Raw genomic sequence first — 72,089 nt, 5'->3', positions numbered from 1 at the left:
TGAAGAAAAAATTTATTCTTCCTAATCAAGTTTGTTTCTACAATTCTAGATAAATTTTCTAGTATATTCACTTGACTGAAGCCATCCCGCACTCCTACCCTCCCTCCCCCCGGCTATCTGGTTGAAGTTAATAAAGAACGAGTGATCAGTGTTGGGATATCACCACTTGCAGCCTCGGGGAACTTTGTTCCCAGACATTAGGCATTTTTCAACAGCCTGCTTCCATACAAAGGAGTGGAAGCAAGGCAAAGAATCCAACATATTAGGGATCTTTACAAACTACACAGGCTGTAGCAGCACAACAAACGGTCGGTCAATAAAGCTGCTCTTTGCAAGAAACATGAGTGTCTACAGAGTCAGCCTGCACTCCTGACTCTGTCGCTTAAGGTGTACAGAGGAGCAAGAGAGCTCTGCACCTCTCCTGCCCAGCATAGTGGGATGGCTGCACACCTCTTCTTTGCAGCATGGTGGACTGTGTGCCTCTCCTGCCCAGCATAGTGGGCTGGCTGCACACCTCTTCTTTACAGCATGGTGGACTGTGTGCCCTCTGTGCTTCTTTTCCACCCTAAAGTCAAAATGGAACAAAGTGAAAGACCCGTTAAATAAGGAATTTCATTTTCTTTTGCTTACTTACTTTTGAAGAACAAAGCAATATAACTTCATGGCTTGTAGCTCTAGAGCACTATAAAAGGCTCACATGTCAGTCTGGATTCCAGTGCACTGTTGCATTTCTCTGAGACGTAGACAGCCTTAAATACCTGCTCAAAATTTTTGGAAGTTGTAGCCAAGAAGGTGGCCAATGAGGCTAGGCCACCAACTGAAAGCCAGAGAAATAATAGTGGAAATTTAAACATATATTCCCCAAACACACCCTTCTTCTAATAGCACTAGGATGTGAAGCCTACTGTGTGAGCCCATAAGCTTTGGTACTTTTCTACATTTGTCCATGTGACCCTTCCTTAAGATGTGCTGAGTTGCCTCTGATCCCACTATTGGTCCAACTGGCCCACTAATTAAGAACAAATAGGCACCACTGTAGCAGAAGCCATTTCTAGCTTGTCTATTACTTCATAAATGTAGTATGTTTTAAACAAACTGATGGTCCTTGTCATCTTTTTCCTTCCTTAGGTACAGATGAATGTGCTGGCATTCAACAGGCAATTCCATTATGGTGTGTTTTATGCGTATGTAAAGTTGAAGGAGCAAGAGATGAGAAATATCGTGTGGATAGCAGAATGCATCTCACAGAGGCATCGAACTAAAATCAACAGCTACATTCCAATTTTATAAGCCAGTGTACAGAAGATCATACATGTTGCCATGAAGTTATTGAGGAAAGGAAGGGGGATTGTGTCACATTATCTAGATTATATAAAAGTAAGTCATACCACCTTTCCATAAACTACATGTCCACTGGAAGCCCAGTAAACAGAACTTGAAACAAAATATGCCTTTCTTGTTTCCAACAAGCCCCAGTCGTTTTTTCACATTTATGACTTCCTGCTCACTGGCCTCATACGTTCATTTTCATTGACCCTGTGGCACTTTTTGTATTCTCATTTGGTCAGACTAAAATCATACGTAATCAGGTTCTTCACGAGTTCTTTTCCGTTCTTCTCCCCAAGCTCAAACACTGCTTTGCCTTTTACGTGTTTGGTCCTTCCATGCATTCACGAAAATGCAAAGCTGTGGGTAGCTAACATACACCATGCTTGGTGAAGACACGTTCCCTTCCTTTCCCCCAAGACTTTTGAGAAAGATAGATTCCCCAAATGCAAGCATTGTTAAATTTATTACTAAATTAGATTATCAACGCACACATAGAGACAGAGAGAGAGAGAGAGAGACAGACAGACAGACAGACAGAAGGATGAATAACTTATATCGATATGTATACCAGTGGTTCTGTCATACTTTATTCCAGAAAATCCAACTAATTGTACTTTATTCCTTCAGAAGATGTAGATACAGCATGGTTGCTACATAAAGTTGAAACAATGCAGAGGTTGCTCAGAAAAAGAAAAATAGCAAAATGTGTCTCCAATCTTTTCTTTAAATAGGAAATTTTTCTTAAATATAGTCTATGCTTGCTCTGCTTCACAAATTAAATCTGTGCAGTCAACATGATGACTCAGCAGGTAAGAGCTTGAAGTCAACTCCATGAGTTCGATTCCTGGAATCTCACATATGGAAGGAGGGAACTGCAAAACTACAAGATCATCTTTAATCCTTTAATCTTTACTTATGCACCCCACCACTACACACACTTACAAAAGAATTTTAAAGAAGGGCACAGAAATAATGTGAACTAATTTTACTATACACTCTCTATATACACATGCTATGTAGAATAGTATGCATAAACTAAGGAGCACAACATTTTTATGTAGAATAATCATTTATAAATATAACAAAAATAATGTTTTGTTGAACTAAGAAGAAAGCCAAGTGCCTACTCCTTGACTGCAGATGCAATTTACCCAGCTGCCTCCTGCCCAGACCAACACACCTTCTCAACCACCTTAGACTGTCCTCTCAAACCCTGACCCAAAAGAAACCCTTCCCTTTCTAAACTGTTGTTTCAGGTATTTTGTGGCAGCAACACAACAAAGTAACTAATACAGAAAACTGATACTGCCATTGCTACAATAAACTTGATTTTGGGATTGCCTTTAGAGTTGTTTTCTGTGAGAAATATGGAAGATTTGGAAGTATGGGTTTAAAAGCAAATGATTAATTGGCCATTGTGATATGAGTTTGGAAAAGCAGACAGCTCAGAGAAATCCAGACAGTGGAAGGCAATTTCCTGAGGTTTCTGAAGCACTCTAGTAAGTACTCAGCTACAAGCCATTCATGGGATATTCTGGCAAAGAAGCTGGCTGTATTCTGCCTATGACATGGAAACTTGACAGAAGCTGAATTCAAAGGAAATTGACTGCTTGCTTGGTAGAAGAAATTTCCAGACAGGATAGCAGTTCAGGCCACACCATGGTTACTACTCATTGCTTTTCTCAAGGTCTACAATGAGAGAGTGCAACGAGAGCATAACACATGTAAATGTGCATTTAGGATAAAAAGGAATATAAACAAGTTTGAAATTACAGACAAGGTAGGTGTGGACAAAGCAGATATATTTGCTAGAAAGATTAACGCCATTAGAGAGAACCCAATTACTCAGCACTGGGACAATCAGAAAGGCGCCCCAAAGGCAAGACCCAACTGTTCAAATGATCCAATCTATGAAAACGCAAGTTAAAGAGCATGCCTGATCTGAGAATATCAGGAGAACTGAAGGGACATTATGCTGAAAACCAATTCCCAGGGAAACTGATACATGTATGTTCAGTCTCAAAGTTACAAAGAGACTGCTGCAACCATGGGCCAGAGGTTGGGAGGCAGGATGTTTCTTAAGCTGGCAGAAATTTGAGTGCATGAAAGATCTAAGAGTGATGGAGACAGGGAGTCTTGCCGCAAGAGTCTAGACACCTACTGAGGCTAAGCAGTTCCAGGAAGGGTTATATTCCTCACACAAGGTTCTGAGAGACAATTATGTGAAAGGAAAGATCAAGTTCTGATGGACATTCTAGAATGCGGTAGATGCCAGAGTTGCAGGATATCTCCTGAAGAAAGTTATAGACACAGAGGGAAACCAGTCCAAGAGAGAGAGATGACAGGTGCTGAATGACACAGATCTGGAGAGGCAGGAATGCCAAAAGTCATTGGAGTTCAAATTATTCTGAATATGGGGAAACGATGATTGGTACTTTTCTTTTGGAGTTTCAATATTTCTTTTATATCCTTCTGTTCTTTAATTTTGAAATGGGAACATTTATTCCATGCCATTAAGTATCGGAAGTATGAATTTTTAAAATTTTTTTATACTGGCTTAGTATTTGGTACATTGCCTTGAGTCTTGAGGAGGGACTTTGTACTATAGCAAACAAAAAGACAAGAATTCATTTCCTAGTCTAAGTAGGGGGTTTTGGTTGACAGGGTGGGCTTTTAGTTTCTATTTTTGTTGTTGTGTAGAGACTGCCTTGATGTGTAGCCAAGGCTTGCCCTTGATCTTCCTGCCTTTGGCTCATAGTATCCAGGTTAGAAACAGATGCCAGTAATCCTGAGTCATTGTCTTTGAAGCTGACACCTCCACCATTCTTTTCCCCTTATTTCTCCCAACACTCATTAACTTTCCGTTTCCATCTCTATTATTGTTGTATTTCATCTTGGAGCAGTATAGTTTAGTGAGATCCACACCCCAGATTCCTTCCAGTCATTAGCCAGTCCAACCACCCATACATATCTACTGCAGACTATTCACACCTTCTCCCTCCTCATCCATTTTACCATCACCATCATTTTTTCTCCACTTCATCAAGTGTTCCTCTGTTCCTCTGTCCCTCAGTTACCCTATAATATAGTCTCCAGTTTCTACCACTGACTGAGGGCATGGTTGCTAACTGAAGTTCAACCAACTAAAGGATGTCCCAACAAGGATGGTTCTTGGATGCTTATGCTCAGGAAAGTGAATTGGAACTATTTGTAGAGAAAAAGGGAATAAGTAAAAAGGTCCACATAAGCTACCGTGAGCATCAATGTATTACAAATCTATTACTCCTTAGAGAATGACAAGTCTCCCAGATTCATGAGTGCCATTTAAAATCTGTAATCGTTGACCACATGGAAAGCTCAGCAGAAGCTCTATACAACCTTGGATGACTTCAGCACCTTCAAGCCTATTTAAATTAGTGGAGAGCGAGGCTGTCTTCAAACTGTAACATGAACATGGCTTTCTTATGATGGTAGCAGAGGCACCAATATTAATCTTGAATCTCAGCAGTGAAAGTCATCAGCCTTTATTTTGCCAGTGCTGAAGATTGATATTGTATGATAGACATATGCTCTATCACTGAGCTCACACCAGCCCAACCCTTCTTACTTTTGAACAGCAATTTTACATTTTCGTTAACTTATCCATTTCTATTTTGTAGAAGGCTTGAGTTCCACCTGCTTACAGACAGCACTAAGGAATCTAGGACTGTTAAACATCTAGGCTTGTCTCAATGGAAAGGATGTGAATACCTTTTTTCTACCTAGCAGGCTGAGAGTGGATACAGTTAATAGATCATCTGTGTTATCTGTCTAACAGGCCATTCCAGAAACCCCCACAATATTATGTTTACCCCAGACACTTCCTCCCTAAACCTTTATCTTGAGCATGGCTTCTCAGTCAATAGAGCTGACACTTAGGGGAAATGTCACATGTGCTTTTTAGCTTGGTGACCTCTATGCTATCTATATAACCAAGAGCACACCAGATCTTAACCTAGGCCCTTAAGCTATAGGACCCATCTTACAGAAGAGGTCACATGTACATGAGATTGAAGTCATTGTCACCAGGAACCTTTTTTTTTTTTTTTTTTCAAAATTGTACTGTGCTTAAATATGTCTAAAATAAACTACCTGGCATCAGACTGTAGAAATTTGAACCAACAACAGTTAAGCTGTGTTAAACTGAATTTCCTCTTTGATGCACTAGGATTGTTACTTCAATGGCCATGGCATTTGTAAAGACTTCCCCTATATACAGAGAGAAAGGGGGGAGTGGGAGGGGCAAGGGAGAGAGGACTTGCTTATGTAGATTTTCTAAAATTAAAGCATCCAATTATCCAACTTGAACTTTGCTCTTAGAGCTGCCTGACTCACTGTATAATATGCTGTCTGCTTTACACTTGGGGTTGTTTCAATTTAGACTTTAAAGCAATTTTGTTTTTCAAGAGAGTTCACTAATATCTTCTGGAGTATCCCTGTGATATCATCTTGGACTGTCCATTACATCACTAGGGAAAAAAAATACTGTAAAAAGGAAACAGACCTAAGAGTTTGGAGAGTTCTGTTTTGTTTTGATTGTTTTTAATCTGTTTATTTTGTTTTGTCTTGCTTCTGCCCAGCTGGAGATCAAGCAGTTTTATCCACGCATGAACACTAGACCACTGAGCTGTATCCACAGATAGACTTTAGTAATATTCACGAATAGATTTTTTTTAATTCTTTAGCATATTTAACAGGATTTGAAGAGACTGGAAGCTAAATGACCAGGAATCTCACTCCAACACTCTAGATCCTGTGACTGTGCATGGAGATTTACCATGATGGGGAGATCTCTGTAGTTCATGCTGAGTAAATCACTTAGAGCCTCAGAAGCCTGCCAGCAGAAACATCTCAAGGGGGAACAGCAGGCAAAAGCATGCATATAAATATAAACTGTGCTTTAAGGCATTGACACCACAGTTTATTCCCTGCGCTGGATGTAATTTATGACATATTACTCTTACATTAGCAACGAACATTTAATAGCAATCCTTAGAATACGTTTAATAATTTGGATCCATATGTAGTTTAGGAATCTGGTGACCACTAAGTCATTCTCTTAGAATAATGAATATCTTCACAGCCACAGAATTGTGCATAAAGCCTTTGACCTGTTTTTGAACTCTAGGGTAGAAAGCTCAATTGCAGAAGCTGAAAGGGGAAGAAAGTGTCAGGGTAGGGAGAAACAGACCAGAAGGATTTTAAGTTTTAACATAATAGGCCTGTGAGATAGCTCAGCAGGTAAAGGGTGGAGTTGAATCCCCTGGCCCCACATGGTGGCGGAAGAAAATAGACTCTACAGCTGTTCTCTGACTCCCACACCTGCATTGAGGCGTTTGTGCCCTTTCCCACCCCAGAACAAATAAAAGGCAAGTACTCCATAGACTTTTCTTATCCAAGGGCAATGTACTGAGCTGAACAAGAAGGCTTCAAGGAGGAGAAGTCCACACCTGGCCAGTCTTCAGGAGGGCAGAGGGACTGAGGTCACAACCATTCTGAGCTCCAACTCAATTGAGATTATAATCCAAAGTGCCTACAAAGTGCTTCTTAAAATTGATATACGCAGCGGTCTGGCCCTGGTTTTTGCAAGAACAATAGATAATATTTTTTGTGAAATGGTTAAGATAAGTGCTGAAGCCTAACTCTAGAAATGAATAATCAAGCAGGAAAAATTACTTTTGAGGCTTTATCGTCAGGAAAAAAAAAGTTGCTTTCCTGTAGTCCCTTGATTTAAGCTAGAGACGAACCAGTTCTATTTTATAGTCATCGATTTGCTTAAAATTGAGTAAAATAACTCAAGTGGAAGAAATAAGAGTAGTTGAAACACACGGGACCTCCTTAGTAAACACTGAAAATCTGGTAAGACAGGCAGAAAGATCAGTCTGTCCGGTCCAAGAGGGCTGCAGAAGTGGCCGGTGCTGGTCTGGGTGAGGCCGTTTTCAGGAAGGACTGTGGAGAGAGTAATTGGCTCAAATCGGTAGCAGCTGGACACTGCTGACCTTGCCGGAGCCCCACAGAGGCTGCGCTAAACACAGGAGCGATTTGAAAATGTGGGAAAGCAGCAGGAAGGAAAAGGGGAAGGCTCTGTAAAATCAAAACAGAGGAGAGCTCACTTCAGAAGAAATCTCAGTCTCATTGATGTCAAATGAAAACCACACCCTCTTTAGTCTCCTTTAAGTCAATTTTACATAGTAACAATTTTCCTCTTCCCCCTACTTTTCTTAGTTTCTGGGCTTTTCCTACATATTTCTCCACTGGGATGTAATTGCTACACTGTAAGCACTTAATGTAATTAGGAGAGAGTAGACTCAGGATGAGAAAATAAGTGGTACTTTTAAATGTACCTCGCAGCCACTATGAGAGCGACTGCCTCAGGCTCTGAGGAGCCAAAAAGGCTGGTGCCAAGGCTATGTGGCTCTGCAGCAAGGACGTCCTGCCTGAGCTTAGAAAGGAGACCTCAGATTCAGGGGTTAACCGAAGTGATTCCCACCACTGTGGATGTGGTGGCAGGCACAACAGAACAGCACTCTATTTAAATAGAAAGCGTCTACCTATTTTATAAACTAATATAAATTGAGACTTTTCTTTCTAGACACCTACCCCACCCCCACCCCCTGCGCCGCAAAGAGTGAAAATAGCCCCATTAACTTTTAAGAATCAAGTAATATTGTCAGCTGTAAGCCCAAAGTCAGAATTTAAGAAAAAGACTTTTAAAATATTCATTTTATAAAAAAAGCCCACGAATGGGAAAATACATGACACATTTATTTTTAAATCCAGAGTCTCTCAGCTACGGTGTCAAAGCACAGTTTTCCTGTGGGTTGCAGAGTGAAGAGATGCTCACCTCACAGCCCTCAGGATGCCCCCCCCTCCTATCCTCTAACCTGAATTACTGTTTCTGCCAACCCCCCCCCCCCGTGCTGTGCCAATGTTATTTTATTCATGTGCAGTGATGTGGGAAACAACTAAGCCGTTTTAACCAAGCAAAACAGAAAATGAGTAACAAGGCTTTCCACCAAGAGCTTGATGCCAGGGCCAGCAGAGGCCATGTTTATGTTTCAATGCTACCCTTTTTGGACATCAAAACACACATCCTTCACAATTAGTGTGTTCTTCAGAGATTAGCATCCATCACATTATCTGTATCAAGGTGAGGCATTCTTTGTCTTAGAGCAAAATCCAAACTAAAAACCAGCAAAATATCTCTGTGAGTAAACTGACATACATGATTTCTTCTTAGAAAGTGAGTGATTTATTTATTTTCAAAATAGTAATTTTAATAACTTTAGTAGCTAGTAAGTAGCTAATAGCTATAGGAAACATGTTTATGAGTCCTTCCAGCAAAGAAGAGATTTATTAAGTTTCAGAACTTATTAATTCAGTGGTGTTAAGTCACACAGGGCACTTGTGAGGTTTTGTTTGGCAAATATCCCATGAGCGCTGCCTTTTTCCCCAGAATACAGCTTCTTCTCACTTTTATCTGTTTCCTGAGGCTACTAAGGGAAAGTTTTCAGCTTAACTGGAGACTGGGGTTTCCCACCAAGATCCTCAGAGCAAATGGCCTGTATCATCCTGTTACACTGAGTCTGGGACTTTTTTCCCTCTGCCAAGTGTTGCAGGTTAGCAGTTTTCATGGTAAGGAGTGTGTGTGTGTGTGTCTGTGTGTGTGTGTGTGTGTGTGTGTGTGTGTGTGTCTGTGTCTGTGTGTCTGTGTGTCTGTGTGTGTGCGTGTGTGTGCATAGAGGCCCTAGATCAATGTCAATTCTGCGTGTGTATGTGTGTGTGCATAGAGGCCCCAGGTCAATGTCAATTCTGTATGTGTGTGTGTGTGTGTGTGTGTGTGTGTGTGTGTGTGTGCACGCAGAGAGGCCCTAGGTCAAAATCAATTCTTCTATTACTCTCCCTAGTTTCTTGAGACAAGGTCTCCCCCTGAACCTGGGGTTTGCTCTATGGCTAGACTGGCTAGCTAATGAGGTCTCAGGGTTAACCTATGTCCCCCCTTCCCCAGAGGCACCCCTCTGTGCACAACACTAATGTGAGTGCTATGAATCCAAACTCAGGTGTTTGTGCTTGAACGGCAAGTTCTTCACACACTGGTCATCACCTGCCCTCTGTCTAGGGAATCATTTAATTAGAGAGTTGCATGAATAATCTATTCTGTGCTCTGGTACACAGACCCAGGCAGCCACCCTGCATCCATGAAGGGCTGCTCATGGTTGTGGTGATCTTGTCTATGCCTTACCCTGGTCCATTTTTTTTAATTGATTTTTTTGTGAATTTTACATCCTGCACCTAAATGCCACTCATGTCCCCATCTCTCCTTCTCCACACTTCACCATTGCAACTTCCCCCCAAAAGAAAACATACAAGCAAAAAATTTTGCTGCGGAAGCTGAGCTGTGGCACAGTGTGTCATGCAATATGCCCTTTTGCCCAAACAGCTTTACTTCCAGATGTTCACTGGAATGAGTCATTGGTCTAGATTCTGCTACACTATCAGTACTAGATCCTCACCGGGACTCCTCTTGGATATCCTGTTGTTGCCCTGTGCAATGAAGATCTTGCGGTGGTTTTGGTTCTGCAGGACCAGCCCCTTCCCATGCTCCAGCAGTTCATCAGTCGGGTAGATGTTTAGGTGGATCTGGGTCTGGGTGGTAGCTGAGCTGCTCAGCCGGACAGCTCTCCCATGCTCATGCAGTCAGAGCCAGTTCTTCAGCACAAGCCAGTGTGGATCAGGGCCTGCTCACCTGCTCTCAGGCCCTCAGGGCCAGCTTTGTCATGCTGTTCTGATGAGGGGTGGGACCAGCTCTGACATGCTATCCTGGTGACAGATGGGACCAGCTCTCCCAAATGTGGCAGCCAGTGAGGGGTGGGGCCAACTCTCCACAAACCAGGGATGTGCATGCTTGGCCTTTGTGGCAACATGGTCCATAGACATCAACACAGACACCCACACCCTGATGCCATAGGTTCATAGACACAGACATGACCCTCAGTGACAGCATAGGCTGGGACCTTACTATGGCCTCAGGTGGCATCACTGGCTTCTCACATCCGGACGTTCCTCACTATCCCCAAGTCTTGAGTTCTACATCTCTTCATTGTGCACACACCTTCTCTTTCTCTTCGATCTCTCCACCAGTTACTTGCTCATCTTAGTGGCACTCAGGTCTTCTATGTGTCTTCTGAGTGGTTCCAGGCAAGAGGTGATTTATTTATTTTTATTTTATGAATATGTGTGTTTTACCAACATATATACTTGTACACCATATGTATACGGTGTCTCTAGAAGACCGAAGAGGTCATTAGGTCTCTCTGAACTGAAGTTCCACATAGTTGTGAGCTCCCATGTGACCTCTTAGAAATGAACCCAGGCCCTCTGCAAGAAAAACAAGTGCTCTTAATACTGAGCCATCTCTCCATGCCCAATATACATGACATGTCAAAGTTTCTATTATCCAACAGTCTATTTCCATGATCATATCTTGAACTAACAACCTTAATATATTACTCCAAGTATCTTTTTTCTTTTTTATTCAATACAGCTTGCTAAAACACCTTTACTTCCTCATTGGTATCTTCCATAACAAAAGAAATAAGTTGTATAATTGAATTAGGATGATGCAACATAGGCAAAAATGCATGTTTTGAAATGTAAAGAATGCTTAATCACTTAACAATGTTCAATTTAGAATTTTCACCTTTACTCTACTTAAGTGTTATTGGAATAGTTTAAGAATGCATTTTCCTTTTTTTCCCAAGAACATCAGTTGCTTATTCCATCTGATTTTTAGAAATTGATTACAGCAAATGACATAGAGTTATCTAAGTAATATAGTATACAAAAATAACATCTTGATTTCTGAGAAAATTCATTTCTCTGCAATTCCTGAGTAGCTACAAATTACGCTCCTTTATGCATCAGAGTTTACTCTGGGGTTTAAACTCAGTCTTTGGAAACAGCATGTGCTAGACCTTTGCCATCATTTGTGTGTCTCCCATCAAGGCTGCAAGGATCATGGGTCCTCTCAGCCTTTTTCTTGAATGTTTGCCTTTCTGATTCGTTTGCTACCACTCAGCTGAATTGTCTTTAAAGATCTAGGCCAGAGCTTAATTGTTATCGAATACATACTGAAGTCAGACAATCCAAGGCCATTGTTATGCTAAACTTAGGTTATTTATAGAAACCTATAGATATTTTCACAATTGACTTTACCTCCTACCTGGGAACATATTCAAGAAACAGAACTGGCTTATTGGTCTGACTCAGCTCTTCCCGTTCAGGAATCTCTATTCACGGTGGAGCAGAGTGTGGGATGTGGAAAGTCAGCTTCCCCTTTCCCTTTCCTTCTTTTACATTGTAAGTAAAGTTCACTAACCTGAATAAAGCTCCCCTCTATTAAAGTTCAACCAGCAAAGCGGGTTCTGTAAAAATACTGTGAGCAGATACAATCACCACTCAGAGAGGACTGCAGCAAAGGAAAGTAATTAGGCTATAGTCTCAATTGTGCACTCTAGTTCAACGTGTCCTAACTCACCACAATGGTAGCATAGAGTAATGGATGGTTCCTTGATTCGTTACTTCATTCCTATAGCACTTCACTTTGAATTCTCCATAAGATTCACACTTTTGCTCATCCAGGTGGTCATGGCTGTAAACCAGACGCTAGACTTGTCACAGTTGTGGCAACCTTTCCTCTCTCTTGAGCTGTTTGCAGTCTTTGGCAATATGGCTACGTCTACCACAGTTATAGCAGGCATCTTCCAAAGGATTACAGTCCTTGGCAAAATGACCAGCCTAGCACGTTGATACGGATATTCTGGAAGAGAAGAGAAACTAATGCTGGAAGCAGTGCTATTCCATGACTCAAGCCTCCACCAACAGGGCATCTCCAGTCTGGCTGAAGTGAGGCAGGACTAGAATCCTGATTGGATGGTAGTAAAATGGTTTTTGTAATATTATAAATTATTTTACTTTTTGGTTATACTTTTATTCTGGATGCTTATCCAAAATATCTTTTTAAAAAGTCATATGGATGCTTAAGAGTGGTAGCTCATGCTTTTAATCACAGCACATGAGAGGTAGAGGCAGGCCAATCTCTGAGTTAGAAACCAGTAAAGTCCACAGAGCAAGTTCCAGAACATCCAAGGCTACACAGAGAAACCTTGTCTCAAAAAATAAGTCATCAAAACTTAGCTACTATGGTAGATGCTTCATAAATTATATTGGAACCCAAATTCTTGTCTTCTAGAAGAGCATTTAGTGCTCTTAACTACTAAGCCATCTCTCTAACCCCCTAGGGGCTATGATCTTAATGAACACTGATGTCCTTTCTCCCAGCACCTATCAACTCTCAGTAACTCCTCAACCAGTTATAGTTCCCATGTTTGACACCCAGATGGACAGGCAGGCAGACAGTTACCATTTAGCCCTACATGGTAGCACATGATTTTAATCCTAGCACTTGGGAGACAAAAGCAGGCAGATCCCTGAGTTCAAGGCCAGTCTGTTCTACAAAGCAAAATCGAGGATAGCCAAAGCAACACATTGAAACCCTGTCCTGAAAAACAAAATCAAGCAAGCAACAAAGAATGAATTGGCTTCTAAAGGACACTGCAGACTATTGTCAGTGTTACTGATTATCCTCTAGGACATAATGATAAGACCCTGTTGCTGAAGATACCACATACTTGGGAGATAGAGCATGGAGAAAATCAAGCTGGTGTTGACTGAGAAGCTTCATCTCCCTCACTGGCCTCTGCAGTGTTGGAAGGTGCTATGCATGTTATGAGAAGAAAGGTAACCAGGAATCTTATCCAGTTATCAACCCTGCAAAGTATATTGGCATATGATAAGTGGCCTGGTGTGGGACTGTAAAAGGTAGCCTTGTTCCCAGTTGAGCTAAGGCTCAAAGCCCCAGTGATCTTGAAGGAATGATAGGTGTTTCGCTTATTCCTGGGCACCAGGACTCTGTCACTAGCCACAGCCGTCTATAGATTTTTGGCCATCAGTCATATAAGGGCAATGTCCCAAGCTCCTCCACATGTAGAAGACATGACCTGTGGTTGCATAGGCTCAAGACAGATCTCCATTTTAATGAGGTACCTAAAGGCCTGAAGGGCTTAGCCAATAAGCTTTCCTTTCCAAATACTCCTCACTGCAAAAGGTATTTAATCTCAGGCCCACCCTGAGAAATGGGGTACTGTTTTACAATCCACTTTCTGCCATGATAATAAATGTATTAAAACCATGGACTGTCTCTTTTCATCGGGATCTGCCATGGGGAGCCACAGAGAAGGCGTTTGCCTATAGAGCTGCTGTCTAATCTCCCATTGAAGGCCTCTCTGTACTTGAAACCACAGCCTCCACCAAACCCAAGCCCAAGAATTCGACCCGCCAAACCAAGGACTCTCTCCGCAGGACCAGCCAGAGTTCTTCCTTCCCCCAAGCCTGCACCAGAAGCAGCTCCTGCTGTCCTGCTCAGACTGCCTTTCCCCACTCCCAGAGCAGTGTCCTGGGGCTGCCCTATGACCCAACAGCTCTCTGGTGAGCAGTCGATGCCCCACATCCTGACTCCCCAGCACCCATGCCCTGTAGTGGAGCAGACACGGGACCCATAACCCTACAGCCTGGTAAGATATGCCCACTGGTACAAGAAAGGCACTAGAATCATGAGCATAACCAACCATCTTCTGATTTGATTTAAACCCTGTGAACCCCCCAAGATGAATACCTGATGCTATTGTTGGGCCAAGAATCTGTGACTAAACAAGCCATAGGCCCTAGGAGAGAGCTTACAATCATTCTGCTAAGTAAACATAGTATTAATCTGACTACTAACCCTTCATTATATCCATGCATTAATGCATCTCTGATCCCTCATCAGAAATGCTTCTATTTGTAGTAGATAGTGATTAACACAGAGACCCACAACTGGTCTAGGTGCACACAGTAAGAGACTACAGAATCCTTAGCCCTACAATATACTTGTTCTTCCCCAAACTCAGAGATCAATGTAGAAGTGGGAGTAGAAGGGGTACAAGAGCCAGAGGCAAAGGATGGTCATAAGGAACCAGTATCATCCATAAAGGAACCAGTATCATCCAAGATAGAGCAGGGAAGCTATACACATAAACTCACAGCAGTTGTTTACAGCGTGTATAAGACTTGTGCTCAAGCTAGACCAAATCCCAATATAGAGAAAGGAGGTGGGCATGAATTTGAACTCCAAGTTAGCTGAGAAGCTATTAGCAATAGCTACTGAGATAGGGAAGGCCAGTTTTCTTTAAGAGTGTAGCCCCTACGAGGCTGGAGAAATGCCTTAGGAAAAAAAAAAAGAATATTTAATGCTCTCACTACAGTACCCAGTTCAGTTCTCAGTTCTCAGCACCCACATCAGGCAGCACACACCTCTGGCCTCCATATACATATATGTATTGCTCTCACATACACATACACACATACACACATGCATATGGTTTGTTTGTTTGTTTGTTTGTTTGTTTGTTTTAAATATAGCCCCTGGTAGATGAATTATACTCAAGTAGAACAACTTGTTGAAGAATAACTATATTGGCAGCATAGATGAAATTTGATGGGTGTAAGGAGGAGAGGAAACAAAATTGGATAGCTAGAAATGGGGCAGGTCTTGGAGAAACTGAGGAGTGAATTTGATCAAATCACATTCTATGGAATTCTCAAAGAACTAGTAACAAGGTGGGGGGCAGAGATCATGTAAGCAAATGTGTAGTGGTTTGAATGAAAATGGCCCCCATAGGCTAATATATTTGAATAGTTGGCCCCCAGTTAGTGAAATTTTTTAGGAAACACTAGGAGGTGTGGCTTTGTTAAAGAATGTGTGTCACTTGGGGTGTCCTTTGAGATTTCAAAAGCCCCCACCATTCCCAGTTACTTCTCCCTACCTGATGCTTGTAGAGCTATGAGCTCTAGCTCCAGCACTGTGCCTGCCTTCCTGCCTGCTGCCATACTCCCCACCATGATGGTCATGACTCTAACTTTTAAAAACGAGAGCACCAAGTCAAATGTTTTCTTTGGTCATGGTGTTTTATTATAGCAAGTGAAAAATAACTAATACAGGATCCAAATCAACATTCTCCCTTCCCCCACCCCCATTATGTTACTATATCAGTCAAGTCTTCAGGGGGAGTTACTGTTAGGAAACTATATTGACTTATTTAATATTTTCTCTACCAGTCATTCCATTTACTGGAATGGGTCAGCATTTTGCTGACTGTGTGGCTTACCTGACAGGTTAGGGAACATTTCTCCCTCCAGAGACTCTTTCTCAGGATGTGCACTGGTAGGTTGAGCCTCTGGAGTCTCTACTGCCTCTCTGGTGAAATCAGAATTTTAGGGCTCCTTTAGATGGGTTTTGTCATCTCCTGAGTGAATCCCTCCTATCTTTGCACTGAAAGAAAACAAGCCTCATCTTTTTAGCCATTTATTCTGTTTGACCTCCAGGACTCGGCCCTTGAGCACCCAAAAGGACAGTTTCACCAGACAGCACAAGGAGTGAAGGTTTATTTTAACCTTCACATAGCATTCAGAGAAAGGTTAGACAAAAATAAACAGATTTTTAAAAATTAACATGAAATTAGATGTCGAGTGTTTTGACTCTTCCATATATAAATATTAATACCTTATTAATATAGAATTGATTTGTAAGTCATAGCTTCAAAAGATCATTAACTCTGAAAAATAAGACATCCCATTAGGTGAACCTGAAGTACAAGAGGAAATTATTTTCTCATGTCATAGCCAGACCCAGGCTTCAAAATATCAAGATTCATCACCTTGCCTTTCCCATGAAGTATCAGGAAGCTAAGCATCAGCCCAGCACACAGTCTTCCTAGGACTCCTTCCAGTGAATGAGTTCCTTTTGTCCCATAGCAACAAAAATGGGAGTTTGCTGGGGATGGGGCTGCCAAAGCTATCTCAGATCAATTATATCATTTATTATTCCACTAATATTTAAGAAATCAGGATAAATTATTTAAAATATGTTCTTTTTTAAAAAAAAATAACAGAGTCAAATTTTATTCCAGGGCCCGCACACATTCAGACTAATCAAAGTGGCGCTGTAATTTCTTACAATACATCAATAATAGCTTTTGAAGTCTAGAGAATTAACTAAGCCCTAAACCACACACCACATAATTCCAAAGTAACAACTATTTAACAAAGTGTGAGATGACATTAGCCATGAACGTTGATATACTTAATGAGGACATAATTAACAAGCTATTCTCACTAAAAAGAAAACTAAAACCACAGATCTATTTTGTACTATCCATGTTTGTTTTAACTTTCCTTCATAAACCCATTGATAATTAAGGCTTCCTTTAAATATGGGATTTTCAACATCAAAAATTCTATTTTGAAGGTTAGGGATGTTGCTCAGTCATAGATCTCATTCACAGGGCTGAGTGAGTCCCATCCCTCCCCACCTCCTTACTTGCACACACATGCAGAAACCAACTCTGTGTGTGTCTGTGTGTTGTTAAATTACCTTTCTATTTTAATATGCATGCTCCCACTAGGCAGTGCCCCTGCCCCAGCAAACCCGCTGCCATTCAACAAATGATGATTCAATGCCCTGATGAGCCCAAAGCAATCAGTCATTCAATTTCAACCTTCTGCCAACATAAACAACTCAAGCTACCAAGTTAGAGGGAAACCAGGAGATATAAAGATATGCAACTAAAACTTTTTCCGTTTCTGAAGCAACAAGGACTTTTAAACTATATTTACGTACCTGGTCATAGAGAACTATATTTACTTTGAAAACATAGGACCACACTTTAAAAAAAGGCAGGGCAGGGATGGATGTGTTCATTTAATTCCAAGCAAGTCTGTAAATGCAGTTTGTTTTGTTTTTCTTAAAAATACAATGCATATTTGCACCTGACCACCATTTAGGTTTGAGCAAGAACGGCAGGTTCCTCATGACGCTGACCTCAGAGAACCGCCAGCTTCGTGTCTGTACCGGAGCCCAATCCAGCCTGGGATTCTGCGGGAGCTGGGCTGGTGGAGCAGGACACCCAGGACACCCGCCACTCCCAGTGCCTGCCCGCAGCTAAAATATGTTCTTAACTTTTGCTTATAAATTATAAGAATGGCAAGAATTCTGCCAACTTTAATTATTCACTTGACAAATGTTTGTACATTTGCTGAGTACCAGGTTGTATGCCAAGTGTAACAGAGGACACTCTCACTGTTCAACCATATCTTTTGTGAGGCTAGTTACCAAATAACTGGTTTATTGAGATGTTAAGTTGTAAATGGTAATAGTTATGACATGAATCTCTTTCACTCAACATATGTTTTAATTATGGTTTCTATTGATGAGATAAACACCATGACCAAAGCAAATTTGGGAAGGAAAAGGTTTATTTTATAACACCCATCATTGATGAAAGTCATAGAAGAAGTTCAAGCAAGACAGGAACCTGAAGACAGGAGCAGAATTAGAAGCCATGGATGAGTGCTGCCTGCTGGCTCTATCCCCACTGCCTTCTCAGCCTGTCTTCTTTTAGCGCCCAGGAATACCTGCTCATGGGTGGTGCTGTCTGCAGTGGGCTGCATTCTTCCACAGCAAAACATGAATTAAGAATATGTCCCAAAGGCTTGTCCATGGGCCAATATGATGAAGACATTTTCTCAATTAAGATTTCCTCTTCCCAGATGACTGTAGCTTGTATCAAATTGATGAACAATAACAGCAAATCCACGAGACTCTCCGTTCTACTACAAAAAAATATTTTAGTTTTTTAAAATTATTTTTCTGTGTTTTTATTTTTTGTGTTTGGATAACTTGCCCACATGTATGGCTGTGCACTATGTGAGTATGGTGGCTTCAGAGGCTAGAAGAGAGTATGAGGTCACCTGGAACTGGATTTATAAATGGTAGTGAGCTACTGTGTGGGTGGGTTCTGGGGATCGAACCCAGAACCTCTACAAGAGCAGTCACTGCTAAAGCCATCTTTTCAGACTCCAAAAGTATTTATTTAATTTACTACCTAAATCCAATCCTTTATCATCTTTTGCCTAAATCCGGGCCACAGAATTCTAACCAGCATCTACTCTTTTTCTTTCCAACACATTGTCCCTCAACAACTGAGTGAACTTTTAAAAACCAACATTCTGTCAGTTCCTTATTTAAAATTCTTCGGTGGCTCTCCATTTTCTTGAACATCAAATCAGATTTTTATCATGATGAACAAGGCTGGCAATAGTCAGCTCTTTTCCTGCCGTTTTGTATTCTTTTCCAGTTGGCTTCCCCATTGTCCACAACTTCACTCTTACTGGGATTGCCAACCCCTGAGGTCTGACACTCATTTTGAGACCACCATATGTGTTCTATATCATTTTTCTCCCAACTTTAAAGGTTTTGTTGTAGATGATGTTTGTTTGCTTGTTTGTTTTGTGAAGGAGTACTCTCTTGTGTGTGTGTGTGTGTGTGTGTGTGTGTGTGTGTGTGTGTGTGTGTGCATGTACCTGTGCATGGGTGGACATGTAAGTTTGCCATGGGAAGTATGTGGAGGTCAGAGGGAGAATTGTTTCTCTACTTTGAGCTTTACACAGACTTTAGTAATCAAGTACCTAACCCTGCTGAAACCTCTCCCCCATCCCCCCCCCCTTGGGTTTTAGTGTTTTGGCATTACCATGCTACCCAACTCTAGTGGATTCCATTCATATCTTTGGAATTCCATTACACAACAGCACTGCACAATGTCCACTCAAAAAGTTCCCTAATCTTAAGGAAGTACTTCGTGTTTGCCTTTCTCGGAGCACTGTGTCTTTGCCTAATAGCTACAGGCACAGCTCATAACAATTATTTTTTGTTTTATAATGTTGGTCTTGCTCATCTAACCACGTTCTTTGAGAAAAGAGAATTTAGCTTCTAGATGACTGCTCAATAATTCAGTGTTTGGCCCACAGCCTGGTATCTGGTAGTATTTAATATATATTTTTAATGAACAATGAACAGATTATTTCCACTATAAAGTTTAATTTAAATCATGGAAGAAAGGGTAAAAGTATAGCTAGGCAAGGGACCTCTACATTTCTATTGGCATACAGACATCCTGCTGCCCACATGTAGGAAAGACAAAGGAATTGAAACCCAAAGACCATCAATACCTAGACAGTAATACATCCTCAGGACCCCAGGATGGTTTGCCCCCAAACCTTGCTGTTTTCTTTACTGATGAATAACTGAGTGTTACTGAAGTGCTCAAAACAAAATGAGCATTCATCATGTGCTTGTTGAATGAACAAATCCCATCTGGGTCAATAACTTTGTCAGGACCACTGACTACTTCACCAAAGGAGGCAAACTGGGACTCAAGATCTGCCTTAAGCACTGTATTGACTGAGTGTAGAGATTGGGGCGGTGGGGGTGGTTGGGGTGGGAACCCAGACAACTCTGCCTCTGCAGTGATATCTGGCATCACCCTGGCTGTCAGGATTCAATGGAAATACATGTTAGCTAGAAACTGGTCAACTACACAAAGCCATATTCCAGTGATCTACAAACTCATGGATCTGCAGAAAACAACAGGTAAATTCATTAAGATTGCTTCATGATGCCTCACCCACCTGCCAGAGCCAATCCAAAACTGACAAGGACTCTCAATCCACTTTGCTTCCTTGTTCAAACTCTCAACATCTACCGTAAAAGTCACAGGACTCTCAAATGTATAAATGACTGGTTAAGTTTCCCATTGATTGAGTTCATTAAAAGAAGAGGAAGGGAAGAGTGAATTATCATGAGAGATTTATGTTGCCTGCACGGTTGTTTATTTAACTAATTATATGAGATCTCTTTCAAAGTGTTCAAGTCAGCCGATTGGAGTAGATGCTTTCAGTGTAACAATCAATGGATATATTAAGGAGCAAAAAACAGATGATAAGGAATGAATTAGGATAGAAATTATTTCAAACCTTTGCAAACAGCATCTATGGTTAATTCCAAAGCCCTTGGACTTGCTTAGTCCAATGTTTCTGACCCACTCAAAGTCACTGACCTTTCCTCCCATTAGGAACTGATGTACAGACAGGATGTTATGGAGTGAGAGGAGTGTGGATCAAGATTTCCATAAGTAAGTGTTCAGGGAGTCTCGTGTTTACTGTGTGCTGCCAATCTCTCTTAATTATTAGGTAGCATTTAATCCTTTTTGTTCTTTGGTTTGTTGAGTGAACAAATCCCATCTGGGCAATAACTTTGTCAGCACTGCAACTGACCACTGCTCCAAAGGAGGTAAAAGTGAGACCCGAGATCTGCCTTAAGCACAGTAGTCACTGCGCATGGTGACTGGGGGAGAGGGGGGGAAAGAGCCAGGTTGCTCAGCATTCAACAGAAAGATGTATCAGCTAGAAACAAACCAATGAACGGTTTTCATCACTTAAATATGGAATTCTTGGGTAAGAAAGAAGAGAGGGAGGTAAAGAGGAAGAGAGGTAGGGAAGGGAAGAGAAGAGAGAGACATTTCCATGTGGACTCATCTTAACCTCATTTAGGCAGAGGTTAAGATCAAGAAACAATGTTCCAGAATAAGCTAAAAGCCACATTAATGCAGCGCTGTGAACTCTGTAGCAGCAGCTTTATTTCAGGGTGAGGAGTGTTTGAGCCACACACACTATTTTCTCAGTTGCATGCTCTGCTCAAGCATTGAATAGTAAACCAGATCCACACGCCTCTTTGCAAACCAAGAGCTTCAAGGAAGCACTTTCCTAATGAACCAGTTGAATGGCTCTAATTCTGTGGTATACATAAACAGAAAGGCCTGTGAAACAGAGTCTAAGTAATAAGAGATGAGAGCATTTTGGATGTGTCCTTACCACAAGTAAGTGTGTGGTTTAGCGTGAATTTTAGGTGTGAATTAGAAACTCAATTAATTCATTTATTGCCTCTTTTCAACCATCTCTATTCATGTACTCTCTAGAATCTACTTAATAGCCATAGAGAAATATTCCAGTAGGGATACTTTAAAAAAATCTTGTTTTCTTTGCTATATAAAATAACAGAGGTTTGAAGAGCAAGGTGCTAATTTCTTCAGAGATCAGAACCTTTCTCCATAGTCTACTTTGGGTACCGGGAAGTTGTCTCATCTCATAGCAGCCTCTCTCTTCTAAGCCTCTTATTGATCTATCTTCCAGATAGATTCCCCTCACTTGGCTAGGCAGGGCCTAGCTGATGAAGTCCTTACAAATAAATACTTCAACTCTTGTTGGCTATGAAGCAAATAAATGCAATCAAACTCTAACAAAGTAACTGGTTAGCACAGAAAGGAAAGCTAGCTTGTGAATCAAAGGAATTTGGATGTATTGTTTCTGATTTCTACAGCCATTAGACCTAAGTCAAGTTATTGAATTTTTTGGATTTACGTTCATCATCTGTGGAAGTGACCTAAGTATGTAGAGCTTTGAGATATCTATCCAATCTAAATTAAATAATATGTTTAAGATTAACACACAGCCTGACATAAAGTAGGTGCTCAAAAAAGGGCTATTTGTACCCACTTGGGCCAACCTTACATTACAATGACTTGGGTATGTGACAATCCCACTCACTCAGATGACCACATCAAGAAAGGGAGCACGGCCTCCTTTCTGGTCTGTGTGTCCATTAGTTCACAGCATGGCATTGCTCAAAGAATTATACCTGTCTGTTAAGAAAAATGGTAACTTTGATATTGATAGTGCAAGTAGACACATAGATGTGTAGGACTGGTTGGTTGATTGACTTAGACTAAAATTATTTCCAGTTATTCCACACTTACAGGTATTGCAAATTGTGAACAGGGAGAACCCCAATCTCCCTTATCTTCCTGCCTCACATCTCCTCACTGCGTTTGCAGAGTGAAGTCTTCTCTCACCGTCTAGGACTCCCTTCCCTAATACCCTCAGGTTATTTGAGCTACTCTTGAAATTTCATTTTTTACCTTCCAACTCCCCTTCCTCATTGCACTCCTGAGTCCTTCACAATGCTTATGTGTTACCATGACAACCAAGCTCAAAGTCACATCTGCTTTATTGCCTGGGACTTAGGGCTCCTTTTCACACACTCTCCTCTCCTTCTATGCCTCAAATAAATCCAATAGAATTTTAAATAAATATGTGTTGTCATAGAAATGTAAGATTTTTCTAAATGTATATGTATATAGTATACATGCATGTGAGTGTACACAGAGGGGTTAGAATCTTCTGTGACTGGGGTAGCAGGCAGATGTGAGCTGCCTGACATGGGTGCTGAGAACCAAACTTTGGTCTTCCGAAGAGTAACAAGGGCTCTTAACCACTAAGCATCGCTCAGTCTCTTATGAAAGTTTACTTTCCTGTCTCATTACCTTCTCAAAGAGAAGCCTATACCCAGAATACAGTCTTCTTAATAGATCAGTGTGCCCTACTCACATAGTAGATAAGACATAGTTGCTTCTAAAGTGGCTGCTTGCTCATGACTAAATGACTGCAGACTTGCAGCCAGTTAGTAGTCTGATGCGCAGTGTTTATTTTATTATTTTATTTTATTTTATTGCTGCTTTGGTGTAATGGTAGCTAACTAACCATTTATAAGTTTTCTCCTAGCCTTTGCCTATTTCAGCCCCTTGGGGGAATGGGTATCAGGGCAAGCTGGAGTGCCTGCACTCCATGTGCTTTGAATTCTCAGTGAGCTCTTTAGCTGCACAGATTATTCCATTTCCTGGGAGTTGCAATTACCTTGTTAAGTGACCACTGAGTATGGGAAGGATCAGAATAATATCATTGTTGACAGGAAGCAGTGAGCTGGATCAGCAGACAGGCATGTCCTCTAAATAGCAATTTTGAAATGTCTTGTGACAATCTATAGAAAGCTTGAGTGCCGGCCTTCCCCTCTGCAAACTGTATTACAAAACCCTGGATTGCTTCTCTCCACTGAGTATGTGTGGGGTATCAAAAAAGTAGAAGATATTTTCTTCCCAATGTTCTGCCAAATCTCAGCTTGAAGTTCACAGTTTGGCTGACTGCATTTCCTCTCTCTTTTATTTGGATACATTTGGAGGTTTCTGTTTATTTAGTTTTCTTTATATTGCTATGGTAAAGAGCATGACCAAAAGCAACTTAGAGAGTAACGAGTTTATTTGGCTTATATATCCTGGGTCCCTGTAAATCACTGAAGGAAACCAAGGCAGGAACTCAAGCAGGGCAGGAAGCTGGAAGCAGGAACTGAAGTAGAGGCCATGGAGGAGTGCTGCTCACTTTCTTGCTTCTCACGGCTCATTCAATTTGTTTTTCCATACAACCCAGGACTACTTGCCAAGGTGTGGCACAATGCCCAGTGACATGGCCCCTCCAACATCTGTTATTAATTAATAAAATGCCCCCATTGTTTTGTCTACAAGTCAGTCTGGTGGAGACATATTCTCAAGTGAGATTATCTCATTTTCAGATGAATCTAGTTTTTAGGATACTAATAAATATGCTATAATACATGGTTATGTTTACAAAAATAAAAGCCATATTTTATAACCTCTCCATATTGTGTAGAAGGAATTGTATGGTGTTTGTCTAAGCTAATTAGTAAGGAAGGACTCACTGCTAACTCTTAAAGAAACATCAGAAAACTGCATAGCAGACTGAATTGTCCTGATTGTTACTGAGGAAGCAATATAAGCCAACTTCTTTGCTAAGTTTACATGGAACTCTAAATTTGAAATGGAAAGTCTACTATTATCTTGTTTTCTTCCTTCCATCTTTGTTTTACTCTATTGAACAGAATCTCTGATATGTAGCCACAGTAGAATAAACTATTCACTCTCCTCTCTTTGCCCTTCACCCCTTGCCACCTGCAAGAGGCAGGAGAGCTAGCCTCGGGGTCATGAGAGCAAGAGAGCTGTCTCTGACCCTCACCAGCTCCAGGACTCAGGAGAGCTGCCCCTGCACCTCACCTAGGCAGCACAGTAGAGCTAGTCCTGTTGGCAAGGGCAGGCAAGTAGGCCCAGAGTGTTAAAGTATGGGAGAGCTGGTTCTGCCCTTTGCCAGCTGCCACATTGGATGAGCCAGATGGGTAGTGGTGGAGAGTTTACCCTCCTCATAGTGTGGGTACAGAAGAGCTGGCAGGCTGACCAGCTTAGCTACCACTGTGGGCTTTGAGTTGGCCCACCCCAGCATGGACCCTATCTATGAATTGCTGGTGTGCATTAAGAGGCTGGTCCTGAAGATCCACAGCTTCAGGATCTCCATGACACAGGACAACAACAGGACAGTGGAGAGGAGTCCCTGTAAGGATCCAGTATTGATAGTCTAGCAGAAGTCAGAGGCCTGGAACCAGAGCAATGTCTCATTGCAGTGAACATTTGCAAGCTAAGAACAAAAGGATATACTGTGGATATGCTGTGACACTCTACAGCTTCCACAATAAAATCTTTTGTTTTCCTTGGAGGGGGGATGGCAAGGGTGGAGAGTGGGTATGTAGAGACAGGAGATGAATGCAGTTTGGGTGCATGATGTGAAATTTAGAAAGAATCAATAAAAAGTTAAATTTAAAAAACTAGAGAAAGAATAAATCATACCTAATGTTAGTGAAAGTAAGGAAATAATAAATATAAGAACAGAAACCTAATTTTTTAAAAAATGTAAACTATTCATCTTGAGTCCATGTGGTTTGTGGGAAATACTGCAATGAATTTGTCTTTACTCAAAGAGCATCATGTTACAGGTTAATAAGCCTCTAACATTAATCCTCACAGCATGGAGTCAGTGTGTAGTTCTTTTATAGTTAGCCTTAGGTTAAGACAGATTTATCTGTAAGCCAAAGAAACTTTCTTTAACTCAACCCACGGAAAGGAAGAAGTGTGGAAAAAAAAAAAAAGAGGGTACTTTCAAAATGATTGGCTGTCCAGTTCCAAACAGCCAGTCCTGAAAATATACATATAAGCAATAGTATATGAACTCAACAGGTCCTATTTGGGAATATATATTTACAATAAAATAACAAGGCAAGTGAGGAAGATGCATATATATGGGAAGGTTGGCAGGGAGGAGAGGGAATTAAGAAATTTAGTAATTAAACTACAGTCTCAAAAGTAAACAAGCAATTAAAAAAAAAAGCAGGATATGCAGCCGAGGAAGAGAAAGGGAATTAGATCTAGAGACGTGATCAGGGTTGAATGTTTTGGAACTTCTCTGTTGGACATCGATGACTCAGCTCAGATAAATCTTATATTTCTTCACATCTCAATTCATCTTTAAATGCCTGGGCAGGGAATATCCTATCGGCCCAGACACATTTAGCATCTCTGCCCTTGGATTAAATGCCAAGGACGTGAGCAGAGCCTAAAGGGGGATGGAATATCAACAAGGCTTGTCAGAAAGTGATAGTACCCTAAAGCAGCTCCAATTCGGATTAGTAATTACTAGTGACCTCATAAACTCTGTTCTGGCTGCATGTGGCTGTACACAGAACAATGGTTTGTTTTGTTTTTTTCCTTATAGTGCCACCTTTTCAAATGATTACTTTCAACATTCTATGTAAGAACGTGAGTGATTGGAAGAAGATGGTTCTCCTGGCATAGGAAGATGAGCTCCCAATCAAGTAGGAGAAGCAGGAGTAAACGTGGTGATCATTAAAGCAGACATAGGAGGCCTTGCATATTTAAGAAGTTATTAGGACCTTTGATGTTAAAGGTCAATATGCCTAATATGCATATTCTTTTTTTTTTCTTTTTTGAAGAAATTTTTTTCTTTCCCCTTCCCTTTCTTCCTCTTGCTCTGGCCCTGCTCATTCCAGCCCCTGTTTGCTCCAGGCCCCACTCTCTCCAGCCCACAAGTTCTTTATTTGTTTTTCATTATGGATGGTTGTGAGCCGCCATGTGGTTGCTGGGATTTGAACACATGGCTTCTGGTAGAGCAGTCAGTGTTCTTAACTGCTGAGCTATCTTACCAGCCCAATATGCATATTCTTAAAGGGCTTTTCAGAGGAAATTTTCCAAAGGGAAGAAATGTTTGGGTTGAGTTCAGGATACTTGGATTTTGTTCTGAAATGGAAAGAGTATGTGCCCTATAGAACAAGTGCATTACAGAGCATGCAGAACATAAAAACAGTTGAAATGGGGACCTCAAGTAATTCAGTACTGCGGGAGGCTTTGATATCTGAAGATTATAAACCATGAGCTTAGAGGGAGACACGAAACAGTTCCTGAAGTGTATATTATGCAACATGAAAATGAATGGGCTTGATGTTCTAGACAATGCAAAGCCCTTGCAGGATTTAAGACCTGGGGAAGTGTTATGATTAAGACTAGTTTTGAAATAACCATAGCAGCAACAATGTGGAAGAGTGTTTGAATAAATGAAGAAAAAGAAGAAGAAATAAATGGAGAAAAGAGATCTTCAATACTTTCTCCTGGAAAAAGACTGCATAGTGACACAATTAATTCAGTTGAAGAAACACAGAGAATGATGAACCCAATCAGAGGAGAGAAAGATAGAATTTTGTATTTCTGAATCACATGTACACTATAGCTGTCCAAAGAGTGGGCACTAATGTACAATACTTAGAGTAAGCACAGATGGTGGAAGGATACTTGGAGACAACACTATGGAACAGATAAAAGAAAAGTAAACTGGAAAATCAAGAATAATACAAAGAATAGTGAGGAGTAGACTCATAGAGGTAAGCAGAGGAATGGAAAGGGGGTTTCAAAAATGTATTCGCCAGCTAGGATTAGAAATAGCAAGAGGTGGCAGTCCCTTCTCTCATAAAATACATGACGAGAGTTAATCTGCTCGTCCCTGAATCAGGCTCCATTGTAATCTGATTCTTTTACATTCTACTGTGCATCTTAAACTAAGAGTTTGTGAAGATCCAACCCATGTGTAAGGAGAGCAACAGTCCCTTTAAAGATCCTTATATAGCTCTTCTACTTACAGTTAATTGGCAGCACTTCACCCTGGGCTTCAGATGAAGTCAACAGAGGCTAGGAAGTATAGGCAGCTCTGTTTCACTAAAGGAGAAGAGGTAAATGGATTCTAATAAATACCTAGTTAGATGTAAGGAGGTTTGAATGGCATTAGGACTGGGCTCCTAGCCCATAATCAATCTCCTGGAAGCTGAAACTGTAGAACTTCAAGTACTGTTCAGAGAACCTGACCTGACTTCTATATGCAAGCCCTTGAGGAAGCTTAAAAGCAAGCAAAAGTCTTTGTTCTAACATGTGACAAATGAGATTTATGCTGGCTAGTTTTATGTCAACTTGATACAATCTATAATAATCTGAAAGGCAGCCACAATTGATAAGATGTTTTCATAAGATCAAGCTTCAGGCAAGCCTGTGAGGAATTTTCTTCATTAGTGGTTGATGTGGAATATCCCAGCCATTTTGGGTGGGTCCAGGCTGGTGGACCTGAGTTCTAAAAGAAAGTAGGCTGGGCAAGCCATAAAGGGCAAGCTAGAAAGCAGCATTCCTTTCTCCATGACCTTTGCATCTGCTCTTGATTTTAGGTTCCTGCCCTGTTTGAGTTCCTGCTCTGACTTTCTTTCATGATTAATAGTATGAGTCAAATAAACCCCCACTCCCCAACTTGCTTTTGCTCATCCCAGTATTAGTAATCCTGACGAAAATAAGACTTCAAACCAAAATTATCAAGAAGAGATGCAGAAGCTCAGTTCACATTATTAGGACATGAGTCCATGAAGAGACCATTACAGTTGTAAACATAGACACCAAATATGGGTATACCCATTTTCTTTAATCAAATAAGGATAGAGATACAGATTCACTCTAATACATCAAAGATGAGAGACCTCAACCCAACTCTCACCAATAGACAAATCACCCCAACAACAACAACAACAACAACAACAACAACAACAACAACTTAACAGAGAACCATCTCAGTTAAATGGCATCATAGATTTAATGAACACAAGAGATATCAAGAGAACATTCTTCTCACATTCTCCTCAGCAGCTCATGAACTGTCTAAAAATAGATCACATAAAGAACACAAAGTAAGTCTTAACAGATATAATAAAACTAATTTTTTTTAAAAAAGAAGATAGTCTATCTAAACACAATGGAATAAAAATAGAAATCAACATCTAGGTAAAATGAAGAATGTGTGTAAAGTTGTGGAGTTTGAATGGCATTCTCTCCAATGCTGATGAGTCGTTGAAAGAACCAATAAGAGAATTTCTAAAAATACTACAGTCAACTAAGAATGAAAACAGCGAACTGAAACTGATGCTATGCTATGAAAGCAGTCTAAGAAAGACAGTTATTGGGGCTATTGTGTTTGAGATGGGTGGAAGTGGAGGCTCAAATAAATAACAGCACATATTATGGCTGTTGTGTTCTATAAAAAGGGAGCCAGGATGTGTTTCGGTAGAGCCAGGTATGGTGAGGTGGAAGGGGTGACTCAGCAGGCCCATGCTGAGGCATCCCTTCCCCCTGAGTTACCAGTCATAGGAAGATGAAGAGGGCACATAGGGTAGAATAGAGTTTATTTAGGGCATGGGAAGGGGAGTTGAAAAAGGAGTAGAGGGCTGGTGAGATGGCTCAGTGGGTAAGAGCACCCAACTGCTCTTCTGAAGGTCCTGAGTTCAAATCCCAGCAACCACATGGAGGCTCACAACCATCCATAAGGAGATCTGACTCCCTCATCTGGAGTGTCTGAAGACAGCTACAGTGTACTTACATATAATAAATAAATAAATAAATAAATAAATAAATTTTAAAAAAAGAAAGAAAGAAAAAGGAGTAGAGACAGAGAAAGACAGAGAGGTGGGAGGGGAAGGGGAGAGAGGGAGAAAGGGGTCAAAGAAGAAGGAACAGAGGAAGAGAGCAAGGGGGCCAAGCAGCCCATTATGTCAAAACATGTCTACCTGGCAATAGCCAGGCATCTGTTAGGCAGAGTTTAGAAGGAATGTCAACAATGGCTTTGAAAAAACATGAGCAAAACAAATATACAACCAGTAAACAAAAAGAAATAATTAAGAACACAGGAGAAAATAATGAAATAAAGCAAACTACAAAGAATTAATGAAAATATCAAATTATTGAAACAAGATCAACAAAACATTTACAAAATTAACCAAAAGAGAAAAAGACCCAAACTAATAAAATTAAATATGGAAAGGTTAGCATTATAACATACATGAAAGAAATTGAGAAAAGTTTAGGACATACCTTTTTTTTTTTAACATTAGACTAAATTGGGAAAGCTAAAAGAAATAGATTTCTAGGTGGTTATGATCTGCCAAAATTAACCAAAGACAAGATAAATAGTTTAAACAGATCCATAACATGTAATAAGATTGAAGGAAAAAATAAATTAAAAATCACATCTAAAAAGTCCAGACTGAGATAGATTCAAACTCTATCAGACCTTTAAAGAATTTAGCACCAAGGTTTCTCAAATTGAGGTGGTCAGTGAGGACCTTCTGCCTCCTACAGGTCCCCATCCCACCCTCCTCTGAGAGTGGACTGTACAGACAGCAAACAGGACAAACAGGAGCTCTTTTATTTGTCAATTCAGGATTAACAGACTTTCAAGTGACAAGACTGCCACCCAGGATTTAAAAGAAAGTTTGAGTTCCCAGGAGCAGTGAGATGCTTTCTGAAAAAGTGTTTTAACTCAAGAGCTCTCAGGTGCTTTGTGATGCCTGCTGAGAGCAGTCCTTTGTAGTTTGTAGGTCAGGAGGGGAGCTTCTGGAGCAGGAGGGCCAACTCTAAACAGGGACATTGAAGGTCACAGTAGCAGCAGGCCTTTCATGCTGGGAGTAGCTGCAGTGATGAGTTCCCCTTTGCAGCTAAGTAGGGACTCTTAGAGGCTAAAGCAGGAAAGAATCTCTCTAGTGGAGTTCTAGACAGTCTGTCCCCAGCAAGTCTCTCTCTGCATTGAGTGAGTCACCTAGGAGCCAGGCTCTGAAGTTTCAGGCTTCTTCCTCTGAAGAGGGCAGGAGTCTCTGGAAAGTGAGCTCCAAGTCAGAGCCAGGAGTTGAGGGTCAGGCTCTGAAGCCTTCCTTCTCTGCTTCCTTCATTGCCTCTTGTAGTGTAGCTCTGGGCTGGCGGGCTTAGGCATCCAAATGTATAGAGGTGTCAGTGGAACATAAGTGGCTTCACGTGAATAGGCAAAGAAGTCACAAGAACTAGGAGGAGGAGCAGCTAGCAAACCTGTCTGGGGGGTTGGTGGGGGGGGAGGAACAATCCTGACCCCAATCAAAGTCACTGAAAGTCGACAACCATGTGTGCTGGTCTTTGTCACTGCCTGGCTCTCTTTGCCATTTTTCACATAGTATTAAAGCTGGTTATTTTGTGAGGTTATTTATAGACAGAGTATACATAGTTACTATATTTATATTTCCTTGAATCACCAAGTAGCACACAGTAATAGTCAGTAGATGCTATTGAATACATGAACACGCAGATCAGTAAGTGCTGGGTAGATGAGTCATGCTTCAGAAGAGGTAACTGGACTGTGGTGGTTTGGTTAGGGATGACTTTCATAGGCACATACATTTGGATGCTTAGCCATTAGAGAGTGGCACTCCAAGAGGTAGGACCTGATTGGAGTAGGTATAGCCTTGTTAAAGGAAGTGTGTCACCGGGATGACCTTTAAGGTTTCAAGGACCTAGGCCAGGCCCAGAGTCTTCTCATTCTCTCTCTCTCTCTCTCTCTCTGTCTCTCTCTCTCTCTCTCTCTCTCTCTCTCTCTCTCTCTCTCTCTCTCTCTCTCCTGCTAATCTCGATGGAGAGTGCTCATCCACCTCTCTAGCAACAGTCAGTCTGCATACTGCCATGCTTTTGTCCATGATGATAATGGACTAAACTTCTGAAATTATAAACTGGCCTCAATTAAATGCTTTCCTTTATGAGAGCTGCCATGGTCATGGTGTCTTTTCACAGCAACATTCTAAGACACAAACTAATACTCCTCCTCTCTCCACCACCCCTGGAGAAATTAGAGTCATCCTAGAGGCCCCAGCAGGGCTTTGGGGGAGAAAACAGTTTCCCACTTAACAGGAGCATTTGGAAATATCAGGCAAAGAGAAAAAGACAATGTCCTGGCTTAGATTTAAAAAATAAATAAATAAAACATAGTAATTAATTTATGGATATGCAAATTTTCTGTGTTTATCACAGAACTGAATTTCACTGTCAAAGCTAACGCATAGTTTTACATGGTGAACATATGTGTGCATGCAGGATCCCCATTATGTGGAGGCAAAGGAAGTGTCGATTCCTCAACTTTCAGTGCTTTCCATCCAGGAACACTCATGTGCAACCGGAACTTGGCAGAGGGACTTAGGGAGTGCCAGCAAGGATCATTTTGCACCTCGTTCAGTCTTCCCCACCCTCCCTAAGAATGTTCCTTCAAAATAAATGACACAGTTGGGAAAAGTGTTGCCATAGAGAAGAATGGAGTATGGAAGAGATCATGCTCTAGATAAGCAATATGTGTCCTATCTTATTGTGTCTGAGGTTACTTCATGAGAAGTCATGAAACCATATGACATATAAGCAATGAAATAACATGTCTTGTGGTTCCATGTCTAGGAACTCCAAGACCAAATACAAATCTGCTGTCCTTTGAAGTCAGAAAGAGAAGCATGGGGTAGATGGGAGATAGATTCAAGACATGGACAGGCCCAAGGTGGGGTCTTAGTGCATTTTCACTTCTCCTCTCCTCCCCTTCTCCCCCTCCACCTTTCTTCCTCTCCATCTCCCTCCTCCTCCCCCTTCCCCTTCCCCCTCCCTCCTGTCTGAATGTTAGGAAAAGTCATATTTGGGGAACATTTGGTAGTACATACATAACCCAAACAATCTTCTCTCAAATGATTCATAAAAAGTGGGGAAAGGTCGAACTTTATCATATCTGTCAGCTTCTAAAAGACATTTGACCTCACAGTAATTCCTTCAGTAAAGAAGTTAAACACAATTTGGAAAGCCTACCCTAGTCATATGTATTAGGAGAAACTTACTAAAAATTTTTGGTTATTTGATTGTCTAGGCTTTTTATAACTCTGGGTGGATAGACTCATGGATGATAGAAAATTCTGTATTTACTTTGCTCATGGCCACTGTATTAGAGATGTAATTTGAGTATTTTCCTATTATAAATATTAAAAGGATAGGAACTTGGTTGACCATGGTGTTTAGAGGTGTGCATATCTGTGTGTGAGAGGGGTTTTGAATGGTGCTTAGAACTGAATACGCTCATCGGGGTGTATCATTCATGTTTCAATCCTGGTGGGGAGAGAGACAGACAAAAAGAGAGAGAGAGAGACAGAAAGAAACAGACAGGGAGATACACAGAGAGAGACAGGCAAAATCAGACAGAGTCTGAGAGAGACAGAGACACAGAGATAGAGTGACACAGAAAAAGAGACAAAAACAGACAGAAAGAGACAGACAGAAACAGAGAGAGTGAGAGACAAAAACAGAGACAGAGACACAGAGACAGACAAACAGAAACACACACACACACAGAGAGAGAGAGAGAGAGAGAGAGAGAGAGAGAGAGAGAGAGAGAGAAATGCATAGTTGCTCTCCCTCTCACTCATTGTCCTGTACCACCTGTAGCCTCTACCAATTAAAAAAAGCTATCACCAGATGTGGACCCTCTTGAGTTTCCAGAATTACAAGCTATAATAAATATTCTCTTGTTTATAGATGGCCTGCTTCAGATATTTTGCTGCAGTAATAAAAAATGGAGTAACGCTATGTCAATCCAAATTCATTTTATTACACTTTGTATTCTAAGCTCGAGTCACAATAATATGCACTTGAAATCCTAGAGCTTAAGATGCATAATCAATAGGACAGTGAGTTTGAATGGAGCCTAGACTGAAAAATAAGATCCAGGTTCAGGAAACACACACATTTTGAATAAGTTTTAACATCTTACCTATTTTCCAATTAGCTGATGATATAAGTATAATCTTTAGTATACACTCATTTTACATTTGTGTAAGATGCATAGTTTTACCATTTTGAAAATTATGCCTTCATAACAAAATGCAAACCTTCATTGTAGAATCTTATAATCACAAATAAGAACATAGACATATATGCCACATATATTTACATGCTTGGACTGAATCAGCTTTCAACTCGACTGAGTTTATTTGACAGGAATATTACTGCTTAGAGAGAAGATTTGAAGGAAGGACTGCAACTGCTACCTTTTGGTAACAGAGACAGAGCATTCCAGGTGGCAGTGTTACAAATAAACATATAAGATGGAGCAATTGATTATAACATGGTGATACATACCTATACACCACACGCACACACACACACACTCACACACACACACACACACACACACACACACACACACACACGCATGCATGCGTGCATGCATAGATACAAGTTATCAAATTTCAGACCAGGAAGAAGACGCTGTCAGAACAGGACACAAGAGGAATGAATAATTGTTTTCTGGGACAGTTTGTCTACATTTCATAATTTATCAGTTTGCTTATTTCTGATGCAGATATAGAGAATGGGTAGACAAGGTATCAGCTACACGGTACCAAGGAAAACTGCAGCTTTATCTTGGGAGCTGTCTCTTGGACAGAGTGCACCTTTATGGTTAAACATCCTTGACGTGGCAGGTACATTCTTTCATTGCCACACATGCAGATGAAGGGTCTGCTTCCTCAGAAGATCCGTCCTCACTGTCCTCACTGTGACATCATGTACCTTGTGGTTTTTATTTCACCTTGTGGAATTTTCAAGAAAATGTGGGGAAAAAATTCCTTGAAAAGTGAGATTTGGATGACTGTGGTTTGAGAAGTAAAAGAGGGACATTTTACCATTATGAATAAGTTATCCATCTCATGAATATTTAAAAGCATACTAAAAACAACAACACATTGAACATTGAGTGGAGAGAGTGGGTACCCTTTCTTATACCATAGGACCCTGGGAAATATAGCAAAGCCTTGAGAGAGAGAGAGAGAGAGAGAGAGAGAGAGAGAGAGAGAGAGAAAGATAGATGGGGGGGGGGAACCCTTGGGACACATTCAATGACTGTGCCTTTTTAACAGCAGTGTTCCATGAACGGCTTCCCTCTCAGCATAGTCATGCGCCCACAGTCTTTCAACAGGTTTCCTGAAGAGCAAGAAAAGGATCTACACCATTAGCTCCTTCAAAGCCCTACTTGTAAGATTCAGCCTTCAGCTCAAAACATTTAAACAGAACTCATTTACTTCTTTCTAGGAGGCTTCCTACAGATACAGTAATTGCTTTATGTCATTTGAAGTAACTTTCTGCTGACCAAGCATCGAAAATGTCAGTGATTCCAGCTACTGTTTGTTTTAATAAAATGTAGTGGTATGATCTTTCTTCCTTTCAGCCCCTCCACTGTGCCTCCCATGATCCTTTTCAAAATCATGGCAGCTCTTTCTTTATAAATAGACAGGTAGGTAGATGATAGACAGACAGACAGACAGATGGGTGTGCCTGAACATATAAATACTACCTATTCTATCTCTTTATTGTTACTGGTACAGAAATGATTTCAGAGCTGATGAGTACGTATTAAATAATAATTAGGGGAGTCTTCCTAGGGAAAACTGTTTGTCTGGTTCTTAGCACCCCTTAGTCGCCTATAGTTCTTCATCTAGGGAATTGAACTCCATGAGAGTTCCCTCTTCTAATTGGCTTGTCTATTGCTGTTGTACTTGCTCAGGTCTTGTTAAGGGAGCCATGTTGCTGAGCTATCATGGGTGAAACTTGCCTGCCATTTCCAGGAGACATAATCTCACAGCAGTCGGGCTCTGCTTTGTAAAGTACAACATCTGCAGAACTTGCCATCCAGCCTTTAAAAACCTCAAAAGGAGGATGGGCTTTGAGGGCAGGTGTGACGTCAGAAAGTATGTAAGCCAGAATCTTTCAGTGAAAAGCACTGGGCATGTTTCCTGTGAGCAAAAGAAAATATTATCTTTCAGTGATACATTTTCCTTTATAAATACAGAGCTGTTGTGATAAGATTGGAATCAGCAGTCAATGAAATTCTAGGTGGAATTCTGTTTAGACTGAGTAAGAGCCTTGAGAACTCAGAAAGGAAAGAGAATTACAGAACCCACTGGCTTTTATGAGGAACAACTTGTTCTGGTACATTTCGTTTGTTTTAATGAGTTCTGTTTATGGCAATGCACTGAATGCATATTACATAAATTGAAACTTGATATTAGTTAAATATGTAATATTATTAGATAAAATTCCAGACAAGGTGAAACAAGCCCTAACATTAATCCAATGCAAAGAACTTTTTTCCAAGGGGCTCCAGGGACTTCCCAGGGTACAACAGAGCCCTTTATCAGCAGGAACACATGCAGTGTTCTGTGGAAAGTTTATATCCTGGCATTCTCCATGCTATCTTAAGATGCTGAGTTTTCCACGGCATTCATTTGGGCACTATCCCTGTTTCTTCTAGCAATTTAGAATAATAAATCGTCACTCCATACCCTTGACACATGTGACTTCTCTCATCCATTCACTTGACCCAGACATTTGATAAAGGCTTGTTCTACATCTACTATTCACCTGTTTTGGTTTTTTTTTTTTTTTTGATTTTGTAGAACATTCTTTTCTACCTTTGTGAAGGTCTCTAATTTGCATAACCTCCACAGGCTAAATCATGTTAAATATGATTGTTTAAAAAATAATATAAGCCGGGTGTGGTGGTGAATGCCTTTAATCCCAGCACTTGGGAGGCAAAAGCAGGCAGATTTCTGAGTTTAAGGCCAGCCTGGTCTACAAAGTGAGTTCCAGGACAGCCAGAGCTACACAGAGAAACCCTGTCTCAATAAAATAAAATAAAATAAAATAAAATAAAATAAGGATTTTAGTTTAACATAATATTTGGCATTTACCATGTGTCAGTCACTAACTATATTTTAGTCTATGATTTCATTTAATTTTCACTTTGAGAAAGCCTATTTATAGTTAGGTTCATGACTGTAGTCTCAAACCTTGGGAAGCTGAGACAGCAGTGTTCTGAGAACAACCTAGGGTTCACAGTGAGAACCAGTCCAAAAGAAAGACACCAACACAACTCAGGAGTGTTTAGCTGGTTTTAAAGGGAACGGTTGTTAACTTTCATCACCGTTGGTTGAGGTTTGAGTGGGAAGCGGCCCCGCAGGCTCAAATGTTTGCAAGCCTGGTTCCAAGCTGGAAGAACCGCTTGGGAATCAGGTGGAGCCTGTAAAAGGTAGCGTCTTGCTGGATACTGTGGGTTGATAGGAACCAGCTTTGAGGCTGCATCAGATGACCAGGCTGCTGTTCACACTCTGCTTCCTGGACAGCAGACTGTGACAGCCAGCATCTTCCTCCTGCCACCATGCCTTTCCTGCCTGCTGCCTTGTCTTCCTGACCAATGAACTATGTCCTTCTGGCACTAGCCAAAATAAACCCTTTCTCCTATTAACTACATTTGTCAGGGTATTTTATCATAACAACAGGAAAGGTAACTAACGAAGTCCCTAAGAACACTTGACTTGACCACTTTTCCTGGTTAACATAGCTTGGGTTAAAGGTGAAAAGTTGGTAAATGTGTATGTGTACTAATCTGTACTAGTTTTCTCTGTTGCTGTGATAAAGCACTGGCCAAAATCAACTAGAAGAAGAAAGGGATTTATTCTAAGTAACAGGTTAAAGCACCTCATTGGGGAGCTAAGGCAGGAACTGAAACAGACTCGTCTCTAAATCCAGTGCTAAGGAGGCAGGGCAAGAGGTACACTGAGCCGAAGCTGGCTTGGGTAGAGTGAGAGCCTCTCTCCAAAATAAACAAAAAACAACAAGGAAAATACAGATTAGGGTTTTTTCTTTTGTTACCCCTGTGTTTTGGGGGTTTTTTGTTTGTTTTTGTTTTCTTTATGCTACTAAAAGAGAAAAACTATTGAGAGAATTTTTAATTTCCATCAGTAACTTTTATTATAAGAATACATTCAGTAGAAAATCGATGAGATAAACAGAAGAATGAGAAAGATATTCTTACTACATGAAGCTATACAAGCTAGAAATTTTATTTTTAATAAAAACAGTTTAGTTATGTGAAATACTTTCTTTACTGTCTTTCTTTCCTCCTTCCTTCTTTCCTTATTTCCTTCCTTCCTTCCTCTCTCCCTCTCCCTTTCTTTCTTTCTTTCTTTCTTTCTTTCTTTCTTTCTTTCTTTCTCTCTTTCTTTCTTCTTGTAAATGTGCATGGGTGCCTACATGTATGTCTCTACTCCAGATGCATGCAGTGCTGGTAGAATCCAGTAGAGGATATTGGATCCTCTGTGACTAGAATTACAGATAGTTATGAACTTCTAAGTGGGGCCTGTGAATTGAACTTCAGTCCCCTGGAAGGACATCTGGTGCCCTTAACAGCACAGTCATCTACCCAGCCATTTCCTTTGATATTTTAAAAACTAGGAATTTCCTGGGTACTTTTCTATATACCATTTCAGTTTATAGCATTGCCATCATTACTATTTTAGCTTACACTTAACCTTTATCTGGAACACAGTATGGCTACAAAGGCTATTCTTCCTCAACTTTCTTCATGTATGTGGTCATCAGACACATCAGGGATGCAAATATTAAACAGTAACTGCAGATAGCAAGTCAACTTCTGAAACCAAACGAACTTCACTTTAAAGTGTATCAATGGCACGTAAAACACCAGCCCACTGAGAAGGAAGAGGAACACATAGATATAATGCAACTTTGGAGACTTGACAAGCGGGATCAAAACCAAGCTCAGGGTGATGCCCAACGCTATGAATGTGAACGGTAAAAACACCTGAAAAGACAAAATTGGAGAAAGTAGTTAGATGTGAAAATCCATAGGTGGTGGCTGAATATTCCCATAAGTAAAAGTAATGGGAAGCTGATGATAGAGAGCAGACTACGTCAGCTTTTGAGTTAGATCAATGGTCTTAGGACTCATGATGTCACAGTGAAAGAAAATTCTGGAGATTTCTCAGAGAAGGTGCTGATTGAGGGGGCATCAGAAGCTTGGACTCTGCATGAGTAGAGATGGTCCTCAGCATATGCTGATTAGTATGAACACCTGCAGGCCTCAGTGGAATGACCTTATTCAAAAGGAGTGTCTAGGCCCACTGGGGTGGGGGTGGGGGTCCGGGTAATCTTCCATAGGCAATATTTCAAATCACTGATCAAGTTAAGAGAAAAACTACTTTGGTAATCAAGTTAATATCAACAGTTAAATATTCGGATTATAGTTTCACATACTAAAAAAGGAATATATTAAGGCAGAAAATTCCTTGTCTGAAATTATTTTTTGTTTTGACAAAATATTAAAGATTAATTCTTGGTACCAGGATTGTGCTAGAAATATAAACATCCCACACTTAATATTACAACATTACTCTTGATTTTTTTTTCCCTCGAGGGTTTCACAAAGTAGCCCAGGTCATCTTTGAAATCATAATTTTCAAGCCTCAGCCTTCCAATGTCTCTAAATTAACTTGAATTATAGCCATAAACCACCTAGCTCTAGACAACCAATTTTGAGATATAAACATGAAGACATGAACTATACTCTAATGGTATGATATAGTGGTTGAAATTATTAAACTTTTTAATGAGTGGGTAACTTATTTGAGTCCTAAATAACAGTCTCCTCTTAATTGTTTATAGGCCTGTAAGAAACAAAACTCACTATCTTGCCGATCAGTATTTTTATCAAATAATTGAACAAAGGATTTGAGTATTCATGAGATCAGGCCAAAAACAACAACAAAAAATTTTAACCATTTGTACATAAGGTTGGCCTTACCTTTTAAAAATCAAATGTAAGTCAAATAATAGTACAATAATAGCTGTTAATGTTATACACTGAATTTTTGCATTCCTTTGCTTCTATAATCCAGCCAAGATTCTTAGGGGGCAAGTACTGACTATGTCCATTGAAGATATGAATGATATGTCAACAGTGAAATAAGAGGAAGCTTAAAAAAGAAGGTAGGAACTAGATATAAGCTCAAAGTCTTAATTACCTTGCATTTCTTAATGTATTGGAACTCTATCAACAATTCATAACTTCCTTTCAATTGTACCTAATCAGTGATATAAGCCTGAGTCCAAACTCTTAATGACTACCGTGTATTTCCTGATGTTTTTAAATTCTATCAACAATTCATAACTTCCTCTCAATTGTACCCAATCAGTGATATAATTGTGAGTCATAAAACAGCAATGAAGCAACAGATTTTAAAAGATATAGATATGAGAGTAGGAGGAGAGAACACTCCAGGAGGTACTTCTGAGGAGAGAATGGACATCAACCATAAACTGAATACACCTGGAGGTTCTCTGATCATCCTCTGGATGTTACTGTAACTTGATATTCAGTGAATGTCCAGAGAGATGATAATCTGCCTAAGCATGGAGGCCAGGCCTCATTTATTTCTGTACCAAGAGAAGAGACTATGGCGAGGTACTTGCAATATAGTCACAGCACAGTGTGTTCACCAATATCCAAGAGTTTAGTGATGGCTAAATGCTAGAAGCAAATTTTCCCAGCCCACCTTTACCTTATATGGTCTGTGTAGATTGGGCTCTTGGTACCTCAGTTTCAAGATTCCTATTATTGATAAGGCAGTCCAAATGGAAACAACAAAATAGAGATAGTTTATCAGATCAATTAGGTTTGTTAAGACAATTAAAATGGATGCCATACTGATAATTAGTAGCACAGCTATAAAGGGAGAGGAATGGACATTCAGGGCACAAAACAACAAAGGCAGCTGGCCATTCTCACTTGCAATATATAACACTCTTGATGTCTCAAGTACATTAATCACAAGGTTGATAAACAGTGAAGCAGAAATAGCAAAAGGAACAGTCCATGTGAATTGGGGAATGACCCTGTCTGTCCATGTAAGAGCAACAGCATCTGCAGAGAAAAAAAAATACACAAAAAGATTTATGTTAAGAAAGAGAATCTAATGATAAACCTTTACACAAATATTTCACAGACAAAACACAAAATCTAAAAAATAAAAAATAAAAACTAGAGAGAGAACTTTGTTATTTCCTTTTTCACACTTCAACAGTATTTTTGTTCACCATACTACACCATGAATAGTTGAGTTTATGTCTTTCTAGAAAGATCAGGAACTTTTTGAAGGCAAAGACCCCTTATGTCTTGTCTATAACGTCAGTAATTTACTCACAGACAGACACTGTATTAATGAGTTTTCAATAATTAGTTGAGAAATGCATTAGTTGTGTCGAGGCAAATGAAAGTATGCTTATGAATGACAACTAGCAGAGAGAATGCTGACACACTTAGCCAGTGACAGAAAAAGCAAAACACAGCACTGGTGACAGAGTCTGAGACTTACGAAAGCCATAGCACAATGTAAAATGTATGAAATGAGCATAAATTACACAGAGATCAAAAATATTTGTGATGCTAAAGACTTTTCTAAGCTATAGGATCTCAGCTGCAAGTGGCTTTGTTCTTCAGAGGTCATGTTAAAATGTCTGGAGAATTGTTTAACTTTCCATAACTGGAGGTGTAGGCATTTGCTGTTGACATCCTAGTGGGCCAGAGCCAGAGATACCAATAAACATCTTGTGATGCTCAGGACAGTTTCAAAGAACTATGTGGTCTAGGACTTGGGATATAGTGCAATGGTGATGTGAAGTGGAACTTTCTGGTTTCTTTGGAGACTTAGTTGTGTCATGTGATGTTTTTATTGTGAAAGGATATTTTGCTGAACCAGACATGGGAGAGGATGTTTTGGTGAGAATAGACATGTCACCACATGTTTTTTCTGGAAGCTGTCTTGTGAGAAGGCATATGATATTTTGCTGGAGCAGACACTTGAGAGGGGGCATGATGTTTAGAAAGAACATAAATATAACACCACAGACAGTGAGAGGATCTTGCATTGGTTCACCTTACAATGCTTCTCTGGTCTTCACTGACCTCCACTTGTCATGACTTGTAGAGAGAAATGTAGCATGTGGTATTCTGGCTGCTTCTTGCAGCATTTGTGGATTATTGATGATTCAGTGGAGCCTCTCAGTTTCTTCTGGATCAAGCTACTGCTACTGATTCATGTTTGATGTTTTGGACTAGACTGCTGATATCCTAACAACAACATTTGGAATTGCCCCAAAGTACTAGTTCTAAATAGGTCCACATCCCCATTTCCTATTAATCTTTCACTTCACCTACCTCTCTTAGGTAGGCTAGAAGGGAGGTTGAAGTATTTAAGAACCCTTATTAAAGGATTTTTTGAAAAAAATCAAAGCCTACAGCAACATGCTTTTTTTATCCTATGTGAGGCTCTGGGTTCAATACTGACCACTCCAAAACAAAGTCTTCCAAAATGTTGGTGTATTGAAATTTAGAAACCTTACATTAGAGAAAGCATTACAGCATATTCTGAAATTGATATTTCTGTTTGAAGGCCAATATTAAAAAAAAGATCTTAGGAACATTACACCAATATTATAGTCAGTACAAAAACTACTAATAGATGGACCCCAAAGGGGATTTGAAAGACAGAAATGAGGGAGTGAAGATGATCAAAATACATTGCATACATGTATGGAAATTTCAAAGAATAAAGAAAACATATTGCTTAAAGAACTCAGCAATATCCCATCACTTGGGAGGCAGAGGCAGGCAGATTTCTGAGTTTGAGGCCAGCCTGGTCTCGAAAAACAAAACAAAATAAAACAAAACAAAACAAAACAAAACAGCTCAGCAATAGACAAAAATAATCATTACTCAGTACTCATGGAAATTCTTTTTAGTCCAATTGGAGCTATGAAAATATGTGATGGCAGGAGAGCCTGTGGAGTGCAGAAGCAACATAGCTTCTGGGGCAGGCCCAGTTTCGGGCCATCATCTTCAGCCAGGAAGCAGATCTGAGCTCCAGACATCTGTGCTCCTCTCCCATCAGAGGAGAGGTGGCCTACAGAGAGTACTATGACCACTGAGACTCAGGAGAGAGTTGGACACCCAGGAGTGCTGACAGAGGCTAACAGAATCACAGGGGGAACAAGCTCCAGGCAGAGACAGCTATAACAACTAACGCCAGAGATTACCAGATGGTAAAAGGCAAATGTAAGAATCTTACTAACAGAGACCAAGACCGCTCACCATCATCAGAACACAGCACTCCAACCTCAGTGAGTCCTGGATACCCCAACACACCCGAAAAGCAAGACTCGGATTTAAAATCATATCTCATGATGGTGGTAGACGATTTTAAGAAGGGCATTAATAACTCACTTAAATAAATACACGAGAACACTGCAAAACAGGTGGAAGCCCTTACAAAAATCTCTTAAAGAATGACAGGAAACACAACCAAACAGGTGATGGAATTAAACAAGACCAACCAAGTTCTAAAAATGGAAGTAGAAACAATAAAGAAAACCCAAAGGGAGACAACTCTAGAGATAGAAGCCCTAGGAAAGAAATCAGGAAACATAGATGCAAGCATCAACAACAGAATACAAGAGATGGAAGAGAGAATCTCAGATGCAGAAGATTCTATAGAGAACAAGGACACAACAATCAAAGAAAATGCAAAATGCAAAAAGATCCTAACTCAAAACATCCAGGAAATACAGGACACAACGAGAAGACCAAACCTACAGATAATATTAGTAGATGAGAATGAAGATTTCAACTTAAAGAACCAGCAAATACCTTCAACAAAATTATAAAAGGAAATTTCCCTAACCTAAAGAAAGAGATGCCCATCAACTTACAAGAATCCTACAGAACTCCAACTAGACTGGACCAGAAAAGAAATTCCTTCCGACACATAATAATCAGAACAACAAATGCACTAAATAAAGACAGGATATTAAAAGCAGTAAGGGGGTCCCTTCTGGTCGGCGCCAGCATGAGGTGACCTTGGGCGTTGAGGTCACCCCCAAGGTCCCCTAGAGGACTCTCCACATGATCTCAGGACCACCAGTGAGTGGAACACAACCTCTGTTCCAATCCAATCACGCGGGACCTGAGACAGCATTAAGAAAGCAGGAAACCCGGCCTGACCAGGGTCACAAGTCCCTTCCAGTCAGCACCAGCAATAGGTCACCTGGGTGCAGAGTCAGCGAAAACCCCCAAGGTCCCTAGAGGACAGCTTCTAAGGCAGATCCCATTTTGGGCTAAAGACATCTGGGCATCTTCTCTGACATAGGAGAGGTTCCTCCCTGCCCAGGAGGGCTTTGCCAGAGCACCTGGGGGAGCCATCTTGGTTCCCGGATCCCTCCAAGACTAGTCTGTGCAGGTGAGAGATTGGACTACAGAAGCTAACAGCTTCTGTGACAGGCTGAAGCAACACAGCTTCTGGGACAGGTCCTGTTTCAGGCCTTCATCTTCTGCCAGGAGGGAGGTCCGAATGCCAGATATCTGTGCACCTTCCCTGTAAGAGAAGAGCTTGCCTACAGAGAGTGCTCTGACCACTGAAACTCAGAGGAGAGATCTAGTCTCCAAGGTCTGCTGATAGAGGCTAACAGAATCCCGAGATGAACAATCTCTAACCAGAGACAACTATGACAACTAACTTCAGAGATTACCAGATGGTGAAAGGCAAGCATAAGAATCTTACTAACAGAAACCAAGACCACTCACCATCATCAGAACCCAGCACTCCCACCTCGCCCAGTCCTGGGCACCCCAACACACCCAAAAAGCTAGACCCGGATTTAAAAGCATAACTCATGATGATGGTATGCCATGCTCTCTGGTCCAGTCAGTGTAACAGGCTGAGGCTTGGAAGCTACTCAATGAGGCAAAAGAGTTTCACAGAAACTCCCTCCTGGAGTCTAGCGTTCTCTCTAACCCATACATTAATATTCCATTCCCGAGTTAGTCTAGTGTATGGATCCACATGCTCTCTCTTAGTATTATCCTATTATAAGTGCCTTTTAAGATTGAATTCTGACATAGCTAAAGCCTTCCACCAGTGTTCCAATAGTCCTAGAACGTCCTTGAGCAAGACCATGGGCTTGAAATTCAGTAAAAATGTTGCTATTCACTGACATTCAAAATAGCCTCTGATACTACACTATTCACTTTGAATAAAAGCTAAGTCAATCCCTTACACAGGAATTTACCATCACTAAGGAAGAAGGAAGTTTCAGACCAAAGGAGAAACCAGAATAGATACTTAGAACTATAGCGGAGTTACACCCATACACACGCATTTACAATGGCCTAAGGGGAAGGTGGACTATACAATAGAATAAAATAGGAACTATGGCAAGGGTGCGAAGCCCTTGACCCTGGCTTCTAAGATTAGTGAATCTTAGGTGGAGCCCTTGTTGATCCCAGTTGTTAACAATAAATTCTATCCCAGGTGGTTCCCGTTAGACCTTTTGTGTTTGCATTCCTCTGTTTTATGTAAGAATCCGGTTACCTCATTTGTACCTTGCGGGTATGTCACCCAACTTCCTTATTGTCTTCTGCATTAAAAGTCTGATGCTCAATTTGACAACATACATTCAGATCCAACACAACCTCTCCTGTGTACATCTGTCTGTCAACTCATCCGACACTTTGCCCACCTGCGACTAGAGACCCATTCCACACAGACAAAGGGGCCCAGAGGGTCTGCGGCAATGGTAGAGGACATGAAGAAGGACTTTAATAACTCATTAAAGAAAAACAGGAGAACATTGCTAAAGAGTTACAAGTCCTTAAAGAAAAACAGGAAAACACAACCAAACAGGTAGAAGTCCTTAAAGAAAAACAGGATGCAAAAATACTCAATAAAATTCTCGCTAGCCGAGAATCCAAGAACACATCAAAACAATCATCCATCCTGACTAAGTAGGTTTCATTTCAGGGATGCAGGGATGGTTTAATAAAGGGAAATCCATCAACGTAATCCACTATATAAACAAACTCAAGGACAAAATTCACATTATCATCTTGTTAGATGCGGAGAAAGGATTTGACAAAATCCAACATCCATTCATGATAAAAGTCTTGGAAAGATCAGGAATTCAAGTCCCATACTAAACATGATAAAAGCAATCTACAGCAAACCAGTGGCCAACATCAAAGTAAATGGTGAAAAGCTGGAAGCAATCCCACTAAAATCAGGGACTAGACAAGGCTGTCCACTTTCGCCCTACCTATTCAATATTGTACTTGAAGTCCTGGCCAGAGCAATTGGACAACAAAAGAAGATCAAGGGGATACAAATTAGAAAGGAAGAAGTCAAAATATCACTTTTTGCAGATGATATGATAGTATATATAAGTGATCTTAAAAATTCCACCAGAGAACTCCTAAACCTGATAAACAGCTTCAGTGAAGTAGCTGGATATAGAATTAACTCAAACAAGTCAATGGCCTTTCTCTACACAAAGAATAAACAGGCTGAGAAGGAAATTAGGGAAATAACACCCTTCTCAATAATCACAAATAATATAAAATACCTTGGCGTGACTCTAACTAAGAAAGGGAAAGATCTGTATGATAAGAACTTCAAGTATCTGAAGAAAGAAATTAAAGAAGAACTCAAGAGATGGAAAGATCTCCCATGCTCATGGATTGGCAGGATCAACATTGTAAAAATGGCTATCTTGCCAAAAGCAATCTACAGACTCAATGCAATCCCCATTAAAATTCCAACTCAATTCTTCAACAAATTACAAAGGGAAATCTGCAAATTCATCTGAAATAACAAAAACCCTAGGATATCAAAAACTCTTCTCAAGAATAAAAGAACCTCTGATTGAATCACCATGTCTGACCTAAAGCTTTACTACAGAGCAATTGCATGGTACTGGTACAGTGACAGACAAGTAGACCAGTGGAATAGAATTGAAGACCCAGAAATGAACCCACACACCTAATGGTCACTTGATCCTCGACAAGGGAGCTAAAACCATCCAGTGGAAAAAAGTATTTTTAACAAATTGTGCTGGCACAACTGGTGGTTATCTTGTAGAAGAATGCGAATTGATCCATTCCTATCTCCTTGTACTAAGGTCAAATCTAAGTGGATCAAGAGGCTCCACATAAAATCAAAGACACTGAAACTTATAGAGGATTGAAAGTTGGGAAAAGTTTCAAAGAAATGGGCACAGGAGAAAAATTCCTGAATAGAACAGCAATGGCTTCTGCTGTAATATCGAGAATTGACAAATGGGACCTCATGAAACTGCAAAGCTTCTGTAAGGCAAAAGACACCGTATATAAGACAAAAATGTCACCAACAAATTGAGAAAGATCTTTACCTATCCTAAATCAGATAGGGGGCTAATATCCAAAATATATAAAGAACTCAAGAAGGTGGACTCCAGAAAATCAAATAACCCCATTAAAAATGGGGCTCAGAGCTAAACAAAGAATTCTCACCTGAGGAAAACCGAATGGCTGAGAAACACCTGAAAAAATGTTCAGCATCCTTAATCATCAGGGAAATGCAAATCAAAACAACCCTGAGATTCCATCTCACACCAGTCAGAATAGCTAAGATCAAAAATTCAGGTGACAGCAGATGCTGGCAAGGATGTAGAGAAAGAGGAACACTCCTCCATTGTTGGTGGGATTGTAAGCTTGTACAACCACTCTGGAAATCAGTCTGGCGGTTCCTCAGAAATGTGGACATAGTACTACCGGAGGACCCCACAATACCTCTCCTGGGCATATATCCAGAAGATGTTCCAACTAGTAAGAAAGACACATGCTCCACTATGTTCATAGCAGCCTTATTTATAATAGCCAGAAGCTGGAAAGAACCCAGATGCCCCTCAACAGAGGAATGGATACAAAAAATGTGGGACATTTACACAATGGAGAACTACTCAGCTATTAAAAAGAATGAATTTATGAAATTCCTAGGCAAATGATTGGACCTGGAGGACATTATCCTGAGTGAGGTAACCCAATCACAAAAGAACTCAAATGATATGTACTCAATGATAAGTGGATATTAGCCCAGAAACTTAGAATACCCAAGATATAAGTTACGATTTGCAAAACACATGAAACTCACGAAGAATGAAGACCAAAGTGTGGACACTTTGTCCCTTCTTAGAACTGGGATCAAAGCACCCATGGAAGGAGTTACAGAGACAAAGTTTGGAGCTGAGACAAAAAGATGGACCATCTAGAGACTGCCATACCCATGGATCCATCCCATAATCAGCCTCAAACGCTGACACCATTGCATATACTAGCAAGATTTTGCGAAAAGTCCCTGATATAGCTGTCTCTTGTGAGACTATGCCAGGGCTTAGCAAACACATAAGTGGATGATCACAGTCAGCTATTGGGCCCCCAATGGAGGAGCTAGAGAAAGTACCCAAGGAGCTAAAGGGATCTGCAACCCTATAGGTGGAACAACATTATGAACGAACCAGTACCCCGGAGCTCTTGACTCTAGTTGCATATGTATCAAAAGATGGCCTAGTCGGCCATCACTGGAAAGAGAGGCCCATTGGACATGCAAACTTTATATGCCCCAGTACAGGGGAATGCCAGAGCCAAAAAGTGGGAGTGGGTGGGTAGGGGAGTGTGGGGGAGGGTATGGGAGACTTTTGGGATAGCTTTGGAAATGTAAATGAGGAAAATACCTAATAAAATATTAAAAATAAATAAACAATAAGACTTTTTGAATGTAACCAAATGAAAATATTATCACTGGATCCTGTCCTTAAAATCTCAATTTTTTGATGAGACAGGATTTCTTTGTCTGTCCCTGGCTCTCCCTGAAATGACTATGTAGACCAGGCTGGCCTCAAACTGAAAGATGTGCCTGCATCAAACTGAAAGTTGTGCCTGCCAATGTCTCCTATGTGCTGGGATTAAAGTTATATACCATCATGCCCCCCACAATCTTACTTCTTCTTCTTTTTTTTTTTTTTTTTTTTTTTTTTTGTGGAGCATGTGTCTCTATTACCAGTTGGAACATCTTCTGGGTATATGCCCAGGAGAGGTATTGCTAGATCTTCAGGTAGTACTATGTACAATTTTCTGAGGAACTGTCAGACTGATTTCCAGAGTGGTTGTACAGGCTTGCAATCCCACCAGCAATGGAGGAGTGTTTCTCTTTCTCTACATCCTTGCCAGCATCTGCTGTCACCTGAATTTTTTTTTGCAAATGTTTAATTTACTTTTATTTGTGTTTATCTTTATAGTGTTCAATTTTTATTAGGTATTTTCTCATGGTACATTTCAAATGCTATCCCAAAAGTCCCCCAGACCCCCCCCCACTTTCCTACCCACCCACTCCCACTTCTTGGCCCTGGTGTTCTCCTGTACTGAGGCATATAAAGTTTGCAAGACCAAGGGGCCTCTTTTCCCGGTGATGGCCAATTAGGCCATCTTCTGCTGTATATGCAGCTAGGGACACAAGCTCTGGGGGTATTGTGAGGCTATGCAGGTGCCTGGCAAACACAGAAGCGGATGCTCACAGTCATCTATTGGATGGAACACAGGGCCCCCAATGGAGGAGCTAGAGAAAGTACCCAAGGAGCTGAAGGGATCTGCAACCCTATTGGTGGAACAACCTTACTTCTTAACTAGTGTTAGTTTGCTACTTTAGAAACAGTATCCTTCATGTTTCCCAAGCTGGCTACAAATGTACAATTGTCTTGTCTCAGTTTCTAAATATTGGAATTATAGGTACGCACTGCCATGTTCAGCTATTAACCCACTTTAATACTCCTACCTGCCACATTACTTGCTCCTGAGTGTTATCTTACACTATTGTGTGTTACTTAAAAATATACTGTTTCAGTTCTTACTCATTCCAAATAAGGTCTTACTGTTGGACACCCAGACCTCAAAACACTACATCCTTTCAGATGTGTTTGGAAATACTTCCTTCCCATCCTGCACAGGAAATCTTCAATTTCTCAGTGAACATTCTACAACCCTGTTTCCTTAAAACCAGAGGAAGACTTCCTGTAGCTCTGCCCACACTGGGTCTCAAAAAGTAAAAATATTTTAATAAAACTTAAAGATCATATTCCTATATGATCTTTAGCACTATCTTACAAGTTTTAGTCTAATTTTTAACTCATATATGTATATATGGACAATATATATTAAAATGTAGTAAAATGAACAATAGTGAAGCCTATAAAGTAAAAAAGTCCCTGTCCTCACTAATTTCTTATTCATGTGTTCCAGATGTAAATGCTGTTAACATCTGGCTGTTTCCTTTTCCTGCATTTCTCTATAATTATATATTATATTATATTATATTATATTATATTATAGCCTATGAGGGTTTTATGCTTGAGTTGTGTGTGTGTGCACATATATGAGTGTGGAGGTTCTCATGTGACTGAATGTTTACATTTGCTCTTGTTCACTTCCTTTGTATCTTGGTCATATTGGTACACATACAGCCATATAATTATTTTTAGGTACTTTTCAGTACTCTGTTATATAACCATAAATTATCCATTTATTCTGTATTGATAGATTTATGGACTCTTTTGAGTTTTTTATTCATGGAAAATATGCTTTAAACCGGAGTCTCATAGCAATGTCTCTGAAAAATGAAGGCTCAAAAGATGTTTCAAACCAGCCTGGGCTATATAGCAAGATTCTAGGCCCCAAAAGAAAAATGTACTTTAATAAAAAACATGCAAAAACAGAATGTGAAATAATTTAATGCATGATATACCTGACTATTGACCATAACAAGAAATTATTTTAAGTTGTCAAAAATTTCACATGACAATTCTTTTTAATATATTATATTTTATTTACTTTGAAATAGATTCTCATCATGTAGCTCTGGATGGCACAGATCTACGTAGGTAGATCAGCCATGCCAGGCTCCTGTGCCTTCAATTCTTATTAGTTATAGAATTCCATTCAGAGTACATTCTTAGACGTGGGACTTGTGAGTATACAATTTTTCTAATTATTATTTTTTTACTACTATGTGTATAGAAAACTCACATACAGAGAGAGAGAAAAGAAGAAGGAGAAGGAGGAGAAGAAGGAGGAGGAGGAAGAGGAGGAGGAGGAGGAGGAGGAGGAGGAGAAGGAGAAGAAGGAGAAGAGAAGGAGAAGGAGAAGGAGAAGAGAAGGAGAAGGAGAAGGAGAAGGAGAAGGAGAAGGAGAAAAGGAGAAGGAGAAGGAGAAGGAGAAGGAGAAGGAGAAAAGGAGAAGGAGAAGGAGAAGGAGAAGGAGAAAAGGAGAAGGAGAAGGAGAAGGAGAAAAGGAGAAGGAGAAGGAGAAGGAGAAGGAGAAGGAGAAGGAGAAGGAGAAGGAGAAGGAGAAGGAGAAGGAGAAGGAGAAGGAGAAGGAGAAGGAGAAGGAGAAGGAAGAAGAAGAAGAAGAAGAAGAAGAAGAAGAAGAAGAAGAAGAAGAAGAAGAAGAAGAAAAGAAGAAGACAACTTTGAGTTTGAGTCAGCTCTCTTCTTCCACTGTTGGTTCCAATAATCTAGCTCAGGTCACCAGTGTTTCACAGCAAGTGCTTGACCCACTGAGCCATGTCACTGGCCCATAAATGTGTATTTCTTAAATAAGAGAAACTCTACAAAGTCCATCCAAAAATGATTGTATCAATTTGTGAGTAACTCATTCTAAAATTTCCACTCACAGTTCAAATTTCTTAATGCAGCTAGGTATTTGAGATAAACTTCCTGTAGGCGGTCTGAACAAGGAAACTTTCTTAATATCTGTTTCCACATCACTTCTTAACCATTTAGATTATCTTTGCCCTATGTTAGTATCCCATATTTTAAGTGTGGTTCAGGAACCTCTAGAACAGGTTGTGAGTACTCTTGTCAGCAGGGCTTCTGGATTGGTCTTCAGACTGAAGATGCTACAGCCAAAAATCTTCCACACTATTTCCACACTCCAAATTCTGAAGAAACACTCTTATGTCCTCATATATAGAACTTTCACAATAAAGAAAAAAATTGATAGTTGTTTGGTTGGGTGTTTTTTGTTTTGTTTTGTTTTGTTTTGTTTTGTTTTGTTTTGTTTTGTTTTGACAAGGTCTCTCTATGTAGCCCTGGCTGTCAGGGATTTTGCTATACCTCCCTCCAAGTCACAGGACTTCAGCTGCCTCTCCCTCTAAAGAGATGGAATTAAAGGCATGCATCTCCACACCCAGATGAGGAACTTTTTTCAGGCTGGAGAGGCTACTCAGTGGTTAAGAGCTCTGGCTGCTCTTCCAGATAACCCAGGTTCAGTTTCCAGCCCCCACATGACATCTCACAACTGTCTGTAACTCCACTTCCTGTTCACTCAACAGCCTTATGCAGACATACATGCAGGAAAAACACCAATGGACATGAAATAAAAGTAAATAAAAATCTTAAAGGAAGATTTTTCTTTTAAAAAAACATTTTTTTCCTTAAGAGACAGTAAGTATGGAAATGTTACAGAGATCTTACAACTACAGATGAAACAGCATACATGTGACTTGACTGTGCTCTATTCTGTATAAACTGTAGAAACTACTATCATCATAGATTTCAATGTCCCTCAAAAAAACATAACATTAATTTACACTGCATTCTGAAAATTCCATACTCCTTTGAAATATTTCTATATGCTTGATTGAAAGCACACCTTCAACCCTCAAGTTCGTAACTCCTAATAGTTTACCTCTTTTGTTTATAACCATATCTTTAGTTATATAAATCACACACTTCATAAAGCAAATTAAAATTGTTCACTAGCTCCTTTTTATTTGCATGAAAATGTAGAACCTTTTCATTCTGTTGTTAACACAGCATAACCATTGCCATCTTAAGTGTCCATCAACAATATGAACTTCTAAAAGCCCTCATGGGGTCAGTGAGAGAGCTCTATAGGTAAAGATGTTGCTGCCACACCTCAACACCTGAGTTCCATTCTCACATGGTAGAAGAAGAGAAACAACTCCAGCAAGTTGTCCTTTGACCTTCATATGTACAACAGAGCACACATGCACACACATAAAATAAAGAAATAAGTGCAATTTAAGTATTTAAACAAAAACCTAGGATAGTCTATATTATATAGTCTTACATGAGCTATTCATTTCAAACTTTTTGAATATTTTGGTGATCTTTAATTTTGTGCTACTATAAACGACGATATGATAGCCTTCCCTAAATGTACATTTTTATACATTGTTCTGATTGTTTTCTCAGCTTGAAATTCTAATGCAGTAAAAGTATATGTATTAAAATTTTAAAGTAATAATTCAGATTTTAAAAATCAAGTCTGAAGTTCATAAGCATGAAAAAGGTAGTGACTTGAAAAAAATCAGATTACTGATACAGATGTGGATGCTTGCAGTCAACCATCGGACTGAGCACAGAGACCCCAATGGAGGAGCTAAGGAAAGGACTGAAGGAGCTGAAGGGGTTTACAACCCCATAGGAAAAACAACAATATCAACCAACCAGACACTCCAGAGCTCCCAGTAACTAAACCACCAACCAAAGAATATGCATGGAGGGACCCATGGCTCCAGCTGCATACGTAGCAGAGGATGGCCTTATCTGGCATCAATGGGAGGGGAGACCCTTGGACCTGCAAAGTCGTGATGCCCCAGAGTAAGAGGAATGCTAAGATGGTGAGGCAGAAGTGGGTGGGTGGATGGGAGAGCACCCTCATGGAAGCAGGAGGGTAAGAGAAGGGGGTTTTGGAGGGGAAACCAAGAAGGGGAATAACATTTGGAATGTAAATAAATAAAATAACATATAAAAAATGTAAAAACACAAATTACAAATAACAGTTAAAAGCTTCCTGAGTTCTACACAAGTCCAAACTACTGGGCTACCTATAAAATTATTGCAATTTCTATGCCATTCCAGAGAAGATTTTACAGTTCTCTAGTAGCCAATATAGCCAGAGCACTTCCTATAGTCACATAGTCACAAAGAGTGCCAAATTCAGTGAATCATATCCTCAGTGCTTACTGGCCAGTGGCCCTGGCCACATCCTTAGGTGACATTATAAATCATTAGCTCTCAATCTGTGGGTCACAACCCCTTTAGGGGCCAAACGACCCTGTACTGGCTGACTTTGTGTATCATCTAAACACAAGTTAGAGTCATCATGGAGGAAGGAACTTCAGTTAAGAAAATATCTCCATGAGATCCATTTTATCACTAGTGGTCATAAGGGGAGGGCCCAGCCTATTGTAAGCAGTGCCATTGCTGGGCTGATGATCCTGAGTTCTATAAGAAGGAAGGGCAGGCAAGCAATGAGGAGCAAGCCATTAAGCAGCACTCCTCCACGACCTCTGCAGCTCTTGCCTCCGGGTTCCTGCCCCATTTGAGTACCTGTTCTGGTTTCCTTCACTGATGAACAGCAATGTGGAAGGGAACTCTGAATAAACCCTTTCCTCCCAAACTTCGTCTTTGATTATAGTGTTTCATTGCAACAATTGAAAACCCTAACAAAAATCTTTTCATAGGGTTCATATATCAAATATCTTGAATATCAGATATTTACATTATAGTTCATAACAGCAAAATTACAATTATGAAGTAGCAACAGAAATGATTTTATGTTGGGGTCACTTCAACATGAAGAACTGTGTGGTAGGATCACAGCATTAGGAAGGTTGAGACCTACTGTTATAAGTAACCCTGACACAGCTGGGGAAGTTCATGAGTCAGTCTATCTGCCTAGGGCTGCATCTGCTTTGTTTCCACAGAAACTTGCTTCTATTTCATCTCTCATGCCAATTATACCTAGACCCATAGTGAACCAACTCTACTGGGGCATACCACTTGGCAGCATTCTATGGCGTAGTCATATTGCAGTGGAGGAAATTCCATGGGGCTTTTATATTAAACCTACCCTGAGGTTTGAAATCTCCCCAAGCAAAGAAATGGCTAAGGAGTTGGGAATCTGGAACACCCTGATTTTACCATTGCACACTCTATATACTATAATGAGTTACCATATGATCCCTTATAGATATGTATGGTTCTGGGTCAGTAAAGAAACTTAACTCCAATCCTCAAATACTCACCAAAACAAGAAGAGTTTCCCAATACTGCTTAGTCCAAAGTTACTGAGTGACAGGTTTGTCTCAGGAGGTGACGACTTGAGGTGTGGTGCTGGGAAACAGCTAATCTTCCAGTTTCCCTTCTTTTTCATTTCTTTATTTCAAATTTCCTTTTACTTCTCGAATCTGCTATTCATCTTTAAGAGACTATTCATCTCTCTTTGAGAGTTTCTCTCTCTCTGTCTCTTTGTCTCTCTGTCTCTCTCTCTGTCTCTCTCTCTCTCTCTCTCTCTCTCTCTCTCTCTCTCTCTCTCTCTCTTCTTTTCTTTTCTAAAAAGGGTCTCCCTAACCTAGATTTCCTCCAGCCTCAGCTTTCCAAGCCTCTAGCATGCTCTAGATCACAGGCACATTCTCTCCAGCCTGTTACTAGAACACTGTGAGCTGAGTCTACATAATAACGAACAGTGCACAGCCATCCTGACTGGCAGTGTGGCACAACTGTACTGAAAGGACTGTATTTTATTTCTGTCTTGTTATCTGCATATATAAACCTGAAGAGAGAACTTTCCTGGGTGTCAGAACCATCAGGTAGGAAATATAAGTGTCTTAAGACACTAGAAATATCCCTAGCATATTCTTTAAATTTTATTCTTCAGTTGTGGTTTGAATCAAAATTTCAATATATTTAGAGCCATTTGTCAGCACAATATTTATAGCTATTTAAGATAAGTATCTATTTATGCATTAAATTAATATTGATTATAGCCATCAACTAGCCATTAGTGTTTGATTATTCATCTGTTAATGTCCCTCATTTCAAACTTGCCACTCTGTGTCACTTAGACTACAGACAATCAAGCGTTTGCAGGTATTAAAAGACATAGTTACTGATTATGTAGTATCACTCTGCCTGGGAACATGCAAACAATAACTAGTATTTTGAATCTGCATCACTCCATAACTTTTCCACATAATCAGAAAGTACTGTGCTTGAAATGAATCTCACCACCCTGTTATTAAAACATCATGAATTGAACTCTCTATAACAATGAACAATGCACAGCCACTCTGACTGGCAATGTGACACAGCCATACCAGAAGAACTGTACTTTATTTACCATCTTGCTCTTTATGTATACCAACCTGAAGAGAGCATTTCCTGGGGTGTCAGAACTGTCAGGTAGGAAATATTAGCCAGTAAGTACACGACAGTTACCAGAGGCAGTCCTGTAAAGATGCATCTAGGAATTGTTTTACTGGGTTTCTTCAGCTCCCCTATAACACATAAAACAGCAACATCAGACTTGAGAAAAATTAGAAATAAATTCTGTAACTTATTTTTAAAATTGCACATGTGTCAAACATCAGACGACCTTCTTTCCGTTCATTCTTCCATGACACCCATGCATACTCAGAGGCAAACCACTACTGCACACTGATGCATTTCTTCAGACACCAGAGTTGGAATTAAGGTGCCTGTACCATTTGCAGCCTTCCCCAATCTCCACACTCCTTGAGTAGGAAGTAGGCAATGTGTCCAAATCGTAGGAATAGAATGTTAAACAGAAACTTCATGAGATTTAATGTCAAGAAGAGAAGCTCCACATTAGGCAATCACATAGATGAAAGTGACAATCATGAATATGTTAAGTGACTGTGAGCAAAAACAAGAGCTGTGGAGACAGGTCAAGTACAGGTTGATGAGCCTTTTTATTACTTCTGTCCAACTGGTGACCTGGCCAAAAGAAAAAAAATCACATCAAGCCTCTTCTTGCTAAAGTCCCTCTTCTTTTATGTGAAACATTCTTTCCTTCCTAGCTGACAACTTGGCTACTGCTTCTCCTTCAATTCTGTAAAACCATTACCTCTGAGAAAGTGAGAGAGGAGACTCCCTGGCTAGCAAGATCATCTCATCAATATGTTCTTGAGGCAAGTCCTGAAAGGAGTTAGTTTCCCTCTCTTTGTTGGTGTTGGTTTGTTGGTGGTGTTTTAATGATTTTTTTTGTTTGAAGCCATTAAACCATCCTTTTATTAAAAAGGATCAAGCTTGGAAATATAGCTCACTAATCAAGTGCTTGTCTATCCTGGAACTGATATGAACAGATGAAGCATAAAAGGAATACAGAATTAGCAGATCTAATGTTAATTCTCACCACCACTTACTGCTGTGAGGCTCATATTGCTTAGTCTGTGTCAGAAGTGTCTTGGTCACTGTTGTATCGTTTTAAAGTGATACCATGGTCATGGTGGATCTTATAAAGGAAAGCATTTAACTGGGGGATGGGTTACAGTTTCAGAGGGTTTGTCAATTATCATCAAGGCAAGAGAGAGACAGAGACAGAGACAAAGAGAGATACTGGGCTTGGCATAGGTTTTTGAAACCTCAAAGCCTACCTAGTGACACACGTCCTCCAACAAGACAATACCTCCTAATCCTACTTATCCTTTCAAACAGTTTTGCTGCCTGTGACTGAGCATTCAAGTACATCAGCCTATGGGGACTATTCTCTTTCAAACCACCAAAGGAAGAAAAGATAACACAATAAAATTCTAATCCCAGTGCCTTTAAAACCTTTTAAAGTAGTTGTTGTTGGGTTAGGTATATCTCAGTGGTAGAATGCTTGCCTATCATGTACAAAGACAAAATTTGATCCCCAGCATACTCATGTGCCCAACCTACACAGGCTATTTTAATAGCTATGGTTATTAGTTAAAACCTTGAAACAAGCAAGAGGGCAACTTTTTAAATTAACAACATTTTCTTCTTGGCCTTTTATTTATACTTGTTATATATTTGGTTTGTAGCAAGGTGACAAAGATTATAATTTAATTTATAAGCAGCTCATATAATAAGAGGCTATTATAACAGTTTATAATAACACGTAGAGAGGCAGTGTATATCCTTGGGTCTTGATCTTGAAAGTCAAATTATTCTGACACTATTTATCAGGTGCCATAAAATGACATTTTGTAAGTAGAAGTGCTATTTAGAAATCTTAAAACTTATTTAGTAAGTTAACTACCACAGTACAAATTAAGAGAATGACAACTCCTAACTACTAACTTTCTAGGGAAGAAGTAAATGGTTTTTGATTTGATTTTGCTTTTGAGAACAGTGTCTCGAACCCACTATGTAGACAAACTGGCCTTGAATTCCTGATCTCCATCTCGTCCCTCCTGAGTGATGGTATTATAGGTGTAATACATGACACCTGGTTTCATGGAGTATAGGGACAGGATATATTGAAATATCCTCAGTCTTTTGTATACCATCAGCAACTTGAGAGGAGTTCTACATTAGTTTACAGATTATTAAATGTTATAGATCTTTCTTAACCAGAAATAATGACACAAAAACGAAGCATCTCCAGCACCAGAACAAGATATAATTACTTCAAAGTACCTCTCTTCTGAGGTCTGTGCACACACGTGTTCATGCACATGCTGCACACACACACACACACACACACACACACACACATACACACACATACACACACATACACACACACATACACACATATACACACATACACACACACGCATACACACATACACACACACATACACACACACACATACACACACATACATACACAAACATATAACCACACATACACACACACATACACACACGCATACACACATACACACACACACACACACACACACATATACACATATACACACATACACACATACACACTCATAAAGACTCACTTCAAGTCACAAATTATCCCAGCCTTTTTTTCTTTATTCCTCAGCTTTTGGCCCAGTGTAAACTAACTTTTAACCACAAAGCTCATCACTAAAATCTCACTTAACCAAGACAGACCCTTCTGCTCTCTTCTCAGACCCCTGCACTGCTGAAACCGTTAGCCTGGTGGATCCCCCTCTTCGGGGAGCACATGAGTACTTATCTTTATGATTCTTTATGCTGTCTGCTTTCTTACTGCAGAATCTACTTTTCTACCTACTGCAGAAAAGTGCCCACTATCCATTCAGTCACCTCAACCCTATGCTCTTCCTCTGTACACCTGCTTTAACATCCCTTCCCCTCCATCACCAAGGCCATTAGCCATCAAATGAAAGCAGTTTTATGGTCTCCCATGATTCCCTGTAGTGCCTTACATGTGCTCTCTGTGTTTCTGGTTCTGTTTCTCTCTGAGTGGAAATGTTTTAGTCTATTTAAATTCCTGGTCATTTGAAGATAGGAACAATGAAAACTGATCTTTTCTTTTACTGAAATTACATAGTGATTGCATTATTTCTTTATAGTGAGTATTAAATACCATATACAATTATTTGTTTTTAAGACAAAAAAAGTATACTGATCTTAAATTATGATAACCATTTTAGAGATTAAAAGACCTAGTGTAGGGAGGAGAAAATACTTGCTATAATTAGGAAGCTGAGAGATTCCATGAAACTAAAGGGAGGTTTATTCAAGAGTCAATTCCTGGCTGGAGAGATGGCTCAGCAGTTAAGAGCACCGACTGCTCTTCTAGAAGTCATTAGTTCAATCCCCAGCAACCACATGGTGCTCACAACCTATCTAGTGAGTTCTGATGCCTTCTTCTGGCACTACAGTGTACATGAAGATAGAACACTCATATACATAAAATAAATAAATTTAAAAAGAAAAGAGGCAATTCCGTTCATCTTTAACATAAAAAAGGAGAGGTAACAAAGAACTTGTAAGTTGAGGGAAACTAACAGAAATGAATGTGAAGAGACCCTGGAGGTAAGAAGGGTTAAAAAAAAAAAAAAAAAAAAAAGGTAAGTTTAGAGTTTAAGGACAGAAGTCACATGTTATTGAAAGGGGGGTATTAAGTCTTACCTGAGAGCTATCAAGACAGCTATGATTCCCTTGTGTTCAAAACCCTAAAAAACCTAGTGCAGATACAAAGCAAAGCCCCGCCCCTAAGACTCTGCTCTAAGGTTCTGAGCAAACAAGGAAGCACTGCCCCAGAAACTCCAGCAGCTCTGCACTGCTGTGGTAAGCAAGAGGTCTCGAAGCTGCAGGAGCTCAGGAGGGCCAGGCTGAGGGGTGAGGAAAAGGAATCCTCTCTCTCAGGCGACCATTGGTACAGGCAGTAATGCAAAACTTTTTTTTTTTTTTTCTTGTTCTAGGAATCAAATCTAGGGCCTCAGACATGCTAGGTAAACGCTCTACTACTGATCGATGGCCCCACCCCACTTCCCAATTGTAATTTTCTATGAGCCTTTAGCAATACATTTATCCATGAAAGAAGAAATGTTCATAATAAAAAGCCACGATTCCAAAAATAAATAAATGAAAATAGTGAAGAGCCAACGTGTATCACAGCCTCTCGAAACACCAATACAGTCTGCTTTTATGTCATTCCTAGATCCACAGGTTTCACAGGAGGGGATTTTTGCATCACCTGAGCATTAATACATTAACAGAAAGAAAACTGCATTAAATCAGGATGTCTCATATTTCTGGTTCCAGGAAAAGAAGATGAAAAGAGAAGGGTTTTGTTTGTTTGTTTGTTTGTTTGTTTGTTCTCATAGATGTTTGGAATGGATTGAACGGGATGAAAAATTAAAAGTAGGTGATTTAGGAACTCAAAGTAGAACACTAAGTAGTTTATGTAAGATGATAGTCGATACATAATGAAAGATGCTCACTTCACACAGGCAACATATCAGGCATGTTTTCCCCCCCAGATTGATAATTACCTGCTATACATGTAAAGCATCCCCCGCCAGAAAACGCAAAGTATCCTTGGAAAATAGCTTCTATTAACTGAGAGACCTCTGGGAACTCGGCATCAAACGCATTCTGAAGCCTTTGTACATTCTCCTTCTTCCCTCTCACCAGCAAGAACAGGCCGCTGAGGGAAATGACACCGAGTATGCCCACCTTCAGCACTGAGCTCACTGTCTGAAGCCATGACAGCTCTTTTACACCACGAGAATTCAGAATTCCCACAATCCACAGCATCGCCAGGGCCAGACATTTTCTTGGTAGAATCGGGGCAGAGCAGCTGGGATAAAAAGGCTGAACGCCATACTCAGCCAGTAGCAGAGCTTGGCTAGCAATTAAGCCTGGGCCGAGAAACAAGCTAGTCCAAAGCCTCAGGAATGCCACGAGAGGGCCGAAGCATCGCTTTAAAAAATAATAGTGAGCCCCACTGTATGGGAAGGTTATCCCGATCTCTGCAGAGCAGAGAGCACTGGTCAAGGTCAGCACTGCACAGACAGCCCAAACACACAAGGAGACTCCAACATTCATGGAAGAGTGCTGGAGCACTCCCTTGGGGGACACAAATATTCCTGCACCAATTATATTAATAATTAAAAAGTTTGTCCCCCAGAAATATCCAAGTTCTCTCTTAAGACGGATTTCCTTCTTTGAATCCATTGCCATTGAGAGAAGTTTACATTCACAAAATTGTACTCTGTGAATGTTTCTGCCTATAGGTTTGTGGATGCTTTGAAATGTGTGGTCCTTTTTGTTCCACTTGTATTAAATATGGTCTATGTTCAATAATTAACAAAGTAGGTGTGACACCTTTAAGTGAGATAAAATAGATTACCTGTAAGGGCTTAGTTTGACCCTTCTTTTAATAATTATCAGAATAAGGCATTCAGTTGAAAGGGAATTTTAAAGGAACCAGAGTTTGGAAATGGGAATAAAAAGTGTTAAAGTTGCAAAGAACTTGTCTATGTTATGTTCACCACATCTAAGGACAATTGGACGATTAACTGGGCTACTGAAAAGTCACAAGCTAAGATATGAGGCAGAAGAAATTTCAAAACTGAGAAAGAACTAGATTTTTCTTTGGGTATTTGTCTGTCTGTCTGTTTGTGACTGGGTCTTGCTATATACTCCTGGCTGCCCCGAGCCTTGCTGTACACAGGGCAGGCGTAGACCTGATCACACCCTCTGCTTTGCCAGGACGCATCACCATACCCAGATTTCAACGTTTTGCAATGAAATAAGAGAAGACAATAGGAAAGAAACAGAATGAAAGTACGTTGGAGAATACAGAGCATTTTCAGAGAATCAAGATGTAAAATTCCTATAATCTCCATTTCTGCCACTAAGGGCTGACACAAAAGGATCAATTCAAGGCACAGCACTGCTGGCTTCTCCAAGTTCGAGAACTCAAGAAAGCAGTGTGGCACCATCAGAAAAATGTCTATGCAAACAGGATCACTGTACATTGTGCCCTGGAGGTAAGATGGGAGTCAAAGTGATTCTCCATGCTTAAAACTTCAAAACTCTGTTTGGTTTTGATGTGACTGGTGACAGTTTCCTTTGTATTTGCCTGTTGCCCTCTTGGAATCAATTCCTCTGCCATATGTCGGTCCCAACACTGCATTTTAGACGTAGATTTTTCTTTCAGTTCATACGTTCAAAACTGCAATGAATTTTTCCCAGGATGGTTCATGTCTTGAATCTGACCCATATTCAAGTTGTATGGTCAATCTTTTGAGTTGGTGCTAGAATGGGCTAATACTTTGAAATTGAATTAACGTGCTTTATCTGAGATTATGATGCATATTTGGGAAAGTATTATGATTTAAATATATTCTCTAAAATTGTTCATGTACTGAAAAAAATGAATTCCCAAAGTTATCGATCAATAGATTGGAGAAAACTACGGAAGTTAGAGTTAGGTGAGATTGTAAAGGTGGAATAGTATGACAGTGGTGGTAGCTTCATAAGAAGAGAAGAGACACCCAGGATGCTTATTTTGCCTTTCTTCTAGTGCTATGATACAGTGAGCATACCCCCAGCAAATGCTGAGCAGACAGCAGGACCACGCCCTTAGACTGCTCAGTGTCCAGAGCCAAGAGCCAAATTCTTCTAAATGACTTAGTTTTCTTCGTAGTAACAACAAATCTAAGTTACTAAAAATGAGAAATTTATTAACCAAGAAAGATTAAACACGCACTACAGACAGAGATTGAAAATTAAACACCCCTTCACATGGAGCCCAGAGGAATTTGCCCCTGGTCACTGTGAGTTCATTCATCACCCCTGACAAATCATTTACTACCCTAGTAAAATTTGCCTGTAGCTTTCTCAACTCCATCTTTCCTAAGAGTCAATCACTGGGGGCCTCTGAGTATCATATTTTTGTGGCTCCTGTATACATGTGACTGTTAATAAATAAATCCATGGAATTTTTCTCCTTTTAATCCATCTATTGCCTATTTATTTTAGCAATGTTCGTTAAATTTTTATTTTATTGGTTACTTTATTTATTTACAATTCAAATGCTGTTTTATTTCCAGGTCCACACACACACACACACACACACACACACACACACACACACACACACCAGAAACTCCTATCCCATTCCTCCTTCCCCTGCTTCTATGAGAGTGTTCCTCCACCCACGAATCCACTCCTGCCCCCCCGCCCCCCACCTTGGCATTCCCCTACACTGGGGCATCAAGCCTTCACATGACCAAGGGCCTCTCCTCCCATTGATGCCCGACAAAGCCATCCTCTGCTACATATGCGGCTGGAGTAATGGGTCCCTCCATGTGTATTCTTTGGTTGGTCGTTTAGAACCTAGGGGCTTTGAGGGGTCTGGTTGGTTGGCATTTTTGTTCTTGCTATGGGATGCAAATCCCTTTAGCTCATTCAGTACTTCTCATAACTCCTCCATCCAGGTCCCTTTGCTCAGTCCAATGGTTGGCTGCAAGCATCCATTGAGGATGGGCCACCCATCCAAAAATATATAACAGTTTTAGAAGTTCAAACCTTGACTAAGAGAGAAAAATATTTCCTTTACCCTACAAATGTTCTCTTTTCTCCTTTTCTTCTCTTCTTTTCTTCTTGTTCTTGTTTGCTTTTATTATGTGCTGGGGATTGAACCCAAGAAATTGTGCATATTAAGCACCTACTTCATGACTAAGCTCCACTCCCAGCCCCAGACAATATAAATAAAGAAAAAAAAATTATTTCACATGAGAAGATTTGACAAGGGGACCTTATTAACTTATTTTAATAATTTACAGATTGAGAGCACAGGATTACTTTAAATAAACAATATTTTTAAAATTAGGGATACTTTGGCACTTGCCCTGAACTTAGGACTCTAGTTAAATAATGTGCATTTAGATTTTTCAGATATCTACAGGAAAATAAACATTGTTTTAATGCATTTCTTCATGGTTTTGGTTGGAACATTCCAGATTAAGAAAAAAAAACTTCAAGCACCTGGGGGAGCCATCTTGGTTCTCAGATCCCTCCGAGACTAGTCTGTGCAGGTGAGATTGTGGACTACAGAAGCTATACAGCTTCTGGGACAGGCAGAAGCAACACAACTTCTGGGGAAGACCCCGTTTCATGGCTCAAGACATCCGGGCACCTTCCCTGCCAGAGGAGAGGTGTCTTCCCGGCTGGGGAGGGCTTTGCCAGAGCAAATGGGGGAGCCATCTCTGGTCCAGGATCTTGCAGAGACTAGTTTGTGTAGCTGGGAGTGCTGACTACAGAAGCTACACAGCTTCTAGGACAGGCCCTGTTTCCAGCCTTCATCTTCTGCCAGGAGGCAGGTCCAAACGCCAGATATGTGTACACCTTCCCTGCAAGAGGACAGCTTGCCTGCAGAGAGTGCTCTGACCACTGAAACTCAGAAGAGAGCTAGTCTCCCAGGTGTGCTGATAGAGGCTAACAGAATCACAGGAGGAAAAACCTCTAACCAGAGACAACTATAACAACTACCTACAGAGATTACCAGCTGGTGAAAGGCAAACATAAGAATCTTACTAACAGAAACCAAGACCACTCACCATCATCAGAACCCAGCACTCCCACCTCAGCCAGTCCTGGGTACCCCAACACACCTGAAAAGCTAGACCCAGATTTAAAAGCAAGTCTCATGTTGATGGTAGAGGACATCAAGAAGAACTTTAATAACTCACTTAAAGAAATACAGGAGAACACTGCTAAATAGTGACAAGTCCTTAAAGAAAAACAGGAAAACACAACCAAACAGGTGATGGAATTGAACAAACCCATATAAGACCTAAAACCGGAAGCAGACACAATAAAGAAGACCCAAAGTGAAAAAAAGGCTGGAGATAGAAACCTTAGGAAAGAAATCTGGAACCATAGATGCGAGCATCAGCAACAGAATAAAAGAGATGGGAGAGAAAATCTCAGGTGCAGAAGATTCCATAGAGAACATGGGCACAACAATCAAAGAAAATGCAAAATGCAAAAGATCCTAACTAAAAACATCCAGGAAATCCAGGACACAATGAGAAATCCAAATCTACGGATAATAGGAGTTGATGAGAATGAAGATTTTCAACTTAAAGGGCCAGCAAATATCTTCAACAAAATAATAGAAGAAAACTTCCCAAACCTAAAGAAAGAGATGCCCATGAACCTACAAGAAGCCTACAGAACTCCAAATAGACTGGACCAAAAAAGAAATTCCTCCCAACACATAATAATCAGAACAACAAATGCACTGAATAAAGATACAATATTAAAAGCAGCAAGGGAAAAAGGTCAAGTAACATATAAAGGCAGGCCTATTAGAATTACACCAGACTTTTCACCAGAGACTATGAAAGCCAGAAGATCCTGGAGAGATGTTATATAGACACTAAGAGAACACAAGTGCCAGCCCAGGCTACTATACCCAGCCAAACTTTCAATTACCATAGATTCCATGACAAAACCAAATTCGCATAATATGTTTCCACGAATCCAGCCCTTCAAAGGATAATAACAGAAAAGGAGCAATACAAGGACGGAAATCACGCCCTAGAACAAGCAAGAAAGTAATCCCTCAACAAACCAAAAAGAAGACAGCCACAAGAACAGAATGCCAACTCTAACAACAAAAATAATAGGAAGCAAAAATTACTTTTCTTTAATATCTCCTAATATCAATGGATGCAATTCCCCAATAAAAAGACATAGACTATGGATACAGAAAATGTGGTACATTTACACAATGGGGTATTACTCAGCTATTAAAAAGAATGAATTTATGAAATTCTTTGGCAAATGGATGGACCTGGAAGGCATCATCCTGAGTGACATAACCCAATCACAAAATAACTCACATGATATATACTCACTGATAAGTGGATATTAGCCCAGAAACTTAGAATATCCAAGATATGAGACACAATTTGCAAAACACATAAAACTCAAGAAGAATGAAAACCAAAGTGTGTATACTTTGCCCCTTCTTAGAATTGGGAGCAAAACACCCATGGAAGACTCCATAGAGACAAAGTTTGGAGCTGAGACGAAAGGATGGACCATCTAGAGACTGCCATACCCGGGGATCCATCCCATAATCAGCCTCCAAACGCTGACATCATTGCATACACTAGCAAGATTTTGCTGAAAGGACCCAGATATAGCTGTCTCTTGTGAGGCTATGCCGGGGCCTAGCAAACACAGAAGTGGATGCTCACAGTCAGCTATTGGATGGACCACAGGGCCCCCAATGGAGGAGCTAGAGAAAGTAACCAAGGACCTGGGGGGGGGGGGGGGCGGGATCTACAACCCTATAGGTGGAACAAGAATATGAACTAACCACAACCCCTGGAGCTCGTGTCTCTAGCTGCATATGTATCAGAAGATAGCCTAGTTGGCCATCAGTGAAAAGAGAGGCCCATTGGTCATGCAAACTTTATATGCCTCAGTACAGGGAAACGCCAGGGCCAAGAAATGGGAGTGGATGGGTAGGGGAGGGTGTGGGCGACTTTTGGGATAGCATTGAAAATGTAAATGAAATACAAACCTAATTAAATTAAATAATTAAGTAAATAAAAAACACATAAACTGACAGACTAGATACACAAACAGGACCCAACATTTTGCTGCTTACAGGAAACCCATCTCAGGGAAAAAGACAGATACTACCTCAAAGTGAAATGCTGGAAATCAATTTTCCAAGCAAATGGTCTGAAGAAACAAGTTGGAGTAACCATTCTAATATTGAATAAAATTGACTTCTAACCCAAAGTTATCAAAAAAGACAAGGAGGGGCACTTCATACATCAAAGGTAAAAGATTCCAAGAGGAACTCTCAATTCTGAATATCTATGCTCCAAATGCAAAGGGAGCCATAGTCATTAAAGAAACTTTAGTAAAGTTCAAAGCACACATTGCATCTCACACAATAATAGTGGGAGACTTCAACATACCACTTTCATCAGTGGACAGATCATGGAAACAGAAACTAAACAGGGACACAGTGAAACTAACAGAAGTTATGAAACAAATGGATCTGACAGATATCTACAGAACAGTTTATCCTAAAACAAAAGGATATACCTTCTTCTGAGCACTTTATGGTACCTTCTCCAAAATAGACCATATAATAGGTCACAAAACAGGCCTCAACAGATACAAAAATATTGAAATTGTCCCATGCATCCTATCAGATCACCATGGACTAAGGCTGATCTTCAATAACAACATAAATAATAGAAAACCAATATTCACGTGGAAACTGAACAACATTCTTATCAAGGATACCTTGGTCAAGGAAGAAATAAAGAAATTAAAGACTTTTTAGAGTTTAATGGAAATGAAGCCAAAACATACCCAAAATTATGGGACACAATGAAAGCATTTCTAAGAGGAAAACTCATAGCTCTGAGTGCCTCCAAAAAGAAACTAGAGAGAGCACACACTAGCAGCTTAGCAACACGCTTACAGCTCTAGAATAAAAGGAAGCAAATTCACCCAAGATGATTAAACAGCAGGAAATAATCAAACTCAGGGGCGAAATTTACCAAGAGCAAACAAGAACTATTCAAAGAATCAACCAAACAAGGATCTGGTTCTTTGAGAAAATCAACAAGATAGGTAAACACTGAGCCAGACTCACTAGAGGGCACAGGGGCAGCATCCTAATTAACAAAATCAGAAATGAAAAGGGAGACATAACAACAGATCGTGAAGAAATTCAAAACACCATCACATCCTTCTACAAAAGGCTATACTCAACAAAACTAGAAAACCTGGATGGAATGGATGAATTTCTAAACAGATACCAGGTACCAAAATTAAATCAGGATCAGGTTAATGATCTAAATAGTCCTATAGCTCCTAAAGAAATAGAAGCAGTCATTAATAGTCTCTCAACCAAAAAAAAAAAAAAAAAAAAAAAAAAAAAAGCCCAGGACCAGATGGGTTTAGTGCAGAGTTCTATCAGACCTTCAAAGAAGATCTAATTCCAGTTCTTCACAAACTATTCCACAAAGTAGAAGCAGAAGGTACTCTCCCCAATTCATTCTATGAAGCCACAATTACTGATACCTAAACCACAGAAAGACCCAACAAAGATAGAAAACTTCAGACCAATTTCCTTTATGAATATCGATGCAAAAATACTCGCTAGCCAAATCCAAGAACACGTCAAAAAATTATCTATCCTGACCAATTAGGTTTCATTCCAGGGATGCAGGGATGGATTAATATAGGGAAATCCATCAAAATAATCTACTATATAAACAATGTCAAAGACAAAAACCACATGATCATCTCGTTACATGTGGAGAAAGCATTTGACATAATCAAACATCCATTCATGATAAAAGTCTTGGAAAGATCACGAATTCAAGGTCCATACCTAAACATGATAAAAGCAATCTACAGCAAATCAGTAGCCAACATCAAAGTAAATGGTGAGAAGCTAGAAGTAATCCCACTAAAATCAGGGACTAGACAAGGCTGCCCACTTTCTCCATACCTATTCTTCTTAGTATTTGAAGTACTAGCCAGAGCAATTTGACAAAAAAAAGGAGATCAACTGGACACAAATTGGAAAGGAAGAAGTCAAAATATCACTTTTTGCAGATGATATGATAGTATATATAAGTGACCCTAAAAATTCCACCAGAGAACTCCTAAACCTGATAAACAGCTTTAGTGAAGTAGCTGCATATAAAATTAACTCAAACAAGTCAGTGGCCTTTCTCTACACAAAGGATAGACAGGCTGAGAAAGAAATTAGGGAAATAACACTATTCACAATAGCCACAAATAATAAAAATTATCTCTGTGTGACTCTAACTAAGGAAGTGAAAGATCTGTATGATAAGAACTTCAAGTATCTGAAGAAAGAAATCAAAGAAGATCTCAGAAGATGGAAAGATCTCCCATGCTCATGGATTGTCAGGATCAATATAGTACAAATGGCTATCTTGCCAAAAGCAATCTACAGACTCAATGCAATCCCCATTAAAATTCCAACTCAATTCTTCAACGAATTAGAAAGGGCAATCTGCAAATTCATCTGGAATAACAAAAAACCTAGGATCCAAAAACTCTTCTCAAGAATAAAAGAACTTCTGGTGGAATCTCCATGCCCGACCTAAAGCTGTATTACAGAGCAATTGTGATAAAAACTGTATGCTATTGGTATAGAGACAGACAAGTAGACCAATGGAACAGAACTGAAGACCCAGAGATGAACCCACACATCTATGGTCACTTTATCTTTGACAAGGGACCACAAACCATCCAATGGAAAAAAGACAGCATTTTCAACAAATGGTGCTGGCACAACTGGCAGTTAACAAGTAGAAGAAGGTGAATTGATTCATTCCTATCTCCTTGTACTAAGGTCAAATCTAAGTGGATCAAGGAACTCCACATAAAATCAGAGATAGTGAAACTTATAGAGGAAAAAGTGGGATAAAGCCTCGAATATATGAGCACAAGGAAAAAATTCCTGAATAGAACAGCAATGGCTTGTGCTGTAAGATTGAGAATCAACAAATGGGACCTCATAAAATTGCAAAGCTTCTGTAAGGCAAAAGACACCGTCAATAAGAAAAAAGGCCACCAACAGATTGGGAAAGTATCTTTACCTATCATAAATCAGATAGGAGACTAATATACAATATATATAAAGAACTCAAGAAGGTAGACCCCAGAAAATCAAATAACCCCATTAAAAAATTGGGCTCAGAGCTAAACAAAGAATTCTCACCTGAGGAATACTGAATGGCTGAGAAGCACCTGAAAAAATGTTCAGCATCCTTAATCATCAGGGAAATGCAAATCAAAACAACCCTGAGATTCTACCTCACACCATACAGAATGGCTAAGATAAAAAATTCAGGTCACAGCAGATGCTGGCAAGGATGTGGAGAAAGAGGAACACTCCTCCATTGTTGGTGGGATTGCAAGCTTGTACAACCACTCTTGAAATCAATCTGGCGGTTCCTCAGAAAACTAGACATAGTATTACCAGAGGATCCTGCAATACCTCTCCTGGGCATATATCCAGAAGATGTTCCAACCTCTAAGGAGAACACATGCTCCACTATGTTCATAGCAGTCTTATTTATAATAGCCAGAAGCTGGAAAGAACCCAGATGCCCCTCAACAGAAGAATGCATACAGAAAATGTGGTACATTTACACAGTGGAGTACTACTCAGCTATTAAAAAGAATGAATTTATGAAATTCCTAGGCAAATGGATGGACCTGGAGGGCATCATCCTGAGTGAGGTAACCTAATCACAAAAGAACTCACATGATATGTACTCACTGATAAGTGGATATTAGCCCAGAAACTTAGAATACCCAAGATACAAGGTACAATTTGCAAAACACCTGAAACTCAAGAAGAATGAAGACCAAAGTGTGGACCCTTTGCCCCTTCTTAGAATTGGGAACAAAATACCCATGGAAGGAGTTACAGAGACAAAGTTTGGAGCTGAGACAAAAGAATGGACCATCTAGAGATTGCCATACCCAGGGATCCATCCCATAATCAGCCTCAAACGCTGACACCATTGCATACACTAGCAAGATTTTGCTGAAAGGACCCTGACATAGCTGACTCTTGTGAGGCTATGCTGGGGCCTATCAAACACAGAAGTGGATGCTCACAGTCAGCTATTGAATGGATCACATGGCCCCCAATGGTGGAGCTAGAGAAAGTACCCAAGGAGCTCAAGGGGTCTACAACCTTATAGGTGGAACACCAATATGAACTAAACACCACCCCCTGGAGCTCATGTCTCTAGCTGCATATGTATCAGAAGATGGCCTAGTTGGCCATCATTGGGAAGAGAGGCCCCGTGGTCTTGCAAACTTTATATGGCTTAGTATAAAAAAGCCAGGGCCATGAAGTAGGAGTGGGTGTGTAGGGGAGTGGGGGGAGGGGAGGGTATGGGGGACTTTTGGGATAGCATTGGAAATGTAAATGAAGAAAATACCTAATTTAAAAAATTATGTATAATAAAAAGAAAAGAAAAGAAAAAAATGTTCTAGTTCGTTTCTATCATTTGCATACCATCTTGGTATCCCATCTTGTGGAGGAAAAGACTATAATTTTACTCTCAATATGCTTGCCACAACAATAACCATTTTTTCTAATCCTGTTAGGTTAAAAGATTTATTACATACCAAATTATGTTGTTAAAGTCCATCTTATTTTTCAGATGTTGGTGGAGACATATAATTCAGCTGATGGATAAAATATTAAGATACAAAATGCTCTTTCTATAAATGGAAACATGGATAAATAAAATATTGACTGTTGTTTGTGGTATTTATATTTTTATTGGGTGTTTTTAAACATGTTCTTGTGGTTTGAATAGGTATGATCCCCATAGACTCATGCATTTGAATGTTTGGTCATAAGAAGTGGCAGTATGAGGAGGTGTGTGTCTTTATTGGAAGAGGTGTGACCTTGTTGTAGCAAGTGAGCCACTGTAGAGACAGACTTTGAGGTTATATATGCTCAAACTATACCCAGTATGGCCTACAATCCCCTTCTGCTGCCTACAGATCAAGGTGTAGCACTCTCAGCTCCTCCACCACCATGTCTGACTGCATGCCCCCATGCTGTCCACCATGATCATAATGGACTAAACTTCTCAAACTATTCCAGCCTAATTAAATGTTTGTCTTTAGAAGAGTTGCCTTGTTCATGATATCTCTTTACAGCATTAAAACCCTAAAAAGGACAGAAGTTGGTCTCCGAGGTTGGGATATCGCTGTGATAACTGAACATGCTTTTGTTTGAAGGAATGTGGATTCTGGAATTTTGGATTAGGAAAACAGGAAAATACTTTAAGCATTGCTCAATGAGCCATCTTAGAAAGAACAAGGAAGACAGTGGTGCTGAGGGTGATTTGAACTGTGGGGGCATGAATCAGAAGATCTCCAAGAAGAAGAATGTTAATATGTGGCCTAGACAGGGCCAAAAAGTGGGAATGGGTGGATAAGGGAGTGGGGGGAGGGGGAGGGTATGGGGGACTTTAGGGATAGGATTGGAAATGTAAATGAGGAAAATACCTAATAAAAATATTTAAAAAAATATGTGGCCTAGAGATTTATCTTGTGACATTTTGGTGAGGAATGTGGCTGCTTTTTGCCCTTGTTAAAAAAAAATATGCCTGAGGCTAAAGTGCAGAGTTTTTGGATTAATTGCATTTGCAGAGGAGATTTCAAAACAGCCTAGTATGGACTGTGTCCTGCGGTCATTCATAGCCATGGTTACAGAGAACTCTAATGAAATGAGCACCAGGAAAAGTGGAGCTCAGTCCTGTGTTCAAGGAAATAAACAGATTAAAGAGAAGATCAAATAAACGCAGTGGTGTCCCCAGGGCAAGAAGCTGCCTAGCTAAGCTTCTTTTACCTTGTGAAAAGGAATTAAAAAACAGTTTAGGTCCAGGTGTGGTGACACGTACCTTTAATCCAAGCACTCTGAAGACAGAGGCATGCGAATCTCTGTGTTCAAGGTCAGTTGGCAGAGTGAGTTCCAGGATACCCAAGCTTAAGCAGAGA

At 40.1% G+C, this 72,089-nt stretch overlaps 2 protein-coding genes across 3 annotated transcripts in view; one reads left to right on the top strand and one right to left on the bottom strand.

The window, feature by feature from the left end:
* The window catches only part of Atp6v0d2 (ATPase, H+ transporting, lysosomal V0 subunit D2), a 45,729-nt gene extending 43,058 nt beyond the window's left edge, over positions 1-2,671 (top strand). For both annotated transcript variants that reach the window (NM_175406.3, XM_017320194.2), the window contains one exon: positions 1,129-2,671. In NM_175406.3, the coding sequence (NP_780615.2) occupies positions 1,129-1,290 (162 nt within the window). In that variant the 3' untranslated portion in view covers positions 1,291-2,671. The remainder of the gene's footprint in view (positions 1-1,128) is intronic.
* A 34,624-nt stretch (positions 2,672-37,295) lies between these two features.
* Slc7a13 (solute carrier family 7, (cationic amino acid transporter, y+ system) member 13) lies at positions 37,296-60,782 on the bottom strand. The gene is made up of 4 exons (NM_028746.3): positions 60,017-60,782; positions 55,454-55,585; positions 39,926-40,287; positions 37,296-38,169 (listed from the first exon to the last, which is right to left on the bottom strand). Exons 1-4 carry the CDS (start codon positions 60,705-60,707, stop codon positions 37,918-37,920), a joined length of 1,437 nt encoding a protein of 478 aa, NP_083022.1. The 5' UTR covers positions 60,708-60,782; the 3' UTR covers positions 37,296-37,917.
* Between the last annotated feature and the right edge of the window lie 11,307 nt (positions 60,783-72,089).

This window comes from Mus musculus, chromosome 4, assembly GCF_000001635.26.
Source record: "Mus musculus strain C57BL/6J chromosome 4, GRCm38.p6 C57BL/6J".
NCBI classification, from domain to species: domain Eukaryota; kingdom Metazoa; phylum Chordata; class Mammalia; order Rodentia; family Muridae; genus Mus; species Mus musculus.
The sequence above is the reverse complement of the archived record's forward strand: the minus strand, read 5'-3'. Positions and strand labels throughout refer to the sequence as shown.

Coding starts and splice junctions, on each gene's coding strand:
- Slc7a13 (NM_028746.3), bottom strand. CDS start 60,707: ATGGCAATGGATTCAAAGAAGGAAATCCGTCTTAAGAGAGAACTTGGA. Junction 55,586..60,016: donor ATGCTTTACATGTATAGCAG/GTAATTATCAAT, acceptor TATGTGTTATAG/GGGAGCTGAAGAAACCCAGT. Junction 38,170..39,925: donor ATCTACACAGACCATATAAG/GTAAAGGTGGGC, acceptor TTGTCTTTTCAG/GTGTTTTTACCGTTCACATT.